The 72,089-nt window shown below is 40.5% G+C and overlaps 1 protein-coding gene across 1 annotated transcript; it reads right to left on the reverse strand.

The window, feature by feature from the left end:
• Positions 1 to 14,048: 14,048 nt before the first annotated feature.
• olfml2a (olfactomedin-like 2A) lies at positions 14,049 to 50,524 on the reverse strand. The gene is made up of 8 exons (XM_078250293.1): positions 50,230 to 50,524; positions 34,832 to 35,095; positions 34,029 to 34,136; positions 32,346 to 32,522; positions 30,544 to 30,790; positions 23,960 to 24,265; positions 22,400 to 22,585; positions 14,049 to 17,363 (listed from the first exon to the last, which is right to left on the reverse strand). Exons 1-8 carry the CDS (start codon positions 50,296 to 50,298, stop codon positions 16,759 to 16,761), a joined length of 1,962 nt encoding a protein of 653 aa, XP_078106419.1. The 5' UTR covers positions 50,299 to 50,524; the 3' UTR covers positions 14,049 to 16,758.
• Between the last annotated feature and the right edge of the window lie 21,565 nt (positions 50,525 to 72,089).

Raw genomic sequence — 72,089 nt, forward strand, 5'->3', positions numbered from 1 at the left:
AACAGTCTGGTAAGTTCAGAGAATTAAATTACTTTACTGTAATGCAGCCTTTAAAACCAGGAAAAGACAAACACTTGTGTCATATTACAATATTATGATATCCGAAATGTAAGACAATATCTAGCCTCATGTATCGATACATTGCCCAGCCCTATATCAAAGTTACTTTGATGAGAGAAAGTAGTAAGAGTGATTGGGTGACGCTCAGGTGGTGGTATAACGTCACATTCAAAATTGAAATTAAGGAGCTGTATAACTTGTTAACATGGATGGTTAATACCCCCCGAAAAACCAGCAGTGCCCAGTGAGTTTTTACAGCAGGGAGATATGGGTGTCCGAGTTGGGGAAAGAATGACACAACTGATTCAACGGTATTAGCGTCTTTTTGATGACTCAATGACAAAGCTAAAGTAAATGGTTAAAATACTATACTGTCAGAAAGGCTATAAGTTAGCCTTTAGTTTTACACTATTTAATTAACTGAAATCATTACACAGTCATTTATGTTTGTGGTTAAAAGGAAATGTTGACAGTTTTAGCCAAAACTGTCCCTATAGATGTCTGACATAAGCAGAAAACAGGTTGAAGAACTGTATGTTCTTCTTTATGGCCTGTGATAGGATTTTTTTCCTTTCTAATTAAGCGTCTGTTAACACTCATTTTCACTCAGGTTTTCAGAACTATGTCCTCTGCATCCACTCCTGCTGACATTTTTCTCCATAAAGCAACTCAGACAATTCCCCAGAAAGAATGTCCTGGAATTATTCATGCTTTCATGCTCACTTTGCTTTCCTCTCTGTTTTACAAGTGAAATGAAGCAGGCTCTGCCAACATCTGGCAGTAAATCTACTTTCATATTTGACTCTTTATCATTCAGTGTGCTGGGATCCGCCACATGATCCCTTCCTCTGGGGACAGCAGCATCCAGAAACTGGATTCCTTTCATTGATATGCTTGGCATAGCTAACCTTATGGGTGAAATCACTGCCACGCCGGAAGTCTGGGCGTCTGTGTTCCCGTCCCTTGTCTCTAGAGGTAGAATTACTGCTTACTTTTATCCAAAGAACTGAAGCTCTGCATATGAGCCGACAGCAGAAATATTTGCTGTGGTGTGTAAACCATGACGATGACCACAGGCTGCTTTCTTTTGTCCTGAATGCTTGTTCTCTTAGGTCAGTGCATAAGGCAACCTGTGAAAGGGTAGAGATATGATTCCCTTTTGTTTTTCATAACGCTCCATATGTGTTTGCAGGATGTCAAATTCATTCCCTACTAATTAGATTAACCACATCTTGAGCACAGATGATGATAACAGCATTCCATTTTGGAACATGATGAAGAGGGCTTTAAGGTGCATCAGCCTCCATTAAACAAAGCATGAGTCATTATAAGGCTATAATGTACCTCACTTCATGTTTCACAACATGGTCAGTTCCCCGAGTTGTCTTTTGTCAGCTCCACAGTTGTAATTTGACATCTGTAAGAGGCAGCTTTAGGTGTTGAATATTTGACATTTCCCCATTGATCTGGAAGCATTAAGTGCATTAAAAATGCTAAATCTCATACAGTGGTGAAACTGATCTGCACTGCTGGATGTGTGTCAGTGTGACCTAACCAGAGGGGATTACACAGGGTTTTCCCCCTTCTGACATCAGGGTGAAATTGATTTAAGCAGCAGTTGGCCTCAATGCATCACATTTGCTGTCAAGAGTGTGACCATGCTCTGAGTAGTGTCACCCTTCAAAAATGGGTAATTTTCAACACTTGGGTGAAAGATTGGTGGTTAGCATTAGCTGGCTGGAAGGGTTCTGTCTTTGCATGTTTTCCCCATGTCTCCATGAGTTTCCTATCATAGTGCAAAGACTGGCAAGGTTAGGTGTCTTGAAAACTGTTAAATGGACTGCCCATAGTTGTGAATGATTGTGTACATATGTGCTAGCTCTGTAATGGACTGGCAACCTTTCAATCTGCGCAAGGAATGCTTTTGCAACCCTGAACAAGTTGTTTTTTTTTACCTATGTGAATGTTGTTTTGAGAGTATAACACAACCCAGAGATGCACTGAAACCTTTTCTTTTCAAAAACACGACATGTATCACTATATAAAATATTTCTAGGAGAGGACAGCAGCAGTCTGTTTTTCATTTTAAATAATGTATAATATAATGCTGAGGATTAAACTCTAATAATCCACCTGGGTGAATTGGCTCCATAATGGTAATTTGAAATAGAATAATATTCAGTTATTATTAAGTTTCAATATAGTCTGGATCAACAGAAGTACATTTTCAGGATAAAGCCTGACATCCGGCTTGTGACTCTCTGTTTGATGCCATTCTCAAAATCCCTTTGCCACAGGAAACAACAACAACCTTCGAGCTAGCAAGCTACACGCTGAAAATGGCAACTTTTAAAGAAATTTTGCATTGTGCAATAAGGCAGGCCTGCTTGGTTCTTTCGGTGAGTGATGGTAAAGATTTACAAAGAATATGTTTATGGCATTTACTATCTAACTGGGACTTTCTGGACCGATTGGCGGGATTGCTATTGACAAAGTAAACATGGCGATACACTTGTAAAAGCGTATTACTTTTAACCATATATGCAGCTAATAGAGTTTTCATTAACATTTTCAAATTGTTATTAAATTACATTATTATTTTAACATGGCGTTGGTATTTAAGTATGTGTGTGGGGAAAATGTTCCACAAAAACAAGTTGCTTCCCGAGACGTGATTGGTTTAAAGAAATGCATACAACACAGTGCGTTTTTTTTCTCCTATCCCTGGTGCAGCCAGACGTTACTTCACAGCGCTGTGGAGATATGTCCTGCAATGCGAGACTAGCTTCAATATAATATACTGCATGTATAATGATTTATAGGTAGGTTAAATCATGGCAAGCTCTGAACTGTTTTGTTTCTGCTGGGATTGACCCAGAGAGGTGGCCACGTGACTCTTGTCATGTTGCTCTCTCTCTGATGCCAGACATGATAATAGATTCCTTCTCCTCTCAAAATGTGAAACATGTTGCACAGGATCACCAGTCCATACTCACACTAGAACACAGCAGGTACAGGTCAAAAGACACATTGAAAGGACACCTGACTGTTGCAGCATTGGATAGTTTCACTGGCCATTTCGAATGTAGGGGCCAGGCTGGAGCCACATGCGACTTTATGGTTACCAAACATTTTAAGCAACAAGTATTACATACCACTAACCCTCTATAGGTTTTAGATCTACAAAAGACTAACGATACACATATAACCATAAACACAGGAATACATTTTCAGTGTTAACCTACATTTTATTTATCACTGCACATGAATAATATCGCCTCTTTGGGGATAAAGCTTAAAAATGTATGAATATATTTGCCACAGTTAGGAAGGGCCAGAGGGGGGTCGAGGCTTAATATTCTGGCGGCACTGGCCACCCTTGCCCCCCCCCAGAACCGCCACTGGATAGTTTGTCCAATTAAGGCTATGTGTGTATAGACATAACACCCTCTCAGCATTAAACACTTTGAGGGAAGACTCATTTTTCAAGCTTTCTCATCAGCTTAATGATTCAAATGCTTCCCAGATCACTACCAGAAGTCCCCTCTTGTATTGTCTGATGAATAAAGCCTGTGTGTGAATGCAGGAGAAAAATGCGTCAAAGCCTTTAGCCTCCAGGCAACAGCTGTCTGTGGTGCATGCAATGGTGGCAGAAGATCTGACCGTCAAAACAATGGTCACATTCTTTATTAGCCTATATTCAGGCTGTTGTCACTCAGCCAGCATTCCTCAAGGCCAGGGGAGTAACTGGCTTTGTGCTGAATGTCAAGTATGTCTGGGATTGCGTGGCACCATCAACAAAAGCCTAGATCAAAGCCTTTGCTAAATGCCATTCACTTTTTGCACAGTTACAACTAAATACAAAACTCAGAGCAAACAGTTTTCCTAAAGTGGTGCTGGAAAGTCACGGTGGCTTTAATTCAAACAACGTAACTTCTAAAAGACAGCCCATTTCAAGGGAATTATGTATTTCCACCTTTAAAGGTTCTTCTTTCAACCAACATTACTATTGAGTGGCGATCAATATAGTTCAGTGCAATCTACTCAATTTAATTAGATTCAATTCCAAACACTTGGTGTAATCTGAGGCAAGCTAGATTCTGCACACAAACAATTGATTTACACACATGAAAAACTATCTAAAAATACAAATATGATTTGATAGTGTTAGAGTTGAAATACATAAGGATTCATGGCAGTTTCCAATCTGTAGCTGGCCGACAATATCCAGCACCACGAAAGCACATTGTATCAAAAGTGTCAAAGTGCAAGTGCATTTATCAATCTATACCTAATATAGTGTACAGTAAACTGAATTGAATTCAGTCTAAAAATCCCATTAAATTGCCCCATTATGAATTATAGTTTGGTATAATATGGGAGGCGTCAGCTGTAGCTAGGGTTAGAGTTAGAGGCTTTACTCGATATTCAGAACATTGATAAAGCAGGTGTGTTTAGATATAGTGGAGTAATGGCATCCTCAATAGAGAATGAAGTCATTCGCCATCTGTGTGTGTTAAAATCTGAGTTTCTCTGTTCTTTGTGTTGATAGCCGGCCACACGTGCATTTGAGTGCATGCTAGTCTCTACATTTGAAACTGTTGGCCTTCCCCGTTTCTACCTCCCTTTGTGTTCATGTCCCGCTGGCTACCTAATCCCCGCCACTCTGCACTGTGCACTACCCGGACAGTGTTCTAACAGTGTTAATGGGGGTTAGCTTACAATCACCGGAATGACTTGGCTGCCGCGGAAGAGCGGTACTCATACGGTGTTACTGCTGATGACGCCAGTGTCCCGGTTGGGGCGGTTACTGCGCGGATAGTCTATATCAACAGCGTTTAATGTCCGGGATTCTTCAGGTGCCACCGGAAATTCCGTCAGACGTCCCTTATTTTGGCCAGATGTTCATCACCTTCCACTTTCTTTGTGTTGGCATTTTCAGCTAGCTAGACTATCTGTCCAATCTGATTTTTCTATTGCACGACTAAAACAACTTTTGAAGGTACACATGTTCCACCAAAACAAGTTCCTTCCCGAGGCTATTTTGCAGAGGCACCATTGCTCCGTCCTGCGCTTAGTGCCGCCCAAGACTATTGTGATTGGTTTCAAGAAAAGCCAATAAACCAGAGCATATTTTTCTCCCATCCCATGTGGACTAGCCAGACCCTCCTCCGCAGCGCTGTGTAGGAAGGCCTGGCAATGCGAGACTACCGCACGGATAACATGCCGCCATGTGAGCTATCCCGCATTGACACTGTAAGCACTGTTGCTGTTCTTAGCGCTGTTAGTGGTCCCCGTTTCTTCCACCCCCCCAGCACTACCCGGGTGCTCATATGGAGGTCAGGGGTAACCATTCAGATAAATTACAATATGGTGCAGTATATAATATTAAATATGATGCAAACATTAGAGGTAACAGGGAACATCAGAGATGTGGTAGTCTATCTGGAGCCATGGTAGTGTCCTCGTTCAGGATTTGGATGGTTTGAGGGAAGTAGCTCCTCGTGAGCATCTCCGTTTGGGTCCTATGACCACGGTATCACTTCTTTGATCGCAACTATTCAAAGAGGCCATTGTTCGGATGCCTTGAATCCTTTATGATTCTTCTGGCCTTGGTACCAAGTGCACCCCCGAGCAGTCCACACATCACCTGGAACATGGCTGATTTGAAATTGGTGCCCTGGCCACTGCAGGGACTGTGGGGCACCATTGTCTCATAGCAGCATTTTCTTAGGCTGAGCATTTGCATGCAATAAAATTTGCATAAAATGTCCTCTCTAAAGGGCCGTCACAGAACGATAACTATAACGATTACTATAAATATATAAAGAAAATTCTAACTCAAGTGGATGGCAGAGTCCACACCACAACTATAACGACAGTGGCAAACGATATTGTTGGGATCACTTTCAGAGCAATTTGATGAACGATAGAAACACTGACAGCCAATCAAAAGACATCTGAATTTACAACATGGCACGGCCAATGACACTGCTGAGAGATTACATTTAAATAGGACTTGATTTTTCTTCTCAAGAAAATAAAATTGTTAACTTATGTATGAACCGTATCACGGCCTGTGTATTTTGGCTGTCTTTGTATTTTTAAACATAGGTATTTTGAAAGTATTTCTTATGTCCCAGAAACCACTGACTGCACTACATTCTCACATCCCGGCTCAACCACTTTTGAGGTACCTTTCCTCCAAAGAGGGTTATCTCTCGGTGACCATAGTTCATTTGAACGGTGATGCGTTCTCTTACCGACGTACATACCGAAGTACGTTTGGAGAGTGATGCGACCACTTAGCTTAGGAAGAAAAGTGAACGAACTACATCATTAGTGATTAAGAATATTTGCACTGAGCTGAAGAAAGTGATTTCAATGATACTGATACTTCTGTGACTTCTCAAACCTCAGATGGCAGCACTGATAGAGAAGTGCATCAACACAAGCAATAGCTCTCTTGGTTTCATTATGTCCACACATGGTCATCTACAATACAACATAAAAAACAATCACTCTGATTTAGTTTGTGATGTTTTTCTTTTCTTTTCTTTTCTTTTTTCTTTTACAATATGTTCATTCTTCACAGTAAATGAGCTGTAGCTGAACATGACAGATCATTCTTTAAATCACCTCCTCTGTGAATTAATGTGATTAGGTTTGTAATTTAAAGTTTTGCAGTCTTGATTCTTAAAAACAGGCCTGCATTAGAAGGATCGTGTTACTGTACGACTGGGTTATTTTTGTCTAATGGCTTGAACCAAAATCAGCTGTTAAAGTATAGTAAGTGAAGTAAGGCTCAATAACGCCAGCTTTAATTATTGTTCCTTGTTTCTGGGATACCCCCATGTTTACCAGAGTCAGTTCTTCGACAGCTGTAAAGAATTTTCTGACATTTAGAACAAATCAATCCTGTTTCCGATGAGGCGACACCTCAACACTCCTTCACCCCCCCAACAGCTGCAAAGTGGTGTTCCTATTCGGCCTCATTGGCTGGCGTCTGGTGTTGGGTGGGGTGTGGTGTGACGGATGGCAGGGTTGACTGAGGCTGAAGTCACTTTGGTGCTGTAGTTCCAGCCAAGGGCAGCTGTTGGGATAGACTATGTGGATTGCATTAGGCTTTCTGGTGGGTGGTGTGTCTCAGAACCCTGCAGTACATTGTTGTTGGCCTAAAAACATTGTTATTGGCCTAAAAGCAAGACCAGGACACCCCTGCTCCCTCCACAACACTCGTCATTAGGTTTCCCATCCCGACATATTCCAGTTCTCTCTCCCCTCTCATGCTGATCCAGGAGAAATACATATAGATAGATTTCTATATATTTGTTCTTTTGTCAAAAATAAGGATAGACAGTGTTGCCAGTATGAATGTGGTCTGGAAGTAATTTGTAGATTTCTTTCAAGGGTATTTCTCTCTGATGAACGTCATGTTTCTTTCTCTGTCTGGGCCTGGCTTGTGTTGCTTCGGTTCATTTGGAGGGAGAAGTCCTGAAGGAATCAGATTGATGTAATATAATACACTAAAGGATTTCTTTTTAAATAATGTAACGTACGTTTGTACAGTATATGAAAAAAATTGTGAGGAAAATAAATATTCATAATGAAGTGCAACTTACTAGCTTTTCTGGAACTTTCAACCACATTTCATGATCTCCATCAGTGGATGGCAACTGACCAAACTCCTTTTGCTGATGAACACTGTGAAATGTGGTTGAAAGCTCCAGAACAAGCTCATGACTGGACAGACAAACTAGTATTTCCAAGACCAGGAATGTGCGTTGATGCTCAACTGAATCCCTTTTTCAGGCATGGAATACATAACTGCTAGCTTTATATACCTTTCAAATGGATGGCTTTTACAATTCAGAAACATGTGACTTTTACGTTATACATTATGATTTTTTACAGATGTATTCAGACATGACAGCATGTTCACAGTAAGAGCCTTGCATGATATTTGGAACTTAGACTAATGGGGTATCACAATTTACTTCCTGTGGCAGCTGAAGAAGTTCAAACTGCCAAAACAATGATGGTTCACACACTGCCATCTTCTCCTGCTCCATCACCATCTGGTGCGCTGCTGCCACCGCCAAGGACAAGGGCAGACTGCAGCGTATCACATTTTATATATCCTGAACTTTTGCACATCCCGCATCATTTTTGCACATCCTGCACTAAGCCATACAGCCTAGTTTTTCCCTTAATGTTAAATAGTTATATGTATGTGTTATTTGTTTCTTCAGTTATTGTTTATTTCATATTAATGTTTATGTAGGCACCAACAACCAAGGCAAATTCCTTGTAAGTGCTACTTACTTCCTTTTATGATTCTGATTCTGAGAGCAGCAGCAAACTTTTCTTTGGCATTGAAGACTGTTACGATCAGTAATTGGTGGACCCAGACACAGACAAAGAGTGTATGCAGACCTAAATGAAGAATGTATTGTAGTGACAAAGGGTGATGAAGATGGTGAAAGGCTGTGGAGGACAAGAGTACGGCAGGTTGATAAACGGTGAGAGCGAGGTTGGTGAGAGAGCTCAGGGTCGTGGTCAGGGGAGGGGCTAGAAGGGGGGCACGGGGTGGCACAGGCCCCTCCTGAAATACAATTGCCCCCCTCCCCGCCCCGATGCCGCCCCCCCAATCCACTGGGCTAGAGTTCAGTCAATCTGACAATTGTGACTTCCATTGGATCAGGCGAGGCAGGCAGGCAGGGGAAGTGGAGGGTACTGATCCTGAAGACAAAAGAAAAAACAGCTTGTTCAGGTAAAGCCAACAGCATGAAAAAATAACTGTGATTACACAAACGAAATCGGCCAAGAATGACAAACTACCACTGTAGTTGCAGTAATGATCTGGCCACGAGTAGATGGAGAACCAGATTAGATATACAGTACTGAGGAACTGATGAGTTGATGGAAGGCAGCTGTGCAGACTGGACAGGTGAGGCAAATGAGCTGTAATCAGGAGCCGGGGGAGCGCCAGGAAGGGTGCCACGCCCACACCACATACAGCAGAGAAAGACGAGGGGGGGGGGGAAACAGGAGACAGAGAAGAAGAGAGAAACACAAGGGAAACAGCTGGAGGCCCGGCCAGGCCTTGACTGAAGACTTCATTAATGACCATTGTTAGAGCAAAGAATGCACTAAGGCCTTCAAACATTACAATGCATACATTTGCTCAGTAATCTCATAATTGATCAGATAGAGAATGCTACCTACTTTTTGAAGCCAGACAGTTCACAGGCAGAGAGAAAAAAAATACATTGATTTGGGACTTAATAAGTCCCATGGGACAGTGGTAATATATTTTTGGTCATATGCTGTATCTCAAGCATCTTGCTGAAAATTGGGACAAGGGTAAAAGATAAAATGTTATTTTTAACCTCTTTTGCGCTGCACTGCATGGTGCAAAAATATATGTTAAGTGACATGATAAGAATCTCCCCAACAATGTAAAATAGTCTCATTCACAGTGTTTCATTGCTTATGAGTGATAATGTTTTCTTGGAGCATAGGACATGATAGGGCTACTTATGTTATTTTAGTTGCAGTGATCTTAATCCGGCGAACAGGACATGGATTTACATGGATTTCTCTCCATGTCCTGCTGCAGTCTTTACATACTTTACATACATCTGATGGCATAATTCACACTTGTGCTGTGTTGAAAGTGTTTTTATACTTGGTCCAAACTAAAATGTAATCTCCCCTTTTGGGATTAATAAAGTATGTTAGAAGCAGGGTCCAAGATTACCTTTTTTGTCCACTTGGCTAGCAAATGGTGCTAATTTTAGATCCTGGTTATTTGTAGTTAACTAGTTACGGTAGTAAGATTGTTGTCGGGACTTTAACGTAAACGTCTTGAGTGCTTATTCGGACATGAGATGTTGCGAGACATCGGATTAATGTAAGGGGGTGCACGGCTGAATAAAAACTAATGAAAACCATAGGATTATATGGAAAACAACAAAACAAAACATGACAGACAAGAGCCAGAATGTTGATATCTCCATTAAAGGACTGGACACATGCCCTCTCCTCCTATCAGCAGCAGTATGAGCCAGGCTCTGGCAGTGCACTGAATGTAGTTAACACTGTGAAGCAGCCTTATTTGAATGAATTGACCGTATGACTGTGAAGAAAAATGTTGCTTTATGCTAAATTTTTCCTCCCATTTATGTATTTACTATTTTTTTTTATCTTTACAAGATAAAACACTAAAGCGTATTCGTCCAGCTGCAGCAGCTCTATTGTTCCTGTTGGTTGACATATTTGTTTTCCTGTCACCTAGTGAACAGATTCCAGCTTCCTTTCCTTGCCAAGACATTAAAACAGATTTTGGAAAGACATAGATTCCATTTGGTGTTTTATTTAAGGCTCTGTATATTTGCCCGACCTGTTATCTCATCATCTCATCTGAAAGACTAATATATTAAGATCAAAGTGAAGCAGGGGCAAGAGTTCAACACTTCATCAAGGTGACTTATAGATGTATTTAGAAGAATAGTTTCCCTTTATAAATACTCTTTGTTGAGATTTGTCTATGCCTTTCAGTGTTTTTGCCAAAAATCTGTGGGTGTTTTGGGGCATCTTTGTCTGCGCCTCTGCTACAAAATGTTGATGTGAGGTCCTTACACACACCACTCCTCCATGATTTCCAAAGGCCTCCATTGTATCTCGTACAATGGCCTTCTTTGGTGTGCTGCTTGGTCGCAAGCCTAAACGGCAGGAAAGCCCCCTCTGCAAAGAGCATGAGACATTATTGAGTGTGTGTCAGCTACAATAGACGAGTGCAGAGAAAAGCACTTCATTATTGGATTGTAATTGAGTATTAGACCCCCCCGGGCTTTATTTCACATATGAGATTCCACAAAGCCTAGGGGATTGACAGAAGGTTCACCAAGCATAAGTTTCCATCAGCGACTGCTACAGGAAATAGCCGAAAGGGTCTTAATTAAAGTCACGTTGAAGTTCTTTCTACATTCTGTCAAGCACAACACTTGAGCTGTCAGAAGCCCCATTTCCGTTTACACATACTTTAATGCATGCAATATGTTATTAAGGAGAGATCAAAATGTAAACCTTAAGGCAGGGGTGTCAAACTCAACTTCACTAAGGGCCACACTGGAAAATAAGAATCCCGACAAGGGCCAGTTTATTGATATGCTTTTATTTAATCGAAAAAGTCAAATATCTTTGACTGTATTATCGCATGTGTCATATAGTCTTCTCACTTACAGTTTGGTTGACATAAAGTCCTAAATAAGTGAAAAAGTTCCTCAGCCATCATAGAAAAAAAGCGCCCAAAAACATCATAAAAAGTGACAAAAACGTCATAAAAAGTGGCAGAAATGTCATAAAAACTGGCAAAAATGTCATAAAAAGTGACAAAAACTTAGGCAAAAGTGACAACAACGTCGGAAAAAGTTAGAAATCGTTAAAAAAAATGACATCAGAAAAACTAGGTGGGAAAAAATGTATTATGACCCTAAACTGATATGCGGGCCGGATCATAATCTGCGAGGGTCCGGATTTGGCCCGCGGGCCTTGAGTTTGACACATGTGCCTTAAGGGATCCTGCAAATTTCTATTCGATCCATGTGAAAAATTCATCACACTGCAGTGCTTTACACTTTTTTTTTGAAAGCTTGTGATTGATGCCATGTCAATCATCACGTTATTTCTCGTCTGGTGTTTCAATCCCTTAGAATGATTGTGGCAGAGGTGGGACAAAGCCAGTGTTTTGTGAGTTACGAAGTCTCAATTCGGAACTATGAAGTCCCAAATCAGCACCACGAAGCACCAATTCAAGTCCCAAGTCCTAAATATTGTGTTTTGAGTCCTAAACAAGTCACTATGCCCCCCTCACCAGATGCAATGTTACAGAAAATACAGTGTAAGAATGAGTACATTTACAGAAATAATGATTGCTTTTTGAAATTTGTATTTATTACTTTCATGTACATACATATAAGGATAATTAAATGCAAAATGATCAGGTGTATTTTGGTGTGTTATACTTTGGACTAAGGGTGGGATTCAATAAATTAATTTAGGTTTGAATCCCTCATTGAATCCACAAAGGTTGTGATGCTTCTTTTACCTCGCCAATGATCTTTGGGCAGTACAAAGAGCATTAACAAGACAACAGCTAAAAGTAAATTACGCTATCAATATGAATTAGCCACAGCTGAAATGATCTGCCGTTGGAGAAGTTTGTAATTTTAATTAAGGAAAGATACAAAGTAGTAGTCTGATTAACGGAATGCCCTTTCCTCCTGCTTGTGCAACTGTGTTCGGATTGATTCAAAGTATCTGTAGTCAGGAGCGATTCGCGATATAATCCATTTTTTACAACAAAATTTCGCATTTTTGGGCTTGGTGAGAATATCAAGTAATTCTATGTCAAAAGGCAGGAAGTCACAAGTCATTCGTGATAAGTCAGAGTTGAGCTGGAAGTCTTTTAGGATTTTGTCAAGTCTGAAGTCATGGGTCATGCGACTCAACTCCACAACTCAAGACTCTGGCATATTCTTGGCTGGATGTGTAGGCTTTTCTTTATGAGACTCATACGGAGAGGTCCTGATGAATTGTTGCAGTGCTGGGTGTGTATCTGTACAACACATTCTCACTTCCAGCATGTCAAAAAGCGACGCTTGGTCAGGCGTTTGTTGCTGACGTACATTTAACCGACATGTGGCACAAGACGGTTAGGTTTAGGAAAAAATCGTGGGTGGGGGTACAAAATGTACGTTTCAGTGACACGCGGGACAAGAGCAGGACACAAACCCCGGTCACCTGGGTAAACGTCGTGCGTTGTTTTACCAATCCACCACCCCAACCTAACTCCGTACATGGATTTCCGGTCTTTCATACTACTCTCTATCGTTGTCTCTCTTAATACTACGTCATCTTATCTTATCCTAATCCTTGAAAATGTTCTTTTTCTTTTTTTTTCCAATTTATGCGGCGAAAGTGCGGCATATTTGAAAAATAATCAGCCATGACTTTGGCTGACTATGCATTGAATTATGCAATCGCATAATCGCGTTTTTCTGGAGGGACTGTGTAACAGAAGGTCTAGCAGAGGCCTGTGAGGGAGACAAGGAGAGCCTCTTTAACCCAATTACTTCTTAAACAGGAATTATGTGGCTCGATAGTGGAGTTTCTGGCTTCACAGTGGCATGTAACATGGGGACAAAGGCTTTACATCCCGGCCACTATGAGCACATGATCGTACATGATGAGTATGTGATGGTGAGGAACAAGAGGCCCCGCTGATGTGATCAGGATCAAGTTGAGTCCTGATTTAGCAACAGGATAGCCTTTGTGTTTGCCATGAGGCACAGGGACTGAAGGAGCATAGGTCATGTGAGTTGTCAGTGTTCATCACCATGGCTAGGGTGGACATCATTGTTCCATTACAACTACATGTCAACATTTCGTGACAGAGTTCATGATTGGACACACCATTAGTGCTGTGCTCATCAAACCTACAGCCTCGCCTTGCACTCATTAATGAACCTCATTATGTGTGTGCAAAAAAGAACAGTGCAGTAAGATCTTCTTAAATGAGGACCACATGCGTGGACCTACCACACCCACTATTTAGCTCTTGGTATATTTCAATGTCTCCATCCAGAATTGCATTACTTGCAGCTAAAGTTCAAGATTTTAAAATTCCCAGCCAAGAAATGAGGCAGCCATGTCCAAATGCAGCTCCGTTGAGTGTATTTTGGGATAGAGATCAAGCAGAGCATGGTGACCTTTACCCCAGAACTAAAACCAGCTCATAAGAGCTTTGTAAACCAGAAATCAGAAGATCTGAGTCATCATCCCTTCAACACGAGCTGGGCAAGGCGAGTCCTGCTATCCCATGGAATTTACAGGGTCACTGCGGATTGATTTATACTGCAAGACTTGCAACAGACTTTTATGGAATTTTCTTCTCATAGCATGGACACACACACAACTGGTTTCAAGTGTTGCATTTTATGACATTATTATTTATATACTGTATGAAGACCTTGCAATTGAAAAAAAAAATACTTTATTGCAATCAGCATGCCTTTTTATGAATAAACTTAACAAAACACTCCTGATAATTAAAGAACAAGCTAATGTGGTTGTGAATCGTTAATGGTGTACAAGACCAAAACAACACTACGAAGTGCTGTAAGGGTTACCTCATTGGTTTTAAAGCTACTTCACCACTTCATTATGTGCTCACACGGTACTGTCAGTCGTTATCACAAATAAAAAACTTTCATGGTTTATGGTGTTCATTATTGAAGATGGCACAGCTACTCAATTACGACAAATGTAGTGGTTAGGCAATTGCTATTAATGATGAAAGCTGCATATTTGAATACAACAACAACATAGAAATTCAACAAGATGCATGGAAATTAGAAAAAAAGTGGTATTATATTGTCAAATGAATTCATGTAAATATTTTTTTTTAAATCTTAAGCTTAGACAATTGTGTACATTTTTTTGTTTTATGGGTTCATAATATATTCAACACATCCCTCAAAACAACATCAATGGTAAAGAGACAGGAAGCATCATGAGGCCGGAATAATAATCAATGATCAAAGTGCTTGGTGATAGGATGGAGTAGATGGGCAAATGAAGAAAAAAAATAGTTGATAGTTTAGTTATACAAACATTTCCCAGAAGGAGAACTACTCTGGAGGCAGAAATAATCTCATCGATTGAGTTAAATGATGGGGGTTGGAGCCAAGCAACACTCGCTGTATAGAAATATATGAAGCCATAAAACACAGGGTATCTAACATTAGGAAGCCTGATGATGGTTGCTAAATCTAGCCACGCTACGTTAGCTAACAGGTTAGCTACTTATAGCCAGTGAGGTTATCCTAACTTAAAACTGAAGAGTTCAAATTTAGTGACAGCAAACATGGCTGAATATTGAAGGTAAATGCAAATGTCTTACACTGCATTTCCTTCAATACCTGGGAAGGGAAGTTCCTCCACATGTCCTCATGACATCGTCAGAGCTAGAGGCTTGCTGAAATAGTGACTATTCACAGGACTGTGTAGCTGGCAAGCTGCCTATTTGCTGTTGAACTTGCTTATATTATTGTCACAATAGCGCTTAGCCGCTAACAGACCAATACATTGTACCATCAACTCTTGTCTCATAATTGTCTGTTTCGGGAGCAGTTTATACTCTGGAAGAGGAGGGTAATAAAAGTTGATGAAACACAGCTTAATGCATTAGATAGCTTCCTCCATTTTGGACTCTCCTGTCCTCAAAAATCAGCGCTGTCAAGGCAGTTTGCTACTGGTTAGTCTGGATTAACGCAAGTACTTCTCCAGGATAATTGCCTGACATCCCGCGCGTGGCTCATGTGCCGAATGTCAATCCCCTTCCACTCTCTGTGTGCTGCCGTTCTCAAACTCAGTTTGTTTCGGGAAACAACAACAAACTTCAAGCTAGCAAGCTACACGCTGAAAATGGCAAGTTTTGAAGACATTTTGGATCGTGCAGTAAGGCAAGCATGTTTAGTTCTTTCAGGGAATGATTGTGAAAATTTACAAAGAAAATGTTTACGGCTTTTGCTCTCTAACTGGTACGTTTTAAGACCAATCGGCGGGATTGCTATGGAGTACACACAGCGATCCACTGGTAAGACCTAATTACGTTTAACTATGTGTCCAGCTTATTTAAATAGCTCACGTTACTGTATTGTGTGAACAGTTAACTTCATTTAATGACGTTTCACTGACTTCACTGTGATTTAAAGTTCATCTATGTGGGGGTATGTCAGGGGAGATTAGGTCCAGTATTATTATTATTATTATTATTATTTTATATATATATACACACACATATACATACATATATATATATATATATATATATATATATATATATATATATATATATATATACATACATATATATATATATACACACACACAGCACATACTGTATGGTCAATTTCTTGACATTCTTAAGTGTCTCTGACTGAACTCTCGTTTTCTCTTTCCACAGGACGATATAGTCTCAATGACTCTTGACTATTTCACTTCTTCAATATGCGTCTTGGTAGCAATTTAAAAAATAAATATTGTCTCATTAGCTGGTTTTGAAATGTTCCTGTCTCTTTTAATACAACACTCAGAAGTCCAAATATACGTTTAAAGAGTTGTTGGACACTGTAATCATGTCTTCTGTCTATAGTGGTCGTTAAGTGACTCCACTGTAAAACAAATTGGACACAAAATCCACCGTAACAGATGATGTAACACATGCTATGTCAATTTAAAACTAACCATTTATAGCTATATCTGTCTGCTAGTTAGCCAGCCTGCTGACATTTCATAAATGAACATATAAAGAAATCTCTTTGCTTTCCTAAAATCTGCCCGATGAGTCTTCAACTCAACCTGTGAGATTATTTTCACTGTTCGTTTTCCATTCTACTGACATATTGTACAGTCACATCCCAGTACACATTTGAGATATGTATTTTTGGTACACTGTGAGGTCAGGTGTTTGAATAGTGTGCATTAGTTCTGGAAGGCTGGTGTAGGTTTATCTGTCATCCTGAGTCCAATATGGCTGCTTCTAGACTGTCAAATACTGAGTATCTTTTTATTTAGGTGACATACTGGCAGGCATACAATGAGCTGATCTGTAGCACAAACTAGCTGTGCTCACTGGTCGACAAAGTTTACCCGATATGTGAGCTGATGGCCATTGTCCCAGGCATACAAAACCTTCTCTTTGGGGTTGTAGTCAATCTGGGTGGTGAAGGAGTACTCATTGGTGAATGGCAGGCGTGGGATGGCTTCAGTGTTGGTGTGGGTGTCATAAGCATAGTTCACCTCACCTTCCTTTTGGTTGTACACATTGACGGCGTACAAGACACCACAGATGATGAAGCAGTTTCCGTAGGAGTTTCGCTTGAGGCCTGTCCTCCAGGTTGTTTCCTTTTTCAACGACAGGTCTCCAGGATCCAGTTTACTGATGATGATCACCTCTTGCTGGTTGTAGTCGTAGTCAATGGAAGGGTAGATCACCCACAGGCCACTTTCGTCCACTGCAAAGTCAATGTCCGAGTGGCCCCTCCATTTCCAGGGGGTGGTGTCTTCGTAAACCACGTCATGCAGCAGTGTCCAGGCCGCCACATATCGCATCCTCAGATCATACTTGATGATGTTCTTGGTGAAGGCTCTGTTGTAGTAGAAGGCTCCATTATAAACCACATGGCCTGTGCCTATCCAGTTGTAAGGCAGTTTGAACAGGTTGCTCCATCGGCCTACGATAAACAAGAATATTACATTAGCTTTATTATTATTTATTTATTATAAAGCATGGGTGAATACACTGTTCTCATTCACCAATGAACACATTCTCTTGCACAAAACGGACCACTGTTTCACCTCAGATGCAACTGCCTACATTAAGGACAATAACTGCCCATGTCAAAGTGTCTGTGATCACCAGTGGCTGCTCCATTGTGGCTCCAAAAAAAGTCAGAATGTATTCACTTTATTCTGCCACACCTTCTTTTAATAGTTTCCATCTTCCATCATCTGTAATCCCACTTCTGCTAAAAATGTCACGACAACTTCTGATGCTCGATGGTGTTTTAAGCCCCCAACGTCTCCTTCCAGGCAGTGCTTTGACCGCTGACTTCAAGGCACCTAACCCTAACCTTAACCCTAACCATAACCATAACCATTATCTAATCGACTTCAAGGCAGCACTGCGACCGTTGACTTCAAGGCACCTAACCCTAACCATAACCATGGCCTAATCGACTTCAAGGCAGCACTGCGACCGTTGACTTCAAGGCACCTAACCCTAACCATAACCATTGCCTAATCCTAGTGCCTTCCAGGCAGCGCTGCCTGGAAGGAGACGTTGGGGGCTTAAAACACCGATAAACACTTCTGATACCTAGCTAATTAGCTAGTCAGTGTTGTGGAAAAATCAGGAGCAGCTCGACTCTGGATACGTGAAGAAGGTTTCGGGAGACTTTGATGACTTACACAGAAGCATTTAATGAACTCTCTCTTTAGGATTAAGCAGTACAGTTTAACCACAGTGTCTCATGTAGTGCCATCCCAACTCTTGAGTGTCTGTCTTTCAAAGAGGCTTACACTGTATCTCCTGCTGAAGCTATCAGGTTTGGGTTTTCCAAAAAATAATGATGGCACCATAACATAAACACCGCAAACACAGATGCTCACACAAATCTTGTTGCTTTGCAAGTTCAGTCTATCTCTCTCTGGGAAATAGGCTAAGGTGTGTGTGAGTCCCCCCTTTACCCTGTTTCCGTCGACCTTCAAAAGGAGACGGTCCCGGACACAACCTTCCCTTTTCATGAAGCAGCCTAGACTCCCTCAATCTCTAGAAACACACATATTCATACTTAAACACAGGACAGGTTTAGGTTTAGTGATGGGATGTCTCATCTTACCACAACATGGTGTTTCTGTAAAGTTCACCACAGCATTGTTGGCTTTATTTATTTTATAGTTAGCTCGCTAGCACACAACACCCTTACTCTGAAAAATGTCTTGGCTACGATGCTCCATTAAGGAAGTCAAGTCGGGAGGTTGTCAGATTCAGGTCAACTAGCTAGCTATGTGTTCAATTGCTTCTTAGTTAATGGTAGTTAAATCCATGCTCTGAATACATTTAACAATTGGTAAAGGCTCATTTATGCTTGTGATGACCCTCCCACTCTGTGTGTGGCTCTCTGGTATTTTTCCCTGCAGCTGTTTAGGAGGCAGTCAGAGTGGCAAGGTGTAGTAGGAGAATCAGCCACACCTGAATCCAGTCTGCATGATTGCCTTGTGATTCCTATTTAAGATGGCTGGAGTTGCAGTGCTAGCTCTTTGTCCTCACAGCCAGTAGGGTTTGTTTTGTCTTTTGGGTTCTGGTTTGCGTTCACCTACATCCATGCTCTCACTACGCTATTGAAATACATCTTTTATCCTATTTTGAAGTATTATTTAATTTTGATTAAATACACCAACTATGTGTGGTCTCCCTTATTTTGTTGAACTATGAGCTGGTTCATGTCAATGCTCAACGTACCCATACGGCTGTGTTCATTTCGTCCTTATTTGTGATCGTAGTAAATCGCGGTAGGCGGTGTAGTCAGTGTTGCCCTAGTTGATCAGTAGCGAGTAGCGTATTCATCCCACCAATGCCATTTTTAGTCATCACCATTTGTATTTGCTTGAAGTTAAGTAAATGCTTTCCAAGACAATACAAAACTATGCTGATTTAAGATTTGTTATGTATGTAAGTTGACTTTCAACAGCCTGTACAGCTGTGTCAAGCTCATCCACACTTTCTTTTTCATGCATGTAGCTTGGTAGCTAGCTATTTGTGTAGAAATGACAAATGTTTTTACAGTGCCGGACTGTGCACACACACATGCTTCATGTGACAGTGACACAGTTTGTTTAGTAGTTCCTTCCTGAACAAACACTCTGTGTACTGTAGGTGTAATTTTCTAATCACATCCTATCTGCTATTCTAACCTTCCAACCTCAGGAAGTGCGATTTAGATAATGATAATAAATGGAAAGCCCAGTGAAGGACAAAAACAACGTGCAATAGTACACCCCCACCCCACCGCCACTATCCCCATCTATAAGGCCAGCCCACACTCGTAATCCCTCTCCGCTGTGCCCATTTCAAAGGAAAGGCCAGAGCACAGGGAACAGCAGGCATCACCAGCACTCCAAAAATCTAGTCATCCGCACACAGCTGTGAGCTCACCACACTGCAGGACGCCTCACATGTAAGTGCATTTAGAAAGCCCATTGTCCAAACACATCTAGATCAACAAGCTAAATCCTACAAGGGGAGATAATCTTGACTCTCTTAGAGAGTGTAATCCAATTCCTCAGGTGATTTGGATGTGAAAGAAGTTAATTTTCCCACCCACTGGAGTCATGAAACAACTACAACCTGCATTCCACAGATCTCATCAGTCTCACAGAGCTCATTGGATAATCAACATAAATCAATGTCATCAATGGTATTAGTGACAACACAGCTATGCATTAAAACAGGGTGATACTAGAGTTAGACCAGTGTGTTGGGACAATAATGGTGTTTTGAGTTAGATGATGCGAAAGATGTTCAAGGGAAGATATGGGTCAGTCTGTAAACACTGAAATAAAACCTCTTATGAAGCTGCTGACCCACCCAAAATCATAAAACATCATGTCAAAATGTCTATTATTAATGTCTATTATGATCATTGATTATTATTCCGGCCTCATGAAGCTTCCTGTCTCTACATAATGGTCATTTCTTAGCCCTAAATCTTGGGCTAGCTAAACAGAGATAGCTTCATGTTGTGCCACTTCATCCATCCATCCATCCATCCATCCATCTTCGTCCGCTTATCCGGGGTCGGGTCGCGGGGGCAGCAGCTCCAGCAGGGGACCCCAAACTTCCCTTTCCCGAGCCACATTAACCAGCTCCGACTGGGAGATCCCGAGGCGTTCCCAGGCCAGGTTGGTGATATAATCCCTCAACCTAGTCCTGGGTCTTCTCCGAGGCCTCCTCCCAGCTGGACGTGCCTGGAACACCTCCCTAGGGAGGCGCCCAGGGGGCATCCTTACCAGATGCCCAAACCACCTCAACTGGCTCCTTTCGACGCAAAGGAGTAGTGGCTCTACTCCGAGCTCCTCACCCTATCTCTAAGGGAGACGCCAGCCACCCTCCTGAGGAAACCCATTTCGGCCGCTTGTGCCACTTTATATTAATCAACCCAGGCTTACTGTACAGTACATCTCCAGTTAAGGACAGATATGGTTATGTTTGATTGGACAACTGTGCCATTGCTTAGTCATGGCCTCAGCGTGTTGTTCTAAGTGGATTAGATGGGGTTACACAGGAGTGTTTGAGTTTGTACAGTAATATGAGTACAAATTAATCCATACAGGTTTGTGAGCAAGAAAAAGAGCCAGCCAGAGGGGCCACATTTTTATTTTAGTTGTCCCACTAGGTCTCTGTAAAAGTTAAAAGGATGTCATGATACAGACTGTGGGCTGATGGATAATTGCTGTTTGAGAGACAAAAGTGTATTGTGTAAATTATATTTAAGGGTGCGGGAGTTAAGATTTTGGCTGTTTAGCTACGGCTATTAATAAGGTTATTCTTAACTTTTGACCAAGAAGAAAATGTACCTGTAAGTATATTTCATTTTCAAAAGGCCCTGATAAACACCAAATAGGATGCGGATGCAGACAGTGAATGCACATGCAACCCAGATCCCATTGGCTATTCAGACAAGGAAAGGATAATGTGCGCTTCAGACTGAGAAGGTTTGGTTGTGGGCTGAGGGGTTAAAGCACGTATAGTCTATATCGACGACGTTCCACTTCCGGAATTGTTCAGGTGCCGCAGGAAATTCTGCCGGATGTCCCTCATTTCGGCTGGATGTCCCACACCTTCTGCTTTCTTTGTGTTGCCATTCTAAACTTTGGTCGACTATGGTTAACTGCTCCCCAGATCTCTGCAGGGTACATCCAGACAGCTAGCTAGACTATCTGTCCAATCTTGAGTTTTCTGTTGCACGATTAAAACAACTTTGGAACGTACACACGTTCCACCAAAACAAGTTCCTTCCCGAGGCTATTTTGAAGAGGCACCGTCATTGTGTCCAGGGCTTAGCACCGCCCAAGATGATTGTGATTGGTTTAAAGAAATGCCAATAAACCAGAGCACTTTTTCTCCCATCCCGGAATGCTGTGTGGACTAGCCAGACCCTCCTCTGCAGCGCTGTGGCGTAAGTTCTGGCAACGCGAGACTAGAGCACGTGCTTAGGCTTCAAAGCTATGGTGTAGACCAGAGTTTTCAAAGTCTGATACTGTAAAATCCCTCAAACTTAATCAAGAAAGCCTCCTCCCTTGCTCATTTCATTTCATTGCTCAAACATTTCATTTTACTACTTAAAGTACTCTTTCTTGCCTCCAGGAGTTGTGTATCACTGCCACTGCTGATCTCATGCAGTATCTTTGCCTCGCGATTCTCCGTCTGGGCCTCCCCTCCCTTCAACTTTACTGCACCACCCTTAGGGAGCCTTGCCTCACAGTTAAAAAACATCTGCTATAGGCCATATCATAGCTGTTGTCCGCCTCCTCAAAAATGTAACACGTCAAGACTACAACTGCCCAAGAATAGACTGGTCATAGTGTATAATGACCATTGTACTGGAGTGGTCTATTGAGTAATGGGACATTTGCTGTGTTAAAGCAAGACACGGTTTGATCATGTACAATACATTTGTCTAGCATTTTGTTGGTACAATAAGCACACCTTGCTTGAAGTTTTCCAGGTTGCGGAACTCCACCAAGTTGTTGCCATAGTAATAGTTAGTGACGTAGATCTTGGAGTCTTTAGCCAGGGGATCCTTCATCCAGGCTCCCTCGTTGCGCCCATAACTGTGCTGCTTCTCTGGCTGGTCAATGGATGCTAGAGTCCCTTCACAGTTAAGGATCTTCCCTGGAAGAAACAAGCAGCACATTCAATGTGTACGCATGGGAGAGAATTAACAAAATCGATTTCACGCAGATACATTTCTTGGCAGAGTGAACCTACACACTTTTCTACTGCTAAATTGGCCTCTGTCACTGCAGTTGCAGCCTGCAACACAATACTGAGCTTAATCACAGAGGGGTATTTAGCGGTGTTGTAATACTCAAGATCGGTCTTGGTCTCAAGACCACTTTTTGAAGGTCTCTGTCTCATAACGACCACATTTTTATTCGGTCTTGTCTCAGACTTAGACAAAGAAGTAGTTCCTTTTTTATTCCCAACTTGTATACATTTTAAATATTTGTTCTTGTATTTTATCCTATTTATTATTTCATGTATATTCTGTATGTGTGCTGCGTGTTCTGTAACACTGTAATTTCCCATTTTATTGGGATCAATAAAAATCTATCTATCTATCTATCGAATACTCAGGATTGTATTACATGTGTGTGTGTGTGTGTGTGTGCGTGTGTCATGTCCGGTCAAGCCCACAACTGCGGGGACATTGCCTGTGCATATTTTTCTGATTTATGTGTTAACATCATTATTGAGACTTAATGTAAAATTTCCTGCAACAAATGCAACCAATAACTTTACCCATTTCTAGTTAGAAATAGTAATTAATTAATTAATAGTAAGAAATAATTTTTGTAACTGTTGTCACAAGCTGTCAACTGCTGTCACCTCTCCCCGCCCCCCCTTCACACACCCTCCAAGAAAGTAAACGCTAGAGACAGGAGACGAAGCTGTGGCTGTCTGGGAGGAGATGTCAGTCAAATCTACGGTTAAAAAACTGTGGATACCTAAAGTTAGGTGGATGGTAAAACAAAGAAAAGGCGTGTTGCATAAAACATCACAAATTCCCACACATAAAATTACCTCTGCAATGCATTTTGGTTATTTTAAAAGGTGCTCTAAGCGATGTCACGCGTTTTTTAGGCATACCACGTTTGTTGTCACATACAGCAAACATCTCCTCACTATCCGCTAGCTGCCTGTCCCCTGAACACACTGTAAAAAAACGCGGTCTCTGTGGACAGCCCAGGCTACACAAATGGCAACAAAAACAAACTGCGCCAACCTGCACCCACTAAACATAACAAACAGTGTTCCAGCGTTCCAGCCAATAACCGACAAGAAGGATTTGGGGGTGGGGGACGGGATGAGGAGGAGGGAGGGGCGAGCTAGCCTCAGTTTTGTTTGACAATACTTCGAACGTCAACAAGAAGTAACATCACCCAACATCGCTTAGAGCACCTTTAACAAGGCATTTAACATTGTACACGCACACACGCGCACACGCACACACACACACACACACACACACACACACACACACACCTGCTCTGTGGAGGGTGGGCCGACTGTTGTTGTTGGAGTTGTCCAGCACCAGCACAATGGTCGGAGCTGGTCTTTCAGATGCTGGTGTACTTAGTGTTGTGATGGTAGTGGGTGTAGTAGTAGTGGTAGTAGTGGTGCCAGTGGTTGTGGTAGTAGTAGTAGCAGTTGTAGTGGTGGTGGGAACAGCAGTGGTGGCAATGGGTTTGGCCACAGTGGCCTCCATGGTTTCCAGGACCATTTCAGCTCCTCCATCCTCTGACTGGTTTTCCGTGATGTGATGGACTGTGTACGTTTTGGCAGAATGGTCTACAGAATGGACGTACAGAGTTAGGCCAGACTATAGAGAAGAATAAGCAGTAATGGAAGAAGTATTCTTAACTTCAAGTAAAATTACTAATACCAGTACTCAGTGGCGCCGGAAGTCATAATCCTGTACGCACTAAGCGTACATTCTTTTCTGTGAGACGTGCAACGCATCTAATGATAACAATGTGAAAATGGACAGAGGAGCAGCAGCCAACAGCAGCTCTGTTCTGCTTTCTGCTCTGTTAACAGTATTGATTTTCTCCAACAACCCATCTACTATTAATCAGAATGTTCATTTTTATGACTCCATCCGTAGATAAACTGGTTGCTATATTATATATATGCTATTGGTTGGAGATATAGCATGTTGTTAGAATCATGTGTGTTAACATGGACATGAATATTGCAGTTAAAGGTGCAGTAGGTAAGACTTATAAAACTAACTTTCTGTCATATTTGCTGAAACTGACCCTATGTTCGAGTAGAACTACATGAAGTAGTAGCCGGTAATAAGAAATAAAAAAATCCGGCTCCTCTGGCACCACCTACAGCCTGTAGTGCGATTTGCAAAAATCCACAGCTCCCTGTTCAGATGCACCAATCAGGGCCGGGGGTGTCTAACTGCATGACAATCACTGCTCATACACACGCATTCATTCTCTCTTGTGGGGGGAGGGGCTTAGGAGACAGTTTTGGGCTTTAGCGAGAAGGGGGGAGGGGCTTAGGAGACAGTTTTGGGCTTTAGCGAGAAGGGGGGATGGACTGAGAAGTTGTCGATGTTCAAATTTCCTGGATCTTCACAATCCTACCTACAGCACCTTTAAGAGGCTTATCCAGGTTTTTGATAATTTTCAGGATATGATGTTTACATGGCACACAGAGAAATCATGTTATTCATATCTCCTTACCTCTCTCTCTCTCTCTCTCTCTCTCTCTCTCTCTCTCTCTCTCTCTCTCTCTCTCTAAACACTTCAGTGAAATATTTTTATGATCTGGTCATTATGATGTGATAAAAGCATGCTAGGAGCACACTCTCATACACATTAAATATTATAAGAACAGTTAATTTCTGGTACTATGAAATAGAATCCTGCCAGTGCCACTGCCGTTACTATATATTTTTTTACATTCTGCACTCAACCTATTTGGCCTCCTTTTTCTATGCTAAACCGCTATTTTGTATATATTTGTTTCTGTTTCGGTATTTATTGTTTATTCTTAATAATGTTCAATATGTTTGTTTATGTATGCACCAAATACCAAGGCAATTCCACGTATGTGTAACTTACTGTGGCAAAACGCTTTTCTGATTCTAATTCTGATACAGTAAAAAAATACTCTGTTACAAGTAAAAGTCCTGCATTGAAAATGTTACTTAAGTAAAAGTATGTAAGTATCATCAGGAAAATGTACTTAAAATATTAAACGTAAAAGTATTCAATGCAGAAAAATCCTCCCATTTTAGAAACGATTAAAACAGTTCTGCAAATCAACTAAGTGATTAATCATCTAATCATTTCAGCTGGACTTGTAGGTTGTTGTATTGTTGGGTTTAGTTTATAATAAAACATCATATTTCATAAACTACATTTGTTTTGTGTGCAAAAATCTTAATCTGTAAAGTAACTAAAGCTGTCATATGAATGTAGTGGAGTAAAATGTACAATATTTCTCTCTGAAATGTAGCAGAGTAGAAGTAGAAAAGTGTAAAAGTACCTCAACATTTTTACTTAAGTGCAGTACTGGAGTAAATGTACTGTTACTTTCCACTACTGATAATAAGATTATATAAAGCTAGTTTTCATTCAAAATGCATATGCTACTTCTTGTTAGGTGATGTTACACTTTAGGGCATGTTGATCCAGTAGTGTGGGGGGATAATGTTTCAAAATTGTCTTAAAATTATTATTTTTAAACATTTCATTCACGGCTCCTTGACAGCAGGAGACATTATAGTGTGCTGTGTGCAGAACAAAGAGAACACTAACTTCCTTCCTCTTCTCTGATCTTCTTTCTCCTCTTTCCTTCCTAACCCAGGCTGCTCTGCTGTCTATTAGCTGTAACTGCTTTCTTAATAGAGAATACCGAAGCCGCATTTTGCTTTTAACAAAAATGGGAAAAGGAGGCCTCAGAATGTAATTACAGCTGCAACCTAAAAATGATTGCATTATGTCTATGGCTTTTAGTGGCGAGTGTTAAGGTCTCAATATGTTTAACTTCGTAAATGAAGTGCCTGTCAGATCGTCTAACAGTATTCATTTTGTCAGACAAACAATGCTCATTAAAATCATTTTTCACAATAAAAAGACTAAAACTAAAGAAGTTTCAAAAGTGAATGAAACCTATGATAAAATGTATTTTATTGCAAGTCTTATTCAAAGGCTTGCATACATATGCGGAATTACACTCTGGTTGTAAATCTATTCTCCACTACTCACAACTATCTGTTCTTCAGAAGCAAATTTTGCCGTTTGACCTGTTGCACCAAGAAACGCCATCTTGCATTTTGCAACGTTATATATCTGCCACTAATATTAACAAATATACCCATTCTTCAGACAAAAAAAGGTTAGACCTAGAGATTTGTAAACTAAATGCATCTACAATCCCATTGAAAAGTGGCAACAAAACAACACCAACATTTATAACAACTGTCTAACATCTGTCTTGACAATTTCTGAAGCTGACAATCCAACAATTACCTACTTAAAGGTGGAATAACCTGCATTCTATCTAATTTCCAGCAGTGGGCGACTCCACTGGTTGCAAATAGAAGTCTGGTTCTATATATGAGAAAATGACCCTACTTCTCACTTTATTTATTACCTCAATAAATGTTTTCCTAATGAGTTCATGGCCTTAATCGTTAGGTTTAAGTCTTCTTCAACACAGCATGATGTTGATTTTGCAAATAGTCCAATTTATATAATATATAATAGACGACAAAGCTTTCACCTTGCCAACCGACGCTTGCTAGCTACCGCTAGCGTTAGCCAATCAGAGTGTTCTGCTCATGAATATGAATTAGTAGTGGGCTGAACGTTCCGTCTAGCAGCGAATCCGAGCATTTGTGGGAGGGGGGAAAAAAAAGACTCAGAAAAGGGTGGGAAAATCAACTCAACTCTTTTGTTTTTGGTAACGCCATAATCTAAGTGTTTAATGGACACATATAAACGGTACAGATTTAAAGTATAAATGTCGCCATATGAGACTTTTAAGGGAAAGTCTGCCGATTTTCTGTACTGCTGTACATGCATGGTGCCAGTACCCAGAGGTCTGTGACTACCCGCCGGATAACTCGATTCAGAAGGGTTAAAAATTGGCGACTCTTGAATTTTAATACAGTGATTGGTCAAGTGTGCGAAGTTGTGAAAGTTGGCCTCTCTTTCAAGGCTTTGACGCCAAGGGGTCCAAACCCAGAGTGTCAAAAAGTGATGCTAAAGAGTACCCAGAGTGTTAAAGGTGACGCCAAAAGTGTTAGTATATGACGAGTTGGGAATGTGACTGTGTTGTACAATCAAGTGCAACACCGTCAATGCCTTTGAGGAGAGACTGTCTGAGAGATACGTTATCTCCATTTGCTCGATTCATTTAATCTCACCTCTTTTCGCCCTGCCTTTGAGTGTGGCCACAGGTAACCAGTTTTGCCTTTACACGTGGTTGGACAATATGTTGTATTGCGTTTGTTTTAATCATACTGAAGCCTTTAGTGTCCTTTGATGTTCTAAACACTGTTGCAGAGGCTTAGGATAACATTCAGTAAAACACTGAATACTATCATCTTTTTGGAAAATGTGCATAATTCTTTATTTTAAATCATAAAACCCATATTGGTTAAACTCTTGCTTCTTTTTTTGTTTTGTTTCAGGCTTGTTTTTAGGCTTAGTCACTTGGTCTGCTGTAAAAAAAAAAAATTTAAAAAAAAAGAAGAAGAAAAAAAGACAGCAGGCTAAATCAAAGATAATCCTAGCGGAGGGAGAGTCTGCTCTCCTTCTGGTCCACATACTCTGATTTCCTGTGCTGCCAGACAGATGTGGGGAGATCACAGCAGTGGTAGATAAGCAGTGCATCTTTCCGAAACGCATACACTAAACACGTGGACCTGATGAGGGAGTAGAAACAATATTCTGAGAGTTTTTTTTTTTTCTTTTCACAATTGACAGTAGGAGGTTTCAGAGAGCCATCAAGTCTTTGATTAAGGTGCTTTAAATTGTACCTGGAATTAAATGCAACACTCATTTCCAAAAAAAAAGCTAAAGACACAAATCTGTTACATTGTAACTCTGGTTGAGTGTAGCCAATGACTCTACGTGGACACTACATGAAAGAGGACATCAAATCATTGTTAATATAAGTGACATCCATCTGTGTTCTGTAAAGCAGATGGGACATATATTGTATTACTTTTGTTACTTTATTTTTACACAGATCAAAGACCCCTTTAAAATATTGTAATGCTGTGATGATTAGTTTTTGAAGTGCCATGATAGTTTCTTTTGCCTACTATAGTCCATATGTCAAATCCTTTATGCTATACTACCAAGTACAACTAACAAGTTTCAAAACAATACAATGGTTCTTTAGGTTTTTAAAAATGAACAAGGAAACATTGTACTTGCTTTTTATCATTGTCAACGTTGCATTCCAGTTGCATGGTAATGCAGGGCAGACTTTCCAAACCACTCTGCACTTATTGCAGTGTTATCATGCAGTGGTAAGGCAACTTTTTCAGACTTTGCAAGGACCTCTGCTCAATGCCCTGGCATCCTCATTGGTTACAAATGCCCTCAATCTCAATCTTATGTTGTGAACAGTCAGTTGTCTAGATGCATTCATGGTCACAGAGACAAGTTTGCAGGCTGGCAAAAGTAGCCAGGTTAAGTGAGTGTTACACACAGTACAATTTCCTCTTGTCCTACAAGTTGCACCAAGGTGCCATTCAGCAAGTGGCCAACAGTAGAGAACTGTAGTTACACTGGGCAGCTCCCTGTAGAATGTGTGTCCCTGTCACTAAATTTGAAAAGAGGCATTTCAGGAAAAAGCGGGAAGGTGTATCAACCTTCGCAAGATGAATTAAAAGTTCCTGCATCCTGCTCTTTGCCAGAGATTATGGAAATGCAGCCGACTGGTTTCAGTGATTTGACAAAGGGTGGCTGGTCTTGCGGAGGTTCACATACATGGCAGAACACACGGTCTGACAGCGTTATGTGCGTGTGCCGTGTGCAAACGCAGCATGCCTATTCACTTAACTAGATTTAAAGAGGATTGGAAGGAGGCAGGAAATGTTTTCTCTGCATTGGTAAGGGTCCCCATGCATTGTTGTGAGGAGTGAAGTTGAGGCATGTCATGGACATGGCAGCGCTCCATTGAGATAGCATTCCATCAGCTCCATGTATTTTGTCAATAAAAGATTTGGATTTCCTGCACGCTGAATATCCAATCCTGCGCCAGCTTTGCTAAAAACACCACCAGGATATATTTTACATTGAGGTGATCTTGTGTGCCACACAGCTAGGACTGAAAGATTTGAGGGGGAAATCTATTTGCAATTTTTCTGCCAGATATTGCGATTATGATTTGATTTGCGATTTAAAAAAAAGTATAGCTGAAGTTCAGTATTCACTGTGTAACTGATAAACATGTCATGAGCATTATAATATGAGACACCATCAAAACTGCTCTATATTCTTCATATACAAGGATAAGAACATAGATATGAACCGCCAGCAATACGGATTTTTTTTTAATAAGCATGGAACATTGAACAGTCAAACATTCAATTAAATATTCACTTGCGCTTAATTGCGGTCTTCACGATTAGCTAATCGCAGTCTTTCAAATGTCGATTTGAAAACGATTAATCGTTCACCCCTACACACAGCGATGGATTCCCTCTTTTATTGCCTTGCACTTAAGTGTCAAGTCTGCAACACAATCACAGCCTTATCTTACACTTGCGTAAAACAACATTCTCAGGAAAGCGTTGCATTGTCCTCTATTGGAAACTAAATCCAGCTTATAGAGACCTTGACTCTGGTTTTATGACTCTATGGCTGGCTGATCCTGATCCAGTGTCATGCGGGGTTAGATTAGGTTGCTGAAGAAACAAATGTGGATAATTTTCAACACTCACAGATGATCGCACACAGATGGGAGTGCAAACTCAGCTAAAGTACAAGCACATTGTTCACTTTAGGTTACAGAGGGTGGCTTTCTACGAACCCACCACTATGCAGGGAGAGTATGCAGGGTGTCCTGGCCAAGCTGAAGACTCTCACCTCCTCTGTGCTCATCCTCGTCGTTCTTGGCAGCCTTGTAGTATGTGATGCCCCTCACCACGCCAGGCTGGTGGCCAACCACCTTGGCTTTGGCCGTAGGGTCAGGCTTTGCCGGCTTCCCAGGTTTAATGACCTCTTTCTTGGGCTTTACGACCTTTTCTTTGGGCTGTTTTGGTGCAAGTTTGGCAGCAGAGGTCTTTTTGTTGGGTGCCTTTACAGCCTCCTTGGTTTTCTCATCATTAGTGTTCTGTAAACATGACATTATGTTATGTCAGGACAACTGGTAATATTGGCTTGTGGGTTTTATATGTTGACGATGCTAATGAAAGAGCGTGTTTTGCTAGTGTACTTTTTGTGTGATTTTTAAAAGTGACATGCGATATATATCTACTGATGATTTCTCACAGTGTGTTAACAGAATATATATTATCATACAAATGATGCATGACTTATACTACTATTACTACTACTTAATATACACTCTAAGAAATAAATCTGTAAAATAACAGAAAAGGTACTGGCAGCTCATTAATGGGACTTTGCCACGTAATAAAAAAATGGAAATGATATGTGTACCTACAGTTAAAATGTAGATACACACATTTTTAGAAATGCGTAAAAAAGAAACCAACGCCGGAAAAGCCACAAAAACATCGGAAAAAGTGGCATGCGACAAAAACCTCGAAAAAAAGGCCCAAAATGTCAAGAAAAGTGAAAAAAACAACCTCCGTGGCAGACAAAAGTTATTGAAGGACAAATTATGCAATTTGAAATGTAAAAAACTAAAATACAACTGTGAATAACGTTCTATGGACAATTTCCGTTAAAATATACAGTCATATAACTGTTAATACACAGATATTTCTTAGAGTGTAATATATTAATGTAGACATCTGTTCTAGCTGCACTAAAAGAAGGGCAGTAGTCAAGACTACTTAACTGGAGACAAAGTACCAACAGTTTTGAGATTGAGCTGATAGTATAGTATAGTATAGGCAAAATATTCTTGCACAATGCTAAAAGCTAAGACCAAAGACTGTGATATGTGAGGCCAGTGACTGAGAGCAAAATACCCACATGTGATGTACTGCTAATCTTAGAACTACTATTACTTCTAGTTAGGGCTGGGCAATATATCAATACAAATCAAAATTGTGACACGAGACTAGATATCGTCTTAGATTTGGGATTTCGTAATATGACATAAGGGTTGTCTTGCAGCTGTTGAAATATTTTTTAAATATCTTTTTAGTCAGGCGTTCATTTAGCCACATGTATTATTTTGTATTTATGCTTTTGTGCTTTACTACGATTTATCGTGATTCATTGTGCTTTTTATGACTATTGATCTGTTTTAATATATGTATTTATTTTGCCTGTGAGGCACTTTGTGACTCTGTCTGTGATAATTGCTATACAAATAAACTTTACTTACTCTTCTTGGTTTTAAAGGCTGCATTACAGTGAAGTGATGTAATTTTTTTGGAACTTTCCAGATTGATCTCGTTGTTCAAATATTTGCCTTTACCCACTTAGTCCTTATAGCCACATTACTGATGATTATTCATCACAAATCTCATTGTGAAAATATATTGTGAAAGCACAGATAGTCAACCCTACAATATTGTCGCAATATTGTTATCCAGGTATTTGGTCAAAAATATTGTGATATTTGATTTTCTCCATATGGCCCAGCCCTGCTTCTAGTACAACTACTAGTAGAAGTGCTCCGATTCTACCAATTAGTAGTTGCTGTAATGCTAACGTGTTTGTACAACAGCACCCAAAGTGTTTCTTCGAACCTGTGCTTTGCTCTCCGAGGAGTCTTTCTGCAGCAGCTGCAGGCTGAGGCTGGAGATCTCCTTCTTGATGCTCATCATGATGTTGGAGTAGTTCTCATACCTCTTAAACTGGTTGGTGAGGCTCGTCATGCTGTCTCGGACAAATTCATTGTCTCGCGTGAGGTTTATCTTGATTGTCTGCAAGAGAATGTCACTATTATCACAGTAATCACGATCCGTTGAATGACATCAGGGTTTCCGCGGGGTCTTAAAAAGTCTAAAAAAAAAAAAAGTCTCAAATTTGAAAATCTAAATTTTAGGCCTTAAAAACTCAAATTTGCAAAAAGTATTGTGTTCTAGGTCTGTTATATAATATATATAATAATAATTTTAAACAGGTCTTAAATCTTCCTACGTCCATGTAGCACTACCTCTAATGCTCATTACAATGTTTTGTTTTTTAATTCTGTGGTGTTGTACTTCTTTCTTTCACTAGTCTGAATATAATTTGCTGTATATGTACAGATTATTATTACTCCATGTTGCTTTTATTCAATTTTAATAATTTGATTTACTTTGCAAGTACTTTTGTGGCTCTGCATTTCATTGTACTTTTATGTTCTGATATATTTCTTAAATTTCATTCATAAAAGGTCTTAAAAAGGTCTTAAAGGGTCACTCACGTTTTTTTTCAACCCTATTTTCCTATGTTTTTGTGTTTAAGTGACTGATGGGAACAACAATCTTTGTTATCAGTGTTAAGCGAGATTACTGCGGTCGGCAGCGGCGAAACAAGCTACAATGTAAGTTAATAGGGCAGTTGTCCATCTTGTATTTACCTTCACAAAAGTGCTCGTTTTGCCACTGACAGGCTCAGATTAATATTCTAAGTGTCTGACAACATTATAGAAAGGATTTCTAAGGAGGCTGACCTTTCTGTTAAACAGTAAGATCCTTTTTTTTTTAAACATAAAAATATCCGTGAAATTACAGTCGCTAAACCCACCAAACTCCATGTAAATAAACAGTCATTTTAATTCATAAAATACACTTCATTCAAAGTCGACAGAAACAAAATAAAACGCCGTTATGGGACGTCTTTCCACTATTCCAACTATTACGACTCTAGTTTTGGTTGAAATAAACACATAGTTTACCAATTAACATGTGAAAATATGTTGGCTCTATACGTGCTAAAAGTATTGCTTTTTTAAATGGAGTCTGGTGGGTTTAACGCTAGCGACTTCAGAGCTGTTTCTGGTTCAACATTAAGGACTTAAAGAGGTTTTAAAGGTCTATCTCTGAAGGGATCATTTCCATAATGTTGTCAGACACTTAGAATATTAATCTGAGCCTGTCAGTGGCAAAATGAGCACTTTTGTGAAGGTAAATACAAGGTGCACAATTGCCCAATAACTTACATTGTAGCTTGTTTCGCCGCTGCTGACTGCAGAGATTTTGTTTAATACTGGACCAATGTCAAAGATTGTTGTTTCCCATCAGTCACTTAGACACAAAAACATAGGAAAATAGGGTTGAAAAAAACGGTAGTTACCCTTTGAAGAGTCTTAAATTTGACTTGTTGAAACCTGCAGAAACCCTGGACCATAATGCATATAATAATATAAACCACCTTTCGATAATGGTTCTTCGATTATAACGATATACATATGAATAAGTACGTGAGTTTGGTTGTTTGCCTACCTCTTCTAGGGTGTTCATTTGAGACACCACCTTGTTGATGTAGGAGTGGACTTTCATCAGATCCATGCTGTAAAGTGTTCCCTCCAGGAGGTCCACCATGGATTGGAGCTGGTCATTCGTGCCATGAAATGAGAAGAAACTAGCGTTATTATTCACCATCTCCTGAACACAAAACCTGACAGCTTTATGTGGCTCTGTTCAAATGCAGTAATAGCCTAAGTGCCCTGCCAAAACATTTGCTCTGATTATCACTATTGACATCCACACTGAGTGCTCACAGGGTTCATTCAAAGTCCAGCTTAATTATTTGAGACCTTCCCTTTTCAATATAATCATTTCCTTCAGAGATGTCTTGGCTTAATGTAAAGTTTAAAGTGGAGTCAGACATCTGGAACTGCCTTTTGGTTTATAGGCTACATAGCGTGCTTCTCCTGCCTGTGAAAAATGTGCAGAGGTATGCTGACATGTTCACAAAAGATGTTCAATGACATACAACTATAGCCAGGTCACAGAGAGTTGAAGAATGACCTTTTATGCTTTTAAACTGAACGGGAATTTTGCTTTCACTGATTGCTTCTCTTTTAGTTCCATTTTACAGCCTGAGTGCTGACACTGATTTGACATTAATTCAGCTTTAAAACAGCTTTGGTGCTGCGCCTAAACCTTATAATCCTGGACTATGGAAATATATATGAGATGTAATTGTCTAATTTTTTGTACAAACAATAACTGATGCCATCAGAATCCTTTGAAAGATGCTATTCTCAGAAAACTATTCGACATTTAGCAGCTCAGCTCCTCACCTTTAGTAACTCGGGGGCCTGTTTCTTCAGCTTCTCCATCTTCCACTCATTCTCACAGGGGTTTAGGGAGGACGGCGGGGCCGTGCACGAGCACTTACAGTCGGATCCGGAGCTGACCGTCTCCACCGTGTAGAAGTCCTCCACTCGTACAGTGCCGCTCCGCAGCCGCAGGCAGGCATCCTTACTTAGAGGCCGCATGATGCACTTACAGCGGCAGTCTGAGCCTTCTGACGTCATCCGAACAGGCTCTGTCTCCCCAAAGATCTGGAAGACAGAATGTGAATTGTCCCATTTGTCAGAATGGGATTTATTGCCAAGTAAGGCAAGGCAAGGAAAGACAGCTTCATTTGTATAGCACATTTCAGCATCAAGGCAATTGAAAGTGCTTTACATAAAACATTAAAGTTAACAATATAAAAACAGATCAAATACGAGAATAAAAGTCACAGTGCAGTATGAGAAATAAACAATTATTTAAAGAAAGGCAGCATCAAAAAGATAAGTCTTCAGCTTTGATTTAAAAGAACTGAGAGTTGCAGCGGGCCTGCAGGTTTTCTGGGAGTTTGTTCCAGATATGTGGTGCATACAAACTGAACGCTGCTTCTCCCTGTTTAGTTCTGACTCTGGGGACAGAAAGCAGACGTGTCCCAGATGACCTGAGTGGTCTGGGGAGGGTTCATAATGTAGCAGCGGATGTATTTTGGCCCCAGTGCTTTATGTAAGTAACACTTACAAGGAATTTGCCTTGGTTGTTGGTGCGTACATAAGTATATTAAACATTCAAATGAAATAAACCAAGAATGAATACAGAAAGAAATATGTACATATAACTGTTTGACATTAAAAAAGAAAAAAAAGAGGCTGTATGGATTAGTGCAGGATGTGCAAACATCATCTGTTAAACAAATTTCAAATCCAAAGAAAATATTTTCTGTCCTTTTTTTGTGTTGTCAATATAATCTTCCTTTCATTTTTATACATAAGTATCTCTTAGTTGCATGTAGTGTAAATGTATCTTTATCGTGGTGCTATTCAGGGCTGAGTAAGAATTTAACGCATCAGACATGGATATCAATGACCTGGATTGCACAGGATATTCATCCAAACCCAAAATATGTCATCTATTCCATTAGTCTAACTGGACTTCCTTGAGATTTAAATCTATTATTCATGGCGTTTTTCCATTACATGATACCTGCTTGACTCGCCTCGACTCTACTTGCCTTTTTTGGGTTTTCCATTATGAAAAAAAAGTCCCTGGTACCTGCCAACAGGTACTGTTTTTAGTCTCACCTCCGTCGAGGTTCCAAGCGAGCTGAGGCGATACCAAAAGGTGACGTGAAAACCTGCAGACTGCTGATTGGTCACTAATCACTGCGTCATCATTGCTAGCGACAGACGGGGGTGTCCTGAACAAAACTGGCATTTTTAAATAGTTTAGCCAGCGGTGGTTTTTTTTGCTGCCTCCAGCTTCTTTTGAAACAAAACTTGTTTTCTGGCTGTGGCAACGGCCACATGCCGAGAATCAAAAACAACACACCTTCAACGTTCTGTGTGTGTGTGTGTCGCGTTAGGTCACGGCAGTTTCCTGCAGCGTCGATATGACGACCAGCCACGCTCGCCTCACGCATGAGGCGGTACTAAATCTGCAACGGAAAAAGGAGGACGGGGCAACGCGGTCGAGCCGAGCCGAGCTGAGTAGAGCTGGTTCTAGCAGTGGGTAAGCGCCATTTTTGTCGGGAAACAAAAGCAAGGCAAGGAAAGAGTTCCTGAAAAAGAACCACAAGCTTCCCGTATTTTGAATGCTAGCAGGTGTGACACAGACGAAAGCCTCAGAGACAAACATACATTATTTTGCATACCTAGCTGGCCTTTGGCTGCCATGTATGATGACAGAGGTTTGGCAGGCCATGCTCATGGCTTACTTAATAGACAGAAAGCAATGCATTGCAGCCAGAGCACACATTCCTCACCCGCCCTATGCGAGACAAGTGCAAGCTAGCATACAGTGGAGATGGCTTGCATTCAAAAATTCAACTACACAGATTTCCTGCATATTTGTTCACGTTCATATTGTAAATATTCAGGTAATGATGGTCAGTAGGCAGACTGAGGTCTGCTGAGAACTCTGTGAATGTATCCACTTTGTCTATCTAAATTCATCTTTCCTCATTTCTAGGGCTGTCCTTGAAAATTCTTACGATTTTGTCGACTAATCGATTAGTTCATTTAAATGACAGATCTGTAAAACCGAGTTTCTCCACAAAGAATAAGGTGCATAAGCACCACTATAATCTTGTGTTTACCAGAGATGTGCTCATAAGTGTCTTGGAAATAAGTCATTCAGCATGAAAAAGCATTAAAAAACTAAATAAATGTTAGTCAACTAAGACCAAACGACTGATTAGTCGACTAATTGACTATAAGAGGGGGTAGCCCTAGCTATTTCACAGTGGAGGGTGGGCTACAATAGACTGAAACCTTGTAGGTTAGATTTCTAAATAGGTTTTGCAATAGCTGTGTCCTTTCAAATTGCCCCTTATGGCTGCTTTGTCGTTAGCTGATCTAAATAATAATGCGTTAAGACTGAAAGCAAAACTAAATCTTAGACGGCATATGATGTCAATGCAAAGACACAATGGGACGCAAATGTGTCCTAGACAATGCACATGGAGTCATAAAGACTTTATGACTCCAGTTCAAGATGGAAAAGGACAGAATCAGGAGGGACATAGATAGCACTGGAGTTGTATCTGCTGAGTGGTAGTCTCGCATTGCCAGACCTTCCTCCACAGCGCTACGGAGGAAGGCTAGTCCACACAGCATTCCGGGATGGGAGAAAAACGTGCTCTGGTTTATTGGCATTTCTTTAAACCAATCACAAATCGCCTTGCTGAGCGCCGGACGGAACAACGGTGCCTCTGCAAAATAGCCTCGGGAAGGAACTTGTTTTGGTGGAACGTTTACGTTCAAAAGTTGTTTTTGTCGTGCAACAGAAAACTCAGATTGGACAGATAGTCTAGCTACTGTAGCTACTGGATTTACCCTGCAGAGATCTGAGGAGCAGTTAACCGTAGTCCTCATGAATCGACTGGAGTTTAGAATCCCAACACAAAGAAAGAGGAAGGTGATGGACATCCGGAGGATTTTCAGGCGGTATCGGAGCAACCGGGAAATGAAGCGGCGTCGATATAGACTAGCTAAGTGTCAACATCAGTCCGACTCTGAGCTGTGGCACAAACACAGCACAGGCACACTGTCTATCTGTAGTTTTCTATGTTGCTGGCTAGCTGTTTGGGCCCAATAAACATAGACTTGCAAAAGCACTAGAGTGGTCAAATTTACACAAATAACTCTGGGTTAAAATGAGCTTCGTGCTTTGTTCCTATCTATCTTGATACTGAATACCTATTGATAAGAAGGCATGCACCAATGTTGAAATGCATGTGAATACTGTATACTGTAGCACCAAAATGAGAGCTGAGACCATGTCAGTCATTACCCATAGTGCGGCCTGCAGCATTTTTGTCCCACTAGTAGCAAAACCTAAGGATGGCCAAGAGGGTAAAAATGTAATACAGTGGCTAGATTTCCATGAAGTTTGTTGTGGATATTCATCATTAGTTGAAATGCCACAATGTTTGCATAAATTCGAAATGGAGCCTCTAGCCTGCAGCACCAGGGGTTGATAGACTGTATAAGTGACAATCGATCCAAAACATTTGGATCGCCCCCTGGTGACTGGCTGCAGTATATATCATAAATCCCACCCCCTCAATGTTAGCAGATGGAAAATGGGCCAAACTTAAAAGTCAAAGTACACAGCAAATAAATGTTTCCCAAAAATGGTTTCTATCATTTTAGGTAGTTCTTGTCATGCTGATGTTTGTTGACACGTTCATTTTTCTAAAAAGTTTGGTTTTGGTTAGTAATTTGATGCTGTAAAAACGGGGCGAAAAATCATGATTGACAGCTGTGATTGACTCGTGATCGGTCGGGCGGATGTATAGCGTAAGGCTCCACCGCACGATCACTACTGCGCAGACTCTGGCTCCAAAATTAAAAGATGCCGTCACCCATGTCCGGGATATTTTTGCTTCCCTTTTGTACAGCGGGAGGAAGTCATGTGTCATCCGTTTTATTTTTACACTCCATGTGCAGCACAGATGAAGAGTGGGCATCAGAGTTCTATAAGCTCACTTTTTTCTAACTCCACACCTCCAGACTTCAAGAACTAAAGAACATAAGTTTTAAAATGAAAACAATCATTTTAAAACTCATGTTCTTTAGTCCCGACCGACGCTGACTCAAGTGAGATCAACAGATTTCACACAGCTCCAACTGGAGACACAAAAGGTTTTATACAACTTTTTTCACAGATGTGGTAGAACTCCCCAACACCTGGAAACAGACTTGGATGTGTTACATCAGTGTAAATGAGTAGGAGTTTCCCTTTAAAGCCTTACTGTAATAAAACCTTGTTTGACCCTTTAGCACCCACATGGACGCCATATTCCCAAGGTTTCGGTTGTATCCTCTGTTGTGCATTGTTTGTACCACAGGTCATTCTTTTTGAAAATAACCACAATGACTTCAAAAAAAGAGACCAATACATACTGTATATTACATCTTAATGTTCATGCAGCTTTTAATACTACAAGCGTTATAGGCTACTATTCATTGCACTGGTTTGGTTTTCCACTGGCTATCCCTCATGTGTTCAGTGTGTGTGTTTATTTGGATTAAAGCCTGTTGGATCATGTGTTGGAAAAGGTTTGGACTATCATCTCTCCCTGGTGAGATTTAGGGACCTCTGCAGGATGGGCGCACATGTGGTATCACTTTTATCAGAGATGGAGTTCCGCAACAAAGAGATTTTTCATTAATGAGCTGTGGTCCTGTCCTCATGTGACAGGAGTTAGGAGGTATTACTCTTAGAGTATGAAGATTATATTTGTAGAAACTTAGGTCAAAGATATACTGAGGTACTGAGGTACCAGCTCGGATTGATATAAGTCACCTCATAAACCAATCTATTGGCAATTTCTGTCTCTCCAAAATGGTGACATTCCTTCTTTGTAAGGACGTTTTCCAAGATATGGAAAAGAGGGTTAAAGCCAACTTAAGTAGAAATTCCTCTTGGTTATGTCAAAACAGCAAACAAAATAGCCAAAAGAAATCCTGTTATAGTATCTCAATTGTGAATATATTTGTTGCTTTTTTTCTGTTTTAAGACATTTCATTTTATTTCATTTCAAACCTTTATTTAAAACTCTGGGCCAATTGAGGGAGACCCTCATTTTCAATGGGCCCAAGTGATTACATACCTTGGACTCATACATATCTTTTAACATTTTTTAGACTTTACAATTAACGGAATCAACAATCAGCAGATTAATCAGTAATGAAAATAATTATTCCCATCATTTCTTTGTCTCTTATGAGTCATCCAAATTTATAGAAGTGCAATATTAAATTCCTGATGGACAAAATAACAATATATTATACATGACAGGGAATATTATTTACATATACAGCAATTTACAGTGCATGACCATGACAGAAACAAAGGGTGGCGTAGGTAGTTACAATTATGGCTTTTGCAATTTGGTCATGTTTGTTATTTAATGGCTTTCTGTAGTTTGACCAATTTAGGAAGTCTTTTAGGATAGCTGCAGGCTGAAGGTATATGGGGAAGTGGTAGAAGTGGAGGTGGTGGTTGCTCATTAGTGAAGGAATGCACGCTGAGTGATGGGGGAAGATGTGGAGGAGTGTGTACTTTCCCCCTCCATTACTGCAGACATACTGGGAGGGGGTCTGATATGGGGCAGCACTCCTGTGTGCAAAGCCAGGCCAATCCTGACCCATGTCAAGCGAAAAGGCAGCAGGTTGACAAATCCTACAGCCACATGAAAACAGAGTGGATTAGCAGATTAAACTTCTTTAGCAGAGGCTATGTCTACGGCCCTGCTGAGCTGCATTGTTCAACCCCAGCCAAAGACGGACTGCTGCATAGCAACATCAGCTTAAGTTGCTTTAAGTTGGAGAAGTCAGAGAAATTCCAGCCAGATTTACTTTGGCACTTCAAGTTTTGTGTAGTCAAGAAGGACTAAATCACTACTTCGCAGGTTTTACTGCAGGACAAAGATTTGTCAGCATCTCATCATGAAAAAATCTGAATAATTGTGCCAATCAGAGCAGCTGCCTCCTCCTGTCAAATCATGACAAGAGGAGGTATGCTGGTATGCCTAACTGACCGTCCAGCATCTCATGCCAAGCTGACCTACCAGCATGAGAACAGGCAACACAATTAACAATGCTAATAATTAAGAGTACAGGGTATTTAACGCATGCTTTGAGCTTTGAGTCTTTGGCTTTGACCTCTCAAGTGCAGTCAAGTTTCAGGTCAAAAAGAACACGGCTCAAACATGAACTCATGTCTGCACAATGGGAGCAAAAGAGCCGCAGAGAGCTCTATTAGATCAACCGCTGCAGCCTTTAACAGCTAACACACCCTGACAGTGATGAAGTGAAACCCCAATTGTGCTCCGGATTGCTAAAAACACAAGATGTGTCACACAATGGCACAATGTATTTGTTAGCCTCAGAGTTAAAGTCAATGTTTCAGTAGCACTGGCCTGTTGTATCTGCAGCCTTGTTCATATAAACAAGGATATCCTCTCCTCTTAGTGCTTTGCCAGCTCGGGTAATCACTGGGACAAAAAGGCAGGTGGTGCAGGTATCCTGTGGCAAAGTTTAAATGTTCAGCTGCATGTTTTCCGACCTTCAAACACAAAACTCTTATGACCTGCAGCCAATTTGCGCCCCCCCCCCACACACACACACACACACACACACACACACACACACACACACACACACACACACAAACACACACCACACTCTTTGCTTTTGGAACCATATTCCCACAAATGCACAAAAGGCACCGAGAACAACAATTCTAATCAGTCTTAAACCCATCAAGCTTGTAATTTCAAAGGATGGACTATCTCTTTAAAATCCACATCATCTCCTGTCAAGGGTACTCAAGACCAAAACCGGGAACAACATTCCAGTTCAAAGAGTCCACCGGATTTTAATCTAATTAGCGGTGCTTATGATAAACAGTCTTACTGTGCCACTGTAAAGGTCAACTTGGTACAAAGAGGGGATTCCATTAAGGCCTCCAGTCTGGAGATGAACCATGAGGGTCGGTGGCTCAGACTATATAAACAACATTACTGGCATTAGCACGGGGATGTTAATTAGCTGAACACAAAGTGTATCAAGCACTCGCTGCTTTTGCGGGTACATATCTACATTCCTGCTGGGTCTGTTTGTGTGTCCGGACACTCTCTGAACTTTGACTTTTCAGTCTTCACGGAACATCATGAAACAAAAATGAGGAAAAGAATAATAAACATAACACATATCGTCCTTTACGAAGTACTGTAATACTAAAATGAATTAATGAATTACTTATGTGAAAGTTCCTTTCTTGCCACAGCAACATTACAGACTGTGGAAACCCTTTAAACATGATTTCTGTTACACATTTCCACATTTGATTCATTTCCTAACAGTTAAATCATCAGTCTGCTGTGAGGGGTGAAAATCCCTTTTGAAAACACACAGATGCAAATCAAGTTGTCAATATGGCTCCCTAATAAAATCCACATGCTGTAGTAATTCATTCACAAGCACAAAGAGACACTAATTATTAGAGTGGTGCCTGGTGACCTCAACAACGAGTGGAATGATAGATGTTGCCAATGCGTTTCCCCCAGACGATTAGTTACAGCAGATGTTTATGGGAGATGTTAAAAAGCGGCAGAGTCGATCAAAGCTAAGTGAAAGATACTATGTTTCATTACTTGAGGAAAAAAAAAAACAAAAAAAAAATAATAATTTTGAATTAAAAATGTAACCTGCTGGTCGGTGTTTTGCTATTACTGTGCAGATGCTAATCGTAGCCATTTATATGCTAATAATAGAAATGCTCATTGTTTAGCATGACAGCTGCTCATAAATCCATTAATCATTTGGTCATTATAACAATGTTACATTGAATTTGTGTTAGAGGAAGGAGAAGGAAATGACTACATATTTTGTTTTCACTGCAGCTACAGTACATTATTTGATCTACGCCACAAAGACTGGAAACGGGGAAACAGAACAGGCTCCGTCCCTGTAACAAAACCGAACTACCAGCACCTCTAAAGCTCACCAATTAACACTGTGTATCTTGTCAGTTCAATATGTACAAAGACATAAAAATGAAAGTATAAAAAAGGACATATTGTGGTTTTACGGGAGGTTATTTCTTGGTTAAACAATAGTGTCGCTCATAATCCCCCATAACGCCACAGTCTTGTTTGAACACTTTGTTTTCTTGTTTTTGCTTGCTCACTGTTTCCAGTCTTTGTGATAAGCTGCTGGCTGTACGGTTCATATTTATCATACAATCTTGAAACAAAGTGTTGAACTATCCCTTTAGGATTAGGGAAACATTGTACTGTAGTTATGGTTAATAGAAAATGGCCGCTATTCGCAGGTCTACGAAGAGGCACAAGCTCCAGTGTAACTTAAAATAAGATGCACTGCACCCGCACCACCCCAACCTCCACACCCTTTCTGGGCTGCATTTAGATCAATGCATCACACTTCTTCCTGCACTGACACTGAAAGTTAGAATTGCACCTGAATTGTACCGTGCAGAAAGAATATGGAAGTAATTTCTGGGCATACTAGGCTGGGACCTCCAACATGACCCCAGCCATCAACACCAACGCATGCAATGCAAGGCCTGATGAGATAGCCATGGCGATATCTGAAAAATACAATATGGCTCTGTTGTTGTTTTTGACCTTCCTCCACAGGAGGGTCTGGCTTGTCCACACAGCATTCTGGGATGGGAGAAAACATGCTGTGGTTTATTGGCATTTCTTTAAACCAATCACAATTGTCATGGGCGGTGCTAAGCGCCGGACGGAGCTACGGTGCAGCTGCAAAATAAACTCGGGAAGGAACTTGTTTTGGTGGAACGTGTATGTTTAAAAGTTGTTTTAGTCGTGCGAGAGAAAACTCAGATTTGACAGATAGTCTAGCTAGCTGTCTGGATTTACCCTGCAGAGATCTGAGGAGCAGTTAACCATAGTCGTCATAAATCCACCGCGGAGTTTAAAATTCCAACACAAAGAAAGCGGAGGGTAGCGGACATCCGGGCAAAAAAAGCGACATCCTGCACCGGAGCAATCCCGGAAGTGGAACATCATGGATATAGACTAGCACCACATTGACTGCCGCTGTTTTAGAGCTCAAAGATCCACATAGGAAAAAGGTTGGGGTGGATGGATGGGTCCTTAAACACAGGGCTTAATGCCGGGAAGCGAAGTTCATGTCCTGGAAGAAGTTAATGAGAAAACACAAGATTTTCACCAGGGAAATGGGTGTTCGTGTCCAAGGAGTACTACTTAAGGGGACCAGTGTTTTAACCTAAACCACAGTCTTTTTTTCTAATCTTAACTAGTGTCTACACTTACACTTAACTTGTCGCCGCATGACACTCACCTTTTTGTTGGCTAAAACTCTACTGCAATGGCCTCTGAAAGGACCGGCACCTCACGGTGCTCTGTACCCGGCTCACAGTCACCTTTTCTCTGCTAAATTTAACTGTAAAGACCGCTAAACTGATCGGTTGTCACGTGACCAGCTGGCAGTCGCTGTAATTTCGTAGGATATCATACGAATGGGTGTGCATACATTTTCGTAAAATATATCAACATGTTCATGAGAATGCATTCTGCACAAAGAGAGCTCCAAGTCTCTTATACTGCTATGCTGCTTTGAAGGATTGAGAAGAACGTTTTGCAAGAGATTATAGTTGTTCACTGTATGTGCACAAAGGCTACTTGAGGGTTTAAAGTTGTCTGTTTTTAATAACTCACCATGAATGCCACGCATTTATTCATCCATGTTTGCAAGCAGAACACAACAGGGCCCATGGGCCCAGGTCTGTATGAGGTTAAGCTCTACAGGGCGATGGTGCCTGAGAGGGATTTCATGAGACCTCACATAGACCATACAAGAATTAAGACATATACTCCAGATAAGAGACAAACTACATTTGAAACGTATCTGTGATGATAAATGTTGCTCTCAAGGATTAAGGGATCTCCTCAGTGGGAGAAAAACAGCCTGAGAAAAAGAAAGGCCAACGATGCTTTCAAATGCACAAATTGGGAACATGTGATATGTAAATAAGGCTGTGATAAAAACAAGGCTGTGTTGGATTGGCTTGTGATAAGATTCTGGTGACAATGGACCTGCAGGTCCATCCATTTGTCTTTTACTTCTAAATATAATTTACAATGGCTTTATTTCAAGGAATTGTTATGCAACACACTTTGACATCATGCAGATTTAATGGTGGAACTTTGAATTAGTTAATGTAATGTTGATGGATCAAGAACAGTCCAAATCATGTGTGAGGGAGCTGGAAGTCATCCCCACAATCTATGGAGGACAAACAACCTAAAATATAATATCCATGTTGGCCATTTTGTACCAAAGCCAAGCAACATCAGCCCTGTGTAAATCCCCGGTCATGTGCAGGGCCGTGTGCACCTGGGTCGTATGGTGGATGTTGACCCATTCACACTGACACCGAAAGCAGTTTTTTTTTTCCGGGTCATTGGCTCAGTGTAAATGAAGTAGTAGTGTCTCATTTCCAACAGCTTGCAGCTTTGTTTCAACCACAAACAGAGAGACTCTCTGCAGACTGATGATGTTGACTCTTCATCAAGCCCCATGTGATATCTGCAGTTAAATGAAATCATGTTGGCATAACATGGCATGATAAAATGTTGTTTCAAGTAAATTGTGGCAATCATCTATAGCTTGAAGGCAACTTACTGCACCATGTAAGTAATAATATTAATAATAAGAATTCATTGCATCTATATAGCGCTTTATCATAGACACTCAAAGCACTTTGGGGGGGGGACTACTCTCTACCACCACCAATGTGTAGCACCCACCTGGGTGATGCACGGCAGCTTTACGATACTAGCCGCTCACCACACATCAGCTCGGTAGAGAGGGAGGAGTGGTGCGGGAAACCGGAGCACCCGGAGAAAACCCACGCAGAAACGGGGAGAACATGCAAACGGCTCGGTAGCTTCTTGCTGTGAGGCCACAGTGCTAACCTTTGGGCCACTGTGCTGCAAGTAAATTGAGTTAATTATCGAACCCTGTCTCTGCTGCTGTGGTCATCCCAGTCTGCAGTTTTCTTCTCTCTAGCGCCCTGCAGACCATGCACCGACTATCCTCAGGTTTATTAACAACCAGAACACGAAGCAGGTGCATGTGTTGGTTTCCACGTCACTCTCTGGTGCCCTCCATGTATAAACGAGCTTTGGCTCTCATCAATGCCAGTGCCGCCAGTTTGGCTACAGAGACTACGACTGGGCATCTCCAGTGGCCACAGGACTGGAGCTGTGACACTTCTACATGATGAGGAATAGTGCTGTGTCATGATGTAGGGTAAAGCTTAAAAACATTACACATTACAGCAAAAATCTTGTCATTTATTTTTCAGCTCCTACTACATGAGCCCAGTCTCTGTGCGTAACGTGGAGTTTTTCCTGCCTGCCTCTACGACGTGTAACGTCAGACACCCAATCACAAACATTATTAGAGCTTGGTAGAAGCGTGCTGTGTGCTTATTGGCTCACTGACGCTGATGACATTTGCTCTTTAGGTATTGAAATTTGGTAATTGATGACGAGGCATTTTTCGATACTCAATACTAAGGTGGGGAACGACAACAAAAGTGCGTGGATGGACGCTAACAGGGTTCCACCAGATGTTTGAACCTGGCTGCAGGGAGTTGCATCCTTCCAGACACAAGAGTGTCAGTGAGGTCCAACACTGATGTTGGGTGATCAGGGGCCCGTTTCAGGAAGGAGGTTTAACAAACTCTGAGTCTAACCCTGAACTCTGAGTTGATTTACCCTGAGATGGCAAACTCTGAGTTTTGAGTTGCTGATTTGAGTTGGTTCAATCAACTCAGAGTAGGATCACTCAGAGTCAAGCGCATGCACCACCACAATAAAAAGGCAGCATGAATGGAGCCATGATACTGTAGCGAGCTACGTGGAATAAGTCGAAGAGCCAGAGATATAGAACTCTGTGGACGTTTATTCAACCGCTACACACACTCGATACACAGAGGTCATCAACCTACCCCAGTGTTTTCCGTTACAATACTATGATTCACCATGGCAACAACCACAAACAAATCGGTCGGCATACTTTACCCCTCCGGAACTGGAACTACTCATGCGCACATACAGCGAGTTTGAATATATATTTTGAAGTGCTGTCAGTTAAACGCGTTATTAACGGCGTTAACGCAAACCCATTTTAACGGCGTCGATTTTTTTTATCGCGAGATTAACGTTCTTTTTGGCCTAGCAAACTTTGTAGTTTTTTTTCCACATGCTGTTGCAACAACTAGTCATGTTAGAAAAACTTCAACACCACACCGGATCTAGCTAGACCGGAAACAAAACAACAGGCACACTTGTTTGGGCTTGCGAGCCGGCCAAAGAGTAGTACATAGTCGCTTTTCGGCGAAAATTGCCGTTTTGAATGGGAAAATGTCATCCACGTGAATCGTGTAGCTCCGAAGAGTTTTTATTTGGGGGGGTCCGAATACGGCACCGGTGCCTTAACGACCGTTATCTATCTATCTATCTTATTTAGGTGCCACTTAAATGCCTGCGCTTCGCTCCAGTGCTCCAAAAACGGACGTTAGAGGGAACTGAAACATCGCCGCACGGGACGCTAGTCAACACTACACTTAGCAGCAGCTAACGTTAACCTACTGTTAGCTAGCAGCTGGAGTAAACACGGTTAAGACGCTGACAGCTAAACGATGTAAAGTGTGACTGTATTTCACTGGAGAGGATTCTAACAGCAGACGGTAGCTGCCGTTGTCTGAAAAACATCAAGTATCATTGTATAATGTTGATAAGAGCATTAAAATGAGAAAAAATAATGGGACAAAAAGAAATCATGGGATATTTAGAATAGAGAAAAATGTGCGATTAATTGCAAGTTAACTATGACATTAATGCGATTAATATTAATTAATAAAAATATTTGAATCGCGACAGCACTAATATTTTGTTAAAAATAGCCACACGGCTGCTGCTGCAAAATAGCAAGAATTAGTGTGGGAGAAAATTGCTGCTCGAGTCAATGCGTAAGCATTGACAGTGTATTCATTTCATATTTAATCACGGGTAACCTATAATATTACTGGTGAAAACTGGAATGGTATTACACCTATAATTTCAATTAGGTGCAATCCTGCGCGCAAAAAAGTAAGCTACTAGTAGAATAGTAATCCCATTCTGAGGCTGCAGCACCATGTTATTAACAGAACTATAATTTATAAACATTTAATTTTTTTTAATGGCTCTCACTGGTTTGTCTCCAGGGAACACTTCAAAAACGTTTAAAAAACGTTTCAGAGCAAGGCACACTTTTCTGACGGCTCTGCGTACAGTGGCTTTACTCCGCATCACCGATGTTGTAAAGAAAACTGCCGTTTGCAAAAAACATAATGCGACACAAATAATCTGCTGGGATGTAAAAGCATGTCCACGATGGTGGACGTTAGTGATATGAGGACGGATAAGGTATCTACATATCTGATCGACTGTGAAGAAAAACGATACCTCTCAAATAGGTATCTGGAAATAAAAATACATCTAGTCGGGCCTCAATATCATCTCCCGGCGTATGTTTAACTCCCTGCGAAGTAATACAGCTTCTTCATCAAAGGGATCGTCAATAAAAGGACATGCCATGTTCGAGAAAAAAACGTTTTATAATCTGCCTAACATAGTTAATAAACCAACATGTTTTTTTTTATTCATGCAGATACCAAACTGCGCTAAAATGCGCCTGATACAGACTGAAATGAATGAATGAGTAAATGAAAGAGCGCTGCGTCAGAGGGAGGAGACTGAGAGAAACTTGAGGTTTCTTGAAGAAAACCTGCTCCTGACCAGGTTAGGTTCACAGACTCAGTTACCATAGTAACTGACTCTGAGGTTAAGTTACCTCTCTTTCTGAAACGGGCTGGAGTAACCCCTCCTTCTCAGGTTTAAATAACCTCCCTTTCTGAAACGGAAAACCCAGAGTTTTCCTCATCTCAGGGTTAACAAACTCGGAGTTTTCACTAAACCTGCTTTCTGACTCAGTGTTTCAGTTCATCCCAAAGGTGCTGGGTGGGGTTCGGTCAAGTTCTTCCACACCAAATTGGGAAATCATTTCTTTATGGAGCTGTGTGTGCTCGACATGTTGAAACGGAAAAGGGACAAACTTCAACTGTTGCCACACAGTTAGAAGAACACAATCTAAAATGTGATTGTAAACTGGATTTAATTAAGATTTCCCTTCATTAGAACTAAGGGGCCTGGACCAAAGCAGACATTTGGCATACTATACTACGAATACTTTTACTACCATTAACACTAGCACATGCTGCTTCTATCGCTGTTATAATTAGTAGCACTGCTTCTGCTGCTGCTGCTGCTATTACTACTATGAATACCACTTCCTATCACTACTACTACTACTAACCTACTATAATGGGGGTTTACTCTGCACTGATCCATGGCTGCTGATTTGGCCTCTGATTGTATCCAGAGCAGGCAATTGTTGACACTCACCACCATACATGGCCATACACATGTAACAGAGCCTCTGGTATTATAACATGTACTGTACATGTATTCTGTCTTTTGGCAGTGTGTGTGTGTGTGTGTGTGTGTGTGTGTGTGTGTGTGTGTGTGTGTGTGTGTGTGTGTGTGGATCTGGATTAGGCTGAGGGAGAGAGCAAGGGGTTACTGGAGTCCAGCAGCTGTGCAAACAAGGGCAGCCAGCTATTACTTTTACCCCACTGACTGCCATCTCTCCCACACTCTGCTGGCACAGACCGGAGGTATCATTACATAAACCCATTGTTACTCATGTCACACAAAAACCCTCATTGGGAGGATTACCACGAATCAGAAAAATGGCACATATAGCCTGAACCATCTGCAGGCTTTGGACAGAAATTGTATATCCTAAAAGTCTGGTTTTGGGAAAATGTTGGTCAAGTCACTTATTTGTCTGAGGCAGAGGCACCATGACATGGAATAGGTGACGTTGTAATGATAGATCTTCAGTGATTATGGGGTCCTATAGTGACCATTACTGACTCTGAACAGCCCTTGTTTCAATACAAGAGTAATACAACGCAATAATGCATGGGAATCCTCCAAAGTGAAATAAAATAATACATATCTAAAACCCGCCTGTGTTGTGTCTTTTCTTACCTTGCTGTGTGAAGACGCATCCTTACACAAAACCAGCAGACAGGCGAACAAGTTTGTGTATCTCCACATTTTTCTGTCCCGAGTGTCTGGGCGTGAAGTTCACAAATCCAAAGCGACAGTCGTCAATGCATTCAGTCCATGAGGTAAGGGAGTGCGCCTATTTTAATAACTCCATTTCCTTTTGCACACAGGGAGGATCATATAGGAGGCTGTGTCCGTCTGTCTGTGGATGTCAGTGTGCGTGCTGTGGAGTGCGCCCCTGTTTGTACCGCGCGCTCCGTTTTTCAGCTCGCGCATCATCTGTTCTCCGCTGTCCTCCACCGATGGGAGGGGTTTAAACACAAACATACCCAGTCTGTACAGGACGACGAAGTTTGGATATTTATATTTGATTATCATAATCATAATCACCTATTTAAAAACGTGTCTACTTTTCAAGTTTGTCTTTGCATTGGCCTACATATTCACTCTAAGAAATATCCGTGTATTTACAGTTGTATGACTGTATATTTTAACAGACACTGTCCGTAGAACGTATTCACTGTTGTATTTCTTTTTATTTACATTTCGAATTGCATTATGGGACCTTTATCTGTGCTCCGACAACTAACGTAGTGAGCTGTTCTGATCACAACGCCATTATCTTAAATTGTTAACCGGATTAGTGAGAGTTGAAAAGCACCAAAAAGCGTTTTTAAAAAAGTGATAAAGTGTTTTTTTAAAAAAGCGTCAAAAGCATAAAAAAAGTGTTGAAAAAGGTTTTTAATAATAAAAGAACTGACTTCATTTCAGAAATGTACTAACTGAGCAGCTTTCTGTGAGAACATTTTAAATAACAGTAAAAATCTTCTGTATTTTAACTGTAGCTACACACGACATTTCTGTTTTTTTAATTACTGGACAAATGCTGCGTTCCAGACACAATTTTTAGCCCGTAAGTTACGACTTCAAGTCACGACTCACGACTTCTATACTCGTGAGCGTTCCAGGCAAAGTCACGACAAAGCCTTCACGCTAAGGTTAGCGTTACGGTACAGATCCAGTTGTCCGACACGACTGAAGCGTGGTGTCGCGACGTCGTACATCCATGGTTGATGCTCCACGCCCTTGACCGGAAGCTGATTAGGTCCAGTCAGAGTGTCATGGCGGCTTGTTGAGAATACGATCTAGTATATTTTAAAAAATAGTTCACCGAAACGTGTTTCTGAAAACATTTGAAGCGAGAAATAGGCCATACGGTTGCTGAATCTGTCTTTATTTCAGATCGACAAAGGTCAGTTTAAAAGATTTTCGTGTACTTCTACTGGATAGTCGCGTCGCGTTCAACGGATTCATTTGCATAAAGATGGGCATCAGCCAGCTTTTGGAATGCTTCCCGGAATGCTTTGCGTGCAAGTTGAAGTCGCTTGACGTCACCCATAGCTAGCTGATACTAGCGATTTCTAGTCTGCAACATATTTTGGACTTTATTTAATAAACATAACCTGTAGTAGTACACAATCGTATGCGTATTGTTTTATTACAATGTGCGGAATTACTTTACGTTGGTTCTTCACGATCGTTCGTAACTTTACGTTACGAACGATCTGGTACGAGTTCACGAGTAGTAAGTTACGGGTTTGACTGCCGTTCCAGGGTAGAAGGTTGTGAAAACAGGAGTTACGGGTTGCCAGGAACGCAGCAAAAGTCTGGTTAATGAGCTGCCAGAACTTTTTCTGTTATTTTACGGATTTATTTCTTTGAGTGTTGCTCTTATTCATATGCTCTACTAGTCTGTGTTTGATTTATTCACATATTTTTCCACCGTCGTGACACAGCTTATGCGGGACCGCGGTTGTTAGGTTAGGTGAAGTCAGGTAACTGAAATAAATCCAGGGCATGTTGATCTTGACTCGTAGACCAAATCCAACCAAATGTAAGGTGAAAGTTTTTTCAAACACTAAAAAGTCTTAACATGAATCAAACCTATTATTAGCAAATATAAATCCCCACTGATGATAGGCTTACTGGCCTCTAGGTAAGGTAGTCACTAGCCATCCACAGATACAGTTCATCCTAAGGATTCACTGTGCCACATGTATGTTTAACATTAAAACCTGATTTATAAAATCATGCCAACAAGTAGGCTATTTGAATAGTATTCTATGCAAAAAGGTAAGTATAAAGGCCTACACGTTATTGTAGGCCCAGTTTATTATGCAACTTCATTTTATGCAATATATGTAGTAGGGGTCCCTTCTCCATCTCTCTTTCAGGGGTCCTTGGCTTAAAAAACATTGAAGACCCCTGGATTAGACCATTCCACAAGGTCACCCCACAAACTGAAAGACATAACATCATTGAGTGCACATAATCTACACATTGTATACACACATAAATAATGTACCATGTGTAGCCTAAGTTTAAAAGTAGTAAGTAAAGGAATATAATTTAGAATTTATTGTATATACTTTGTTTACATTTTGTACTTATTGCACCGTGGTTTGGAGAGAAATGCATTTTCAATTCCTCTGTCTCGCACACATTTTGAAAGAATTGACAATAACGTTGACTTGACTTGAATACAGCCTTTCAGGCCGACGGCACACATTATACAATTTAAAGGTCTTTTGGCGCCATCAGCTGGACGATTATTAATTTGAAACTCCAGTGTACCATAGACCCGCATAGACCTTTTTCACAGCAGACATGTTGACATGTCATAGTAGGAAAAGCACAAGTGTATTCAAAACCATTAATGATGGCTGCATTCCACTTAGGAGAGGCCCTGGTATTGTGCATGCTGACTCACTGAAATAGCTCACTCTAAAGGGCAGAAAATCTATAGATAGATAGATAGAGAGGTTTGAGGTGAACCTTACTGCAGTGATGTATTATGCGGGAGAATTTTGTTTTGTCTTTGGTGGTGAGGAGGTTGTACCAGCATGGAATGTTAAAGGTGAGAATTGATCCAGTAAGTGAACAGTTGAATAGAGTTAAAATATGCTTGCTGACATGAAAAGTCCCTATATTCCAACGCAGGTGGAGGCGCTGTTGAGCTTTTATTGTACAAAGCCTCAGTGTGCTGTGTGAAGGAAAGGCAGGTGTCGACCTCTGTTCCTAGGTATTACATTCTATTCATTTTTATTTATAGTGTCAAATCATAACAGGAGTTATCGCAGGACACTTTACAGATAGAGCAGGTCTAGACCACCCTCTATAATTTAGAAATATCAAACAGTGTTTCCCCCCAAGAGCGAGCATTTGGTGCGACAGCGGCGAGGAAAAACTTCCTTTTTATAGGTAGAAGCCTTGGACAGACCCTGACTCTTGCGGGACACAGAGACACCGATACAGATACAGATGAATGTGATTCATAATAATTATAGCAGTTGGTATGATGAACAGTAGCAATTTTAGTAACAATAAAGATAATAGAATTATGACTAGAAATAATAGTAGTAGCAGTGCAGGGTGTAGCAGGGCGTTGAGCAGGACCACAGCAGCAGCTGCAACAACCATGATTTAGGTGCCATCCCAATATAAACATACAGTGGGGCAAAAAAGTATTTAGTCAGCCACCAATTGTGCAAGTTCTCCCACTTAAAAAGATGAGAGAGGCCTGTAATTTTCATCCTAGGTACACTTCAACTATGAGAGACAAAATGAGAAAAAAAAAATCCAGAAAATCACATTGTAGGATTTATTATGAATTTATTTGCAAATTCCTCGGGAAAATAAGTATTTGGTCACCTACAAACAAGCAACATTTCTGGCTCTCACAGACCTGTAACTTCTTCTTTAAGAGGCTCCTCTGTCCTCCACTCGTTACCTGTATGAATGGCACCTGTTTGAACTTGTTATCAGTATAAAAGACACCTGTCCACAACCTCAAACAGTCACACTCCAAACTCCACTATGGCCAAGACCAAAGAGCTGTCAAAGGACACCAGAAACAAAATTGTAGACCTGCACCAGGCTGGGAAGACTGAATCTGCAACAGGTAAGCAGCTTGGTGTGAAGAAATCAACTGTGGGAGAAATTATAAGAAAATGGAAGACATACAAGACCACTAATAATCTCCCTCGATCCGGGGCTCCACGCAAGATCTCACCCCGTGGAGTCAAAATGATTACAAGAACGGTGAGCAAAAATCCCAGAACCACACGGGGGACCTAGTGAATGACCTGCAGAGAGCTGGGACCAAAGTAACAAAGGCTACCATCAGTAACACACTACTCCGCCAGGGACTCAAATCCTGCAGTGCCAGACGTGTCCCTCTGCTTAAGCCAGTACATGTCCAGGCCCATCTGGAGTTTGCTAGAGAGCATTTGGATGATCCAGAAGAGGATTGGGAGAATGTCATATGAATGAAATGATTGAATGAATGAATGAAACCAAAATAAAACTTTTTGGTAAAAAATCAACTCGTCGTGTTTGGAGGGGAAAGAATGCTAAGTTGCATCCAAAGAACACCATACCTACTGTGAAGCATGGGGGTGGAAACATCATGCTTTGGGGCTGTTTTTCTGCAAAGGGACCAGGACGACAGATCTGTGTAAAGGGAAGAATGAATGGGGCCATGTATCGTGAGATTTTGAGTGAAAACCTCCTTCCATCAGTAAGGGCATTGAAGATGAAACGTGGCTGGGTCTTTCAGCATGACAATGATCCCAAACACACCGCCAGGGCAACGAAGGAGTGGCTTCGTACGAAGCATTTCAAGGTCCTGGAGGGGCCTAGCCAGTCTCCAGATCCCAACCCCATAGAAAATCTTTGGAGGGAGTTGAAAGTCCGTGTTGCCCAGCGACAGCCCCAAAACATCTGATCTGCATGGAGGAATGGGCCAAAATACCAGCAACAGTGTGTGAAAACCTTGTTACTGTTGAAAGACTTACAGAAAACGTTTGACCTCTGTCATTGCCAACAAAGGGTATATAACAAAGTATTGAGATGAACTTTTGTTATTGACCAAATACTTATTTTCCACCATCATTTGCAAATTAATTATTAATTAATTAAATTCATTAAAAATCCTACAATGTGATTTTCTCATAGTTGAAGTGTACCTATGATGAAAATTACAGGCCTCTCTCATCTTATTAAGTGGGAGAACTTGCACAATTGGTAGCTGACTAAATACTTTTTAATTTCCCTGTAAGTACTCCAGGGAATAAGCTCCCCAGGGCTAAGTTAGTAACATGCATTACTGGGACATTAATGCACACACATGGAAAGAGAGAGGAGATAGGAACTCTCTGTGTTTAAGGAAGTCCCCTGGCAGTCTAAAACTATAGCTGCATAACTAAGGAGGCTTTCACACCTGCCTCATTTAGTTCGGATGAATCGCACTAGAGTTTGTTTTCCCGCTTGGTGTGGTTCGTTTGGGCAGGTGGGAATGCAGCCATCGCACTCGGGTGCGCACCAAAAGCGGACCAAACAATCAATCAAACTCTGGAGTGGTTCGTTTGCGGTGAGAACGTGATCCGACCTCAAACCGCACCAACTACTGTATGTGTACTAGGGCTGTTGGAACGAATTCCGAAAGTCAAATATATATAATTCGAATAGTAAAAAAAAAGCAATACTATTCGAATGCTGAAATTACTATTCATACTACTCACATTGTGAGCTAACGTTAGTACAGGGGGGAGTGACAGGCTGCGGCTGGAAATCGGAAGAAGGATGGGAAACCGTTTTAACATGACTTTAAAATCGACATCCACCGAGCCAAAATGCGAGTTATAGGAGCTCAGCTGGGAGCTTCATGGAGACAGCTAAAGATTTAGTTAGCTGCCCTACAGCTGTCAGAGTTAGCTTTAACTTCATATATTTACGGTGGCCGACAGGGGCAATCGCACTTCAACTCAATGAAACACACGAAAATAGACAAAACATGAGCAAATTAAGAAAACATCTTCATTATTTGACAACACATGCGCAGCATTTAGCAAACGTGCAGCAAATACACACAACACAACCAAATACACAAACGCGCTGCAAATACAGAAATGATGCAAAAAGAGAAGCACACAAACTCCGAAAACAAATGCAAAAAAAACGCTGCATCCAGATTACACAACGGAAGTTCTCCAGGCCTCTAGGGGGAGCAGCTAAGTGGAACAGCTTGATTTTCAACCCCACTGAGAGACGTGTTTGCTAAACGCTGCGCATGTGTTGTCAAATTTATGAAGATGTTTTCTTAATTTGCTTGTGTTATGTCTATTTGCGTGTGTTTCATTAAGTTGCAGTGCGTTTGCCCCTGTTGGCCACCGTAAATATTACCTTCTAACAGCTGTATTCTCAGTAAAGTGACAATCTGCAAGAAACAGGTTTGCTTTTAAATCACTAAAATAGTAGTGACAGCACCGTTTTGCTTAGTTATCAATGCCGTTAGCATCGTGGCTAACACTATTGTTAGTTTATGACAAATTGTTCTGGCTGTGCTTTCTAACATGATGTCATTGTGCTAATCGAGCAACATTAGCCTTTACAACAGAGCCGCTTCACTACACTTGTTAGATAATGTTTCATTACAGAGTTCTCTGTTGATTTGTGTTTGATGCTGTGTGCGTGGTGGAAAATAATGTAAACAGAGAGAAATGCAATGCGCCATGACATAGATCCCTCTTCAAGACCAGGCTGATGTTGGAAGTCCCTCTAGTGGACAGAATATGTAACAACAACTACATGCTTATAGTGGCATTGACAATGTATAATGTGGTATTATAGCGGACGACTGACAGCTCTAATGTGTACTTCACAAGTCTGATCTATGGCTCCTGTAGTCAGGTGTGTTTTGCAAACATGCAGCTTGCAATGTTTCTCTCACAGAAATAGACTGCGGTCAAGCTCTTCGTCACACGCATTTCCGTGGTCAAATCAGTCTTGGAGACAGACGCGGGCAGAGCAGAATGAAGTCTCTGTGACCAGAGCAGACAAAGTAACATCGCTCGTGAAACAATGTCTGATTATTTAAATGAAATGAGCTGGTTTTATCATGGAGATGCAAGAAATATGCGATTTGGGATTTACCAGAACACGGTACCTCCTTCCTTTTCCCATTTACTTTCTTGCTCCCACCCCAGACACATCTTACCAGTAAGCGGAGTCGTTTGTTATGACGCATTTTGGTACGCTTGGATTTTTCCATGTGTGAAACAAAACCGAACCAAGGGGAACTCATTAACTGATTGAGACCAAAGCAAACAAACTATAGGTGTGAAAACGCCCTAAGGGCTGGTCCATGGCAAACCTGAGCCAACCTACAAAGGGTTGGTAGATGAATCCGACAACTATGAGTAGAAGCAGAGAGAAGGAGGATTTAAAGCGTAACTCTCGCCAAAATGCAACCTAGGGTCTTTTTGTGAATGTACCCGAGTCAAACTTTCGTTTAAAAGCATATTTAGGACGGAATAGCCACTTTTAAGATTTACCGTATTTTCGTTTTTCGGTCAAATGGCCTTTTGAATGGGAAGTGCTAGGGGCACTTTTATGCTAGCCTCAAAATCGCTATTTTTAAAACACTAAGAAGGCTCGACACAACATGAAACTTTGCTCCAAATATCACCAGGGGCTCTGCACCTTAACGAAAGCATTGACAACATTGTTTGTGTACTCAGAGTTTACTAAAAAGAAACTCTCCTCACTGTTGAAATCAATTGTTTTTGACTGATAAAATGGCTGCGGCCGGAAACAACAAGAGCTACGGTGAGTTGTTCAAAACGTTTTAAATGAGCCAACCTGCTCCCAGTGGCGTCGCCAGAGATTTTCTTTTGCTGGTGCTTTTAGGGTTGCTCAACGTTTCAGTGAGGGTCCTCTGAAATTTAGAGTTTCCCTTGACACACAGCCTACACACACGCGTGCAGATACACCTTCAGATACACACCCACCTCCGCCATGATTTACTAAACCACAGCAATTTCTTGGGGGTGCTATGGGAATTCTAAGGGTAGCTACAAAACCCCCAAGCCCCTCCCTGGCACTGCCTATGCCTGCTCCACCAGCTGACCCTAAATGCTGAGAGGTTGGAAGAGATGGGAACTCTGCTTCCACAGCACAGCTCCTTAGTTTTGGATACGTTGAGCTCCAATGAGTGTTCAGCCAATGTTTGGACCAGGTTGCTGACTGCCTGCTAATATTGGGATAGGGCATCAGTGCCAGTCAGTTGTGCCACCAGGGCCATGTCTTCCACATACTTATACTACTATTTATTGATTGTGCTTTAGCAGTGAATATTACCAAACAAAGTTTTCAATTAAATAAGCAAAAACCAGCTGACACACAGTAAGGCCTGAGTTCTTGAGGCCCACTTTGCACTGCAACCTTGTGAGGAAGATCTTATAGAGTCAGGAGGGCAGAGACATCTGCACAACCTCAAGAGAAACCTAATCTCAGATTGCCAGACCTATCTCCACAGCACTATGGAGTAAGGTCTAAACGACAGATACACATCCAATATTAAATTAAGTTAAATGTTCACACATTACAGGAATGTGAGCTATTTAAATTAGCTGGAGACATGGTTAAAAGTAATTTGTTCTTACCAGTGTATCGCCGTGTGTAGCCTACTTCGTCCACAGCAATCCCACCAATCCCAAAACGTATCAGTTAGATAGTAAATGCCGTAAACATATTTCTTGAAAATCCTTCAAATCATTCAAAGAACCAAGCGTTGTTGCACGATCCCAATTTTCTTCAAAACCTGCCATTTTCAGCGTGTAGCTTACTAGCTCCAAGTTTGTTGTTGTTTCCTGAAGCGAACACAGTTAGACAACAGCAACACACAGAGAGCAGGAGGTAAGGGACCTCTGGTGCTCAGGCAATTATCTAATCCTGGAAATGTACTTCCGTTGATCCAGACTGAGAGAAACCTTAACCTGCTGGTGAGACCTTTATCTGTTTCCAGCAGTAACAGTTTATCCTGACTCTCAACATTTCTATAATATGTAGCCTACATATACGTCTACAAAAGAAATCATAATGTGTCAATAGCAATCATTAGATGATTTGTCAATCTTAGTTTCCAATGGAATAGCCTACATATAATTAGCAGCACTGTGTTTTAAGACTATTAAAGTTTATTAAAGATGAGATGATTATTTAGGCCATTTCTAAGCAATTTTGAATTATACTACTCGCACATGAGATGCACGATTGTCAAAGAAAGGTGGCTATAACATGCCATGTGACATAAAACACCTTTAAGCCTAACTGCTTTTTAATTTCAAAATAATAGTTTGTATATGCATTTTATTAAGTCAAACTATTTAAAGTCTTCAAAGGTGGTGCAAATGTTGAGTTCTAATAGAACAACAATGAAATCAATTTGGTGCAAGGTAACTGCAGTGCAAGCAGTCTTCTCTTTATGGATTTGACAGTCAGACAGTTCAGGTGGGATACTCTACAGTCTTTTCTGCTAAAACAGCAGGATCAACAGTCAACATTCAGCTGATAAAATGGAAACCTTGTTCTTCATTTAGTCTGGTGACAAAAAAAAAAATCTGCAACAGCGTATTTTCTTGTGTTGCTGTTCACATACATATTTCTGCACTAGTTTAATCTCACACATCAACTTGACCGTTGTTAAAACTTGCCATTCTAATATGACTATTGAGAAATGCTAAAACTTGTTTATAGGAGAACATGTGTGGTTTAGCTAAAAGCAGCTAGCTGCCTTCATGCTAACTTAAAACATGATTTTCTTTTTCTCACATTATCACAGTGTGACCACCAGACGGCACTACACACTCTCAACTATTTCTAACTGAAAAATATTTTCCTAAAAACGAATAATAGCCTAAATAAAAGCTAATACTAAATGTGTAGCCTACTCCTTATGTTACTATAGCCAAACAGCAGCAGAAGCTAACGATAGTATTAGCATTGGCTTGCTAGCTTTTGGCTTGTTTGCTGCTTTACAGGTTCAGAATGGGACTCCATATCCCATTATGCCTGCAGCGTGCTGCGTAATCTCTGTTGTGTGTTTGTGCTGCCTTCAGGTAGTGTGGGATAAATGGTACTTCATAATAATAGACGATAAAATATCATGATGATGATGAGTATAACAGAAAATGATTCTTTTATTCAGAATAGGCTCAGTCTTTTTACACACGAAATGCAGTAGTTCACTGACACTGACCACTTAGACTCTTAGAGTCTATACACTTTTACAAAAAAAATGTTTTTGTATCACACCCTGCATAAAAAATGACCTAAAAATACATTCTAAAAAAATAGATTTGGATTCTGTTTTTTTGTTTTGTTTTGTTTTTTTGGAGGGGGGGCTGCTCATATACACATTTAGTAGGCCTAATTATTAATATTGCTTACTATCAATATTTTTTACTCAGTAACGGATGGGATTTGTAATGTAGCGAAATACAATACTTCACTCAAAACGTAATCAAGTACATTTTAAATTACCGATTTTTAAAAGTAGTTGAAAAATACAAAATACACAACAAAACTACTCAATACAGTAACGTGAGTAAATGTATTTCGTTACTTTCCACCTCTGTGGGTATGCATGTGTATATGTGCGTGTAAGTATGTATATATAGGCTACATGTATATGTATACATATAGGCTATAAAGTACAAAAGTAGAAAAAGGGGGTAGGACCAGAACGTCTTTTTGGCCCCATTGTACCGAATTTGGTTGCAGTTCCACCAGAGTTCCACTGGGGGGGTGATCGCGCTCCAGTGCTAAATGAATGGGACCCTATGGAGCTAGACGGCTAAATGTGTCTCTTTCGCCTGATTGTCGTTGAGAAATCTCAGATTTGATTGTAGTTTTTGCAAGTTCAACATGGATTATAGGTCAAAAGTTGAATGAACGAGTACTTGTGTCCTTTCGATTTCTTACAGGTTGAGTCGTTGTTGCCCACAACACGCTAGCATTCTGCTAATGAATGCTGATTGGTCAGTGAAGGACTGATTACGATCGGAGATCCCGCTTGACGGCATCCAAAGCAGAACCAGAATGTCAGAGTGAATATTTCGGCGTGGTCTTTAAAACATTAGCAAACCTCTTTCTAGCATGCGCATTAACAGGGAGAGCCTAACCTGTCAGCTGTGGTGTCGATCTCTCGAGAGAACAAAGGAAGCGACTCAGAGCTTGCCGTAAAGCAGTATCTCTGGCCGTATATGTTTATGACATCATTGACATTTTAAAAGGCTTTTTAGAACAAAAAAGCCACTTTAAAAAAAACACCCAGCAGTGTGTATTTTCTTAGCCTCCCCTTTCGAATGCAACATTCATATTACTAGACAAAAAAATGATATCCTGAGAAAAGTGGATTTTGAGGGGTATAGCTCCATAGAGTCCCATTCATTCTGCACTGGCCTGTGAGCGCCCCCTATATGGAACTCTGGTGGAACTGCAACCAGTTCAGAAGCCGGAAGTAACGAGAGAGTGGAACTTCTTCCCTTATTAGAAATTCTTTGGTTTAATCCAGGTTCTGACTTTTCAAAAAAACAAAAACAAAAAAAAAACAGTTGCGGCAATGTGTTTTTCTTCTGAAAACATAATTGCCTGCCTATTAACATTGACTGATACACTGCCCCTCTGGTGGACAGCACATATACAACTTATACCAATATAGGTCTTACTGAAGGCATTTAATGGTGAAAATATTATTAATAAATATTCGAATATATTCGAATATTAATAAACAAACGAACTTCGAATATGATTTTGGGGCAAAAGACAAAGCCCTAACTACGTACTATGTAGCTACACGTTCTTGTTTATCTTCTTTTGTTTTATAAAGTAAAATACTTATTTTCAAAAATAAACAAAACTATATACAAAATATTTCGTTTTGCAAGACAAACACTGTGTCATTTCTTATTTCAAAAGTGAACTCTTGCTTTATCATTTGCTGCTTTTGGATGAAAGAAAACCACTTTCGCCCACCCTCTTCACAGGCCCTGAACGCACCACCCCTGGGGGTGTGGATCTACTTATTCCCCGCTGACTGGAAGCATCAGGCTAAAATCATGGTACGGCGGTCCGAGCAGTGAGCCAGGCAGCCGGGCGGTGGACAGAGACAAAGCAGGGGCACCTTGATTCACTTGAGACTGCGCTATCCCTCCCACCATCATCGCACCATCACCCGCAACAGTGTGCAGGGGTTTTCCGTGGCGGTGAGAGAGAGAGAGAGAGAGAGAGAGAGGCGACGTCGGGCTGACTGACTCGGGATCAGCCCATGCAGGAGGATGGAGATAGAGAAGAGGACGAATGGGTTCGACTACCCGGAGACAAACAACGCCAAGTCCGTTAAAGGTAGGCAATCATGACCCCGGAACATGGTCCTGCATAGGCTAAACACACACAAACACACACTTACACTTTACCACATCTAGGCTACGTGTAGCCTAAAACACACTGCTGCTGCTGCTGTCCGTGGCTGGAACACACCTTACCTCACCTACTAACATAACAGCATGGCTGCACTGTTTTTGATTAGCTCCTATCAGTGCATCAATCACTGCTGCAGGAGCCTATTGAACGGCCACTGCAACCAATTCTCAAAGCCGCTTCTCTAAACTCACGGACGCGTGCACTCAGTGGGAATGAACACAGTTGGGAGACATAGTGTGGGAGCAGTATTATCGGCTGTTTGTCGTATTTTTATAAATCTGATGAAATGAAGTTTAGGATTACAGAGAAAATGCAGCAATCCTAACAAGTGGAGTGAGTGGCATGTAAATTAGCCTTTACGAGTAGCCTATTGAATTTGTCCTTAAATGTAGGTGGTGTGGTTTGTTCCATTGCTTTGCATCGTATGTGTGAGTACGTGAGTACGTGCAGAGGTCGGAATGTTTTTATTTGGAGGTGGCCAGTCAGGCTCGGGGAGATCGTTAAAAAGTGAACTTTTGAACTTGGAGAACGCCCTGAAGCCATTATGGCTTTTTAAGTCCCCAAAATCCGGTGTTGCAAGCACAGGTTGGAAAAGATGGAAATGAAGGAGAGGGGATCAGGGGCAGTGATAAATAGGCAGGATGGGTTCAGAGTTGGGTGAATTTCCGATTGATCTGGACCGCATTAATCTCGCAGCTCTTAAAATGACACTGGCTTTTCGGCTTACGTGCATGGAGATCACATGGCAAAAGCAATTTTTCCCCGACAGCTCACTTCTCATTCAGTGTTGCCGCTTCCAATTGATCATTTCTTCATATGTTCCATATTGTCCATGCAGTTCCAGGCCCAAGCTAAGCCCCACAATGCCTTGCAGCAGTGTCTGTCCCAGGCGCCAGTCCCATATCGTGCCCCCATGAGGGTGACTGAAGACGTATTGACATTTCCAAGATTAAAATTCCTTTAACTCTGCCTGCTCTGAGCACGTGATTTATGTGGACATCAACATGTGTTTTCTGATCGGTAGGCCACGATAATGTGTGTCACTTGATTGTAGATTGTAGAAGCCTAATAATAATAAAGATATCCGAGGGCCTTCACGCACATTGGATGGATTTGTCACTTCAAGTTTCCTTGGCTCTGTAATCATTTGCATTTGAGAATTCTAACTATTACAATTTTCAAAACCTTTTTTTATTTAAAAAAATAAAAAATAAAAAAATAAAAATGATGCATGCATTTAGATATCAAAAGCCTTAGGCGATTTGATAAACGTATACTGTATATCATTATTTTGCCCCTTTTTTTAACTTTTACCATTTTCTGACATTTTTATAAACCAAACAATTAATCGATCAATGAAAGCCATCAACGCATGAATCAATAAGTCAAATAAATGCTAGTTGCAGCCCTACTAACCCTTACATTAATAGTTTGAAAGATTCTTTCACCTTTTCATTGCAATTTTTCTTTGCATCTGTCGGCAGAATATGACAAATAATAGCAATAGCAAATAACTGAATGCATGATCCAAAGAGAGCCAAATCTATTTTGAAACATTTTTTTGTTTTTGTTTTGTTCAGCCCCTTGATAACGATTTCATTTCAATTTGTGTAATTTCTAATCTCAGCAAATGTTCCTATCTCTAAAAGACTAATCGAGTAAGATTTACCATATGAAGAGCTTTTTTTTTAGAAATTCATCTATGGTCATGAATACAGTTCTTGCAATACAATACAGAGAAAGTGGCACTGTTTTCATAATATATACATTTAATCACACACCGTATAATGAATCTGGGCGAGGAAGGCCTTTACAATAATGTAGAGCTGAAATGAGTACATCGTGAAAAACGTGCTTAGTTGTATCAACTTAAAATAACGAGAGTTGTTTTTTAGTTTTAACAACTCCTTCTGAATCGTGCTGCCAAAAATAATTTGTCCCTCCAACTAATTCCTAAGTCTTAATTAATTAATTAATATCAACTGGCAACTTGCGATTTATAATAATCAGAACAACACAATGTTTCAAGTTCCTTGGACACATTTGTTGTTGTTGTTGTTGTTGACACAACATGAATTTACACGTATTGCTGACAAAATATAAAAAAAAACTTATTTTTTTAACAGTGTAGTCAATTAATTGATGAGTCGATCAACAATAGAATTAGCTACAACTAATTAGCTGCTATAGATAATCAGTTAATTTTTTTGAGAAAGTAATTGTTAAGCAAAATGGCCAACCACTCTCTAGTACACTGTGAACCTTTTGGTCCAATCTCACGGTATCTTAATGTTATGCAGGATCATACTGTTTATGGCAATGCATTCTGGGGAAAAATAATATTACAGCACTATCTGCAAATGTTACAGATTACAGGTATTTACTGTTAACACCGATGCGTCTTGGGAAAATAAAGTAAAAGGCGAGAATAACACTGCAGCCAGTATCGGTGTAGATTCAAATAATACAGTAAGGAACTGTATGTCTACTTACAGTAAAATACCTTTTAAACTTTAAAAAACAGTATGCGTACTGTAAATAAACAGTTTACTGGCAAAGCTGCTGCCAGTATATTACTGTAAATTTACAGTGGAAAGTTTTACAGTGCATGGCTTTTGAATTGTGATGATTTGTCTTTTGACTTATGTGACAGTAAACTGCACAATTTTTAGGTTTTGGACATTTAGAAAAAAATATAAATTGAATGACCTTCCATGGTCTCTCCCATTTTATTAGGTATTTTCCTGACATTTTGTAGACCAAAATCATGATTCAATTCAGAGGAAACAGAATCTGAATGGTTTCTTACCAAGTGCCTTTGTGTTTGGTGCATGCAATAAACATATATCAAGGGGAAATAATAAAAAAGCCAAAGTACTGCAACAGTCAAAAACATGAATGTAGAATAGGAAATGACAGTCAAAATATGAAGCAAAATAATATAAAAAATACCTGTAATTATGAGAAGACAAGGTAGCTTTATTGCACATTTCAAACACAAACATGTTCAGGTTTAAGCAAAGAAAAGCATATATGTATATATGTGTGTATGTGTGTATATATATATATGTATATATATATATATATATATATATATATATATATATATATATATATATATATATATATATATATATATGTGTGTGTGTATATGTATGTATGTGTGTGTGTGTATGTATGTATATATATATATATATATATATATATATATATATATATATATATATATATATATATATATATATGTGTGTATACACAAATGGTTTTTTTAACTCAGAATGGGCCATTTCGTTGGGGGGGGGGTCCGCGTACAGTAAAGGCAACGAGTCTGTGTTACCCTATTTGACAGAAATCTATACATTTACCTGTTATTTCTGACAATTTCATAAACAAAAATGTCTATTATGCTGAAGTTAATAAAACCCCAGTTAGCCAAACTGGTTAAAAAAAAATAATATTTTAAATAAATAACAGAGAGAGTCTCTACTATTCAAGTTTTTGTTCTGCTTGCTCAACGGTTGTTTGATAAATTGCTCTTAAACACATACGGAGAGGATTTGAATAGCTATTTTTACTCTCAATGCTTATCATTTTATTGCTGGCATTTATTTGGGGCTGGCTAAAACCTCTTTGGGGGGGGGGCGCACCAACAATTCCTTTATGCAGGGAAAACCCTGTATAATAGTCTATAATAGTGCAGATTAATAAATAAAGAATTTAGTTGTTGATTGCAGCCATAGGGGAGCGACAGATGTTCCAGATGTTTAAACTCCCCATTGTAACCTAGAAAACAAAGCAGCCCAACCCTGCTTCTATAGCTCTAGCTTCTCCACATAACCACATTTGAAGGTAACAAACTCAATTCCCATTGATCTTTTAAATTGACTAGAAATCCCCCCCTCCCACTGTGCTCAGTGAAGTGTGCTTGTTTTAATGTAATTGACCTCAGTGGAAGAAGAGGGAGCAGAATGGCTGGCTGGAGGAATTCTGTGTTTGGGGCTTCGGGGGTTGGCAGGCTGCAGCACCAGGGGCGGTTCTAGGATTTTTTTTAAGTGGGAGTGGGGGGCAATAATTAGTTGGGGGGGAGGAGGGATTTTATCAGAATACAGCGTAGAAAATCTGCTTAGAAATACAGGAAATATTGGATAGGATGGAACAACACAATGTAATTTTTGCTAAATAAAACGCATCACGTTACTTATTACTTCCACTTGTTTTTATTTTCAACTAATTGTGTATCCAAATACACATTTTCTCAAGGTTCAAGATTTTGTATTTGCCATTTGTGCAAACAACAAACGGTCCAGGCACATAGGGATTCTTGTGCAGGCTCTTTTGAGTCAAGTAAAAAGACAAAAAGCCCACCGACTAAAATAGAAAAAGATTCTAAGGTAAAAAAAAAAATGAATATAGAATAAGACAAAAAAAACTTGGATACTAATACAAAAAAAGTGCAAACAATATAATAAATTGTGAATACTGTTTCTATGGGCTCTTAAGGCAAAACATTTGGATAGTCATCATGGTAACATTTAATTGGTCATGTGACCATGGCTAGGAAGATTATTTTTTTTTCTTCTTCACAGAACCGTATAAAAATAAAGTGCAATACACTTACAATAAACTTCAACAAAGAAAACCTTGCTGTACACAGTTTTCAGATAATAGGTATCGGAACAGAAATGAAGTGCAATACACAATTTATTTCTTACAGCAAAAAGTGCTCTAAAGTGAGTTCAATATGTTCTACTTCTAAACTGGCCTCAACATTTCAACAAAGTACACAGTTGCCGTACAATGTGTGTTTTTAAAGTATATATCCATTCACCAAATGGAAAGGCAGCGATTGGCAGAACAGGCAGCAAAGTGACAGTACTCTGATCCAATGGAATCCAATCATATTTCTAGACCTGCTCGGCAGGGGAGATAGACTGAAAGAAAGCGTGCTTTGTCAGCCCCTGCTCGGGCCTGGGGTCTGCGCTGTCCCTCGGGGCAGGGTGAAGGGGACGCCTGGCAGTGAGCGGGGCAGGGACAGGATGCTAAACCCCCCCCTGCCGTGCCACTTCAATGATGAGCCAGGAGGAATACAGTAGAGGAGGAGGGGCTTCTGCTGCGGGTGTCGGGGGGTTAGGGGCCTCGCAGGCAGATGTAATCCATCATGTCTCTTCTTCTCCTTCACCTTCTTTCTTCTATCAGTAGATCTGTGTAAACACTAGCACAGCAACACCCCCCCCCCCCACACACACACACACACACACACAAACGCGCGTCAAATCTGAATCGGGTTTATCGCCCACAATAAGTACACTTGCGTAGGATTTGCCTCGATTTTTAGCCTGACAAGCCAGACCCACATCAAGATGTTGGGTCTGGGAACTCACCATTGGCGGGGCTCAATGCGAGGGGCGGGGATAAACGGTTGTCTTTCAAATTCCCTCTGCACGCAATAGGATAGCGCTACAACCAACCAGAGCAGCGAAGAAGGTAGCGGAGCTAGTTGATTAAACTTTTGCCGTATCCGGTCGGCAAAGCTCCGAACACATCTTCCTTTTTTTTAAGAATGACTTCAGTGCCGTTCTTTCTTCTTTTCTTAAAGAAAAGCTTAACTCCAAGTCTTCCAGAGTCGCGGCCAAAGCCAATTCGAAAGACCGCTGCTCGCCAGCAGCGGCATAAGCCATAAGCCCGCCCATCGACTCTATACACGACGCGATTGGCCCGACCAGAGTTTGGTTTTTCCAGCTCGCAAGCCAACGGAGAGTTGCTAGACCGACCCTGACTGCAAATTACATTTGCTGCCCTCTAGGGTGCGTCTAGATTTCTAGGCTAATAAAATGTAATAAAACGCCCGAGTTCAATGAAAATAGTGAACCGATCATTTTATTTAACTTGCGAAGAGCGTTGCATGGAAGCATCCACGTTATTTTCTTTGACAATTTGGTCGAAAGAAACACAAATTTTTGATGTAGAAACTTAACAGGAGGGTTAACCCAAACCTTTGACCTAACCTGGGCCAGTCTATAATCAAATGATACAAAAATGGGGGGGCGGAAAAAGCAGGAAATCCTGCAGCATTTGGAGCCAGGGCTGCAACTAGCGATTATCTTCATTGTCTGTTAATCGGTCGATTATTTTCTCGCTTAACGGATTAGTTGTTTGGTCTATAAAATGTCTGAATAAAAAAAAAAAAAAAAAAGTCAAAGCCCAAGATGACGTTCTCAAATGTCTCATTTTGTCCACAACTCCAACCTATTCAGTTCACTGTCACAGAGGAGAGTAGAAACTAGAACATATTGCCATTTAAGCCGTTGGAATTAAATACATTTGACTCCCACTGATTTAATCAATTTATGACAATAGTTGGCGGTTAATTTAATAGTTGACAACTAATCCATTTTTTTTTTTGCTTGTAAAATACCCAAAACAATTCTCAAAGCAGCCAATCCATTTTTTTTTTTTGCCAATCTAATGTATTGATCAACTAATTGTTGCAGCTCTGCAACAAAGTAGTGGTGAAATGACATTATTCTTTCTTTTAAAAAAAAACAAAACAGAACTGAGCAGGGCTGGTAAGTCTTCTCATTCCAGGATTTAGATCTGATTCTGATTCTACTCTTCATAGTTTAAGTCATTTATCAAATGAAGGCTGGATGTTTAGACTGAATGGAAGATGTGGACATGAATCCAAAAGTAAGTAGTAGTTTGTTCAGTCATCACAAAAAACAATAATAATAATAATAATAATAATACAATCCATAATTTTACCCGGACAATAGCAATACATCTCTGTTTAATTTCTTTGCTTGCTTTTTGAAAAGTAAACCTAAAAAAAAAATACCTCTCACATCATATTTTACTTTCATATATTGAAAAAACCTTTTGGATACAGTATGGATTAAATTAGCCCTGAACATCATCTGCATTTTTTTTAATAACAAAATAAATCCTGTGATTTCATAACTCTGGAATTCATAAACAGTGGATTGGTGTGATCAAAGTGACCCGCTTTATTAATCCTACGTATATCCCTTGTTTGGAAGTATGAAGGATTCTGTCGAACACGTTCAAATGAAGTCCAGCAGAGGTCACATGATCAATCCGGGGTCTTTTGCGTGCCTGAACTGGCAACACATTCTCACTCCCATTGCGTCAAATACAGACTCTTGGGTCAGTTGCCTTTGGCATTTGTTATTGACGCTAAAGGAGACTTTTAGCGTATATCTACATATACATATCTACACACGGTTTATCTGAACACGCTGTGTCGGGACTATTGGCCTCCCTTTTGACGCAGTTAGGTTAAGGAAAAGATGGTGGGTGGGCTTATAAAAGATAAGTTTCTGCGACATGCGGGAGAAGAACGGGACAGTTGGGTTTAGGAAAAGAAGAACGGGACAGTTGGGTTTAGGTAACGCGACGCACGGGACATGAACCCCGGTCTCCTGGGTGAAAGTCCTGGGTTGTTTGGTCCATCCATCCTCTAACCAGCCTTCCTACGCGGAATTTAGGGGTTTCATACTCTCTACCGTAGTCTCTCTTAATACTATGTCATCTTAAAGCATTGCGGAGCATTTGTTCTTTTTTTGCGTCGTATCTGACTCTGAGAGACACTGCCCAAGAGTCAGCATTTTACGAGTTGGGAGTGAGAACGGGTTGGGACTGGACACATGTTATTGAAGAATATCTCTACAGTATATTTAGTTCAATACTAAATGTTAAATATTCCTTTTACATGACTTGCTTTCTTCAATAAGTGACAGCGTGTTGAGGGAAAGTCAGAGGTTGTTCTGGCCTCCTGTTACATGAGAAACGGAAGGACGTTATCCAGGCCTGTAGCCAGACTAGTGGAAGGAGGGGGTTCCTTTTTTTTAAAAAGTGGACCTTTTTTTGGAAGTTTTTCCCCTCATTTTGTATTTAATTATGAGGTGCACATATTTCATTCTGATGTCCTTGACCTCACAGATTTTGCTATGAGTGCATAAAGTTAGTTGCGTGGATTGTTGATACATTAGACGTTAGATTGTTACATGTCGCCTGCCAGTTAATGCATTCACAGAAATGGTGCAGATAGATAGATAGATAGATAGATAGATAGATAGATATCTATCTATCTATCTCTAGCTAGCTAGCTAGCTAGCTAGCTAGCTAGCTAGCTATAGACTTTATTAATCCCAACTGGGAAATTTCTCTGTTACAGCATCAAGCCACAATGACATACACACATACTCACTCACTCACACACATACAGAAAAAACAAGAAATATACTAGATATAACAAACAAGATAAAAGGAGATAGCAAAGATAGAAATGCCACAACTACTGAACAAAAAATGAAAAGGATGTACATGTATATACAAGTGTTCTAACAAGATTAGGGCTTTGGTTTAGATCATTTTATGGGGGTTGATTTTTTTTTTTTAATAAGACACTTTGGCACCTTTGGCAGTGAGGGGGCCTGTTATCTCAACTTGCTACATCGTTTAAAACGGTGAAACAAAAAGAGTAAATCTGAGGACTCCACCCATTCAAAGATCATTTGAAACTTCTTCACCAGGCTGATTAGCATTTCAAACAAAGTGATTTATCTCACAGCACGCTCCACAGCAGATGGTGGGGGTGTGTGTGTGTGTGTGTGTGTGTGTGTGTGTGTGTGTGTGTGTGAATACACCGTGACACAGTACTGTTTTTTTTTTTTTCCAATACTGCTACACTGAAAAAAATGTTACTTTGGATCAACGTAAAACAATTACTTTAATTATATTACTGATTATATATACTGACCACAAATCTTTGAAAAAAATTATATTACTATGATATCCAAGTAAAGTTTTTACTTTTGAATAAACTAATTGAAACACATTGATTTTTTTTTTTTTTTTAACATATACTGTAATCAATAGCATTTCTTTAGTCACAAGTCAAGACATTACCTGATTACCTGACAGTAATATATAGGAGGGGACTGGTCGGATTGATTGAACTTTTAAGTTAAATTAAATGTCACCCAAAAAAAAAAAAATGCTTACACATTCCCAAAAGGAAAAAAAAGAATAATTAATTTGCTTAACATTTCAAAAATCTTGATGCACTGTAAGATATTGTCACTTACCAGGCTTTCTGTATGTATTAGTTTTACCAGAAATGATCATTTTAGATACCTAAAAATAAACCTTTTCTCTACTCTAAATATCACTTACCTTTTCAGAAACGCATACAGTATGCAAAAATACAAACGCGAAATGAACATTTTTAGTTTTTACTAACGACCTTTGGACTGATCGGTTGGTTGAACTTTTTGTTATTGGTTGTCGTAGTTGTTCTCAGGGATTGTTGATTGTATTCAGACAATTCTATTATTATGGAAATTTGCCATATGAGTAATTCGATTCATGTTTTATTACTGAAAGATAAAAGAAAACGACAACAGTGAGAGGACAACATGGTCTTTAGATTTCAATACTAGACTTTTTTCTTCATTTATAAGTCCGCTCCATCCAGTGATCCCATTATTCATGTA

The sequence above is a fragment of the Sander vitreus genome, chromosome 5 (genome assembly GCF_031162955.1).
Source record: "Sander vitreus isolate 19-12246 chromosome 5, sanVit1, whole genome shotgun sequence".
Lineage (NCBI taxonomy): Eukaryota > Metazoa > Chordata > Actinopteri > Perciformes > Percidae > Sander > Sander vitreus.

Coding starts and splice junctions, on each gene's coding strand:
- olfml2a (XM_078250293.1), bottom strand. CDS start 50,298: ATGTGGAGATACACAAACTTGTTCGCCTGTCTGCTGGTTTTGTGTAAG. Junction 35,096..50,229: donor ATGCGTCTTCACACAGCAAG/GTAAGAAAAGAC, acceptor TCTGTCTTCCAG/ATCTTTGGGGAGACAGAGCC. Junction 32,523..34,028: donor AAATGAACACCCTAGAAGAG/GTAGGCAAACAA, acceptor ATTCTCTTGCAG/ACAATCAAGATAAACCTCAC.